The sequence below is a fragment of the Ruditapes philippinarum genome, unplaced genomic scaffold (genome assembly GCF_026571515.1).
Source record: "Ruditapes philippinarum isolate M1 unplaced genomic scaffold, ASM2657151v2 ctg2077_1_1_1_1, whole genome shotgun sequence".
Taxonomy (NCBI): Eukaryota; Metazoa; Mollusca; class Bivalvia; order Venerida; family Veneridae; genus Ruditapes; species Ruditapes philippinarum.
In genome coordinates this window covers 35,582-104,109 of record NW_026858966.1, presented here as the reverse complement: position 1 = coordinate 104,109, position 68,528 = coordinate 35,582, and the positions used below count along the sequence as shown (strand labels likewise).

General features: G+C 32.6%; 2 protein-coding genes across 2 annotated transcripts; both read left to right on the top strand.

Annotated features, from left to right (window-relative positions):
* The first annotated feature begins 8,349 nt into the window (after positions 1-8,349).
* Positions 8,350-21,563, top strand: LOC132754807 (uncharacterized). The gene is made up of 7 exons (XM_060745519.1): positions 8,350-8,499; positions 12,508-12,620; positions 13,744-13,910; positions 14,819-14,943; positions 17,377-17,491; positions 18,051-18,190; positions 19,564-21,563. The coding sequence occupies exons 1-7, from the start codon at positions 8,472-8,474 to the stop codon at positions 19,626-19,628; spliced, it is 753 nt and encodes a 250-aa protein (XP_060601502.1). The 5' UTR covers positions 8,350-8,471; the 3' UTR covers positions 19,629-21,563.
* An 11,030-nt stretch (positions 21,564-32,593) lies between these two features.
* Positions 32,594-47,340, top strand: LOC132754806 (tetratricopeptide repeat protein 39C-like). The gene is made up of 12 exons (XM_060745517.1): positions 32,594-32,885; positions 36,034-36,082; positions 36,727-36,864; positions 37,373-37,919; positions 39,667-39,764; positions 40,094-40,187; positions 40,692-40,746; positions 41,210-41,262; positions 44,285-44,518; positions 45,347-45,444; positions 46,060-46,164; positions 46,549-47,340. Exons 1-12 carry the CDS (start codon positions 32,728-32,730, stop codon positions 46,621-46,623), a joined length of 1,704 nt encoding a protein of 567 aa, XP_060601500.1. The 5' UTR covers positions 32,594-32,727; the 3' UTR covers positions 46,624-47,340.
* Positions 47,341-68,528: the final 21,188 nt, after the last annotated feature.

Sequence of the window (68,528 nt, the reverse complement as noted above, 5' to 3'; positions counted from 1 at the left end):
GTCAATTTAAATACTGCGTTTATTTTCTATGCATCACAAGGTCGACCATGTTTATGCGGCAACGCTCAACATTTCAAGCTCACATGTTTATTTTTTGTGGCGCAAATGTACCTTTTTGCCGCATAAAAAGGATGAATTTCAACCATTTATAGTAAAGCTGCAGTTGGGGTTCTTATATCTTAACATAAACGATGATTATAATAGAGACAATTGTGGTGGTGGTGGGTGTGATATAGGTGATAATGATAGTGGCGGTAGTGATGATGATGATGATGATGATGATGATGATGACGATGATGATGATGATAGTGATGGTTATGATGAAAGTGCTGGTGATGATGATGGACGTGGTGGTTATGATAATGGTGGTAGTAATTTTTGTAATGAGGATGATTTTAATGGTGATGATGGTAGTGATGACGATGATGATTGTAATTGTGATGATGACGGTGGTAGAAGAAATGATGTTGTTGATTAAGATGATGAATATGATTAGGGTGTAGTGTGTAAGTGTAATTTTGGATAACTATATGTCTAAATTGGCTTTGACTATGCGGCCAAAATGTCACATAACAGGTGCTGTTTTTGCTGACTATGTTTTTAAAGCAGCGCTGTTAAACGGCGTTATGTACAAAGCTCATCTCTGGGCACTTTGTCCTCAGGTAAGCTAAAATAAATAACTCTTATGTTTAGTTTAGTTTATACGAATTTATTTTAATCCGATTGTGTTGGAAACTATAAGCCTATTGAAACACCCTCGAATCCGTTCCTGGAACCAACCAGTACTTAGCAATGAATGTAAAGTTTCTTGTCTCAAGGAAACAACGGCTTGCCTCTGACAGGGTTTTAACCTATGGCACGCGGTCAGCAGTCCTAAGGTTATTAGTCCTACGCGTTAACCACACTCAAATGTTATGTTTTAAAAAATCAGTTCAAAGTGTTTTCAAGGTGTTTATTATCCCTATTATTCAGTTGGTTTTTTATCATACTTATAATTCGATAAATGTTTGAGAATGTCAGAACATAAACAATGAGCCCTAGAAAAATTGTTAACATATTTATTGAGTTATTGTTATCAAGCCGTTATCTATCGGCTCTTTTCCGTCATTCTTAAATTAGAATTGTCGCTGTGTCATTAGGATTGTTTCGTTTTTAAATTGAAATGTTGAGTCATCGTTGAAGCTTTTGCTATATTTCACTACATCAAGTAAATTCAAAGTTCATAAAAATCATGTTTTTATGTCTTGATTTCAACTAAAGTAAGAAAAAATGATAAGTTCACATAGGGGCAAAAGTCAGTGACTTTTATTTACTGTATTTCGTTACTCACAAAAAATGATATCGTTAATGAAATATCCCAAGGTTAATCAGTTATCGTCTATAGAATAATGAACTTTACAGTTACGATTGGATTAACATAATAAGTGATATAGTATGTTAACCTTTAACCTCCTAAATTTCATGAAATGGACTAGTCTACCCTTCATTATTGGAACATTCCATTTTAAATGATAGAGATGTTAAGTTTCTGTGTTAACAATGTAGAGCCTTGGTGGTCTATATTGACTGTGTAGTGACGTCAAAGGAAGGTCACTTTCTGTTCCAACATGGTATAGATTACAAAATGTTATAAAATAATCGTTTTTATATTTTTAACATCAATGCTCAGCCCGTGGACGAGTGGTTAAGGTCATTGACTTCTAACCACGTGCTCCTCACTACGGTGGGTTCGAATCCCGACAGGGAATTTGGATTCTTTCATGTGAGGAAGCTATCCAGCTAGCTTACGGAACGTCGGTAGTTCTATTCAGGTGTCGGTTCGTGTCTGAAATACCGGAAATGCGGTAAAGAGTATCTGAGGTCTTCCCTCACCACTAAACCTGAAAAGTCGTCATATGACCTATACTATGTTGGCGCGATGTAAAACCTAAACAAAAAATATAACTTTTCACGTTCAACTAGTATTTCAATAAAAATGCAAGTAAATTAAATCTATATCTCCTTTTTGTAAAGGTTTTGACATATTTTTTATGCTTATCTTTAATTGGTACAAAATGCCCTCATGTCTACATATGTCTCCTTTAAACAGCTGCCCTCATGTCCACATATGTCTCCTAAACAGCTGCCCTCATGTCCACATATGTCTCCTTACAGCTTTCCTCATGTCTACATATGTCTCCTAAACAGCTGCCCTCGTGTCCACATATGTCTCCTAAACAGCTGCCCTCGTGTCCACATAATTATGTCTCCTAAACAGCTGCCCTCATGTCCACATATGTCTCCTAAACAGTTGCCCTCATGTCCACATATATCTCCTAAACAGCTGCCCTCATGTCTACATATGTCTCCTAAACAGCTGCCCTCATGTCTACATATGTCTCCTAAACAGCTGCCCTGGTGTCCACATATGTCTCCTGAACAGCTGCCCTCATGTCTACATATGTCTCCTAAACAGCTGCCCTCATGTCCACATGTGTTTCCTAAACAGCTGCCCTCATGTTCACGAAAGATTAATGAAACTACACTGAGGGGTTTATTATTTATTTTTTTATTGATTTGACATGTCTGAAGATTTGATGTCTAGACCAATATTTTGTGTACTAAATTAAAGATAATTCACTCTCTCTGTTTTGTCAGAACAATTACATAATTACTTTCATTCTGAAAAATGGCCCAAACACAAATCAGGTTAGGAATAGCACAAAAATAAGATTTTCAATTTATCTCGGAGTTTATTACGTAATCATCTTTTACACATAATCTAGGAAAGGAAATTAAATTATTAAATTTTATCCTTTTTTGGGGGGTGGGGGTGGACATAAGTGAAGTTCATCAAAACTAGGACCAAAATATATATTCATAAAAGTACCCAAATTGATGCTAAACCAGGATTTCACCATCATCCATCGCGTTTTCACCATCATCCATCGCGTTTTCATCATCGTACCATCGTACCATCGTGCATCATGGGTACAGACAAAATAAAAAATCACGATTGGCCAAACGGAACACCGTAATAAAGAGAGCCATTTAAAATTGTTAACATATTTAGTTTATTAGCGTAGATTAGACCGTTCTGTGTATTCTTAATTTCTTACTATTGTGTTTGAGGTCCTAAGTTATTCGAAATATGACGAAAAGGGCCGAGAAGATGCGATTGGCATCTCGTTAATTTTGATTGAATATGATTTTATATTCATGTCATTGAGTGTACAACATGTGTCGTACTTCCGATAAATTTGTATATCAGAAAAAGGCTACATTTTACAAATTTACCATTTTTATAAATATTGAGGCCATATATATTTATTGACTTATTAAATTCCTTACGAAACTTGATATGAGTATTTGTATGTGTGTCTTCTATTTGACCTTGGCTAGTTCACCAATAAATTGACAGTTTCTAAATTTCTATAAATACACCATAGATTATGTCAATAACCGGGCATTTCAAAGAGCATTTCAAATAAGATAGCTTTAGTATTAACGATCTTAAAAACGATTTGTAAATAAACCTTGAAAATTGTTTTTAGTAGTTTCATCCGGGAAATTATGTTTTGGCCCGTATATATACTGCTTGTGCTAAAATTAAATATCGTTTGTTACTAGTAAGTAAATAAGTAAATAAGTAAGTAAGTAAGTAAGTAAGTAAGTAAGAAAGTAAATAAGAAGGTAAGGTAAGATAAGATAAGGTAAGGTTAGGTAAGGCAAGGCAAGGCAAGTCAAAGTAAGTAAGTTAGTTAGTTAGTTAGTTAGTTAGTAAGTTAGTTAGTTAGTTAGTTAGTTAGTTAGTTAGTTAGCTAGTTAGTTAGTTAGTTAATTAGTTAGTTAGTTAATTAGTTAGTTAGTTAGTTAGTTAGTTAGTTAGTTAGTTAGTTAGTTAGTTAGTTAGTTAGTTAGTTAGTTAGTTAGTTAGTTAGTTAGTTAGTTAGGCTTGTATGTCTGTCTGTTTGTTTGTTTGTTTGTTTGTTTGTTTGTTGTTTGTCCAGTTCAGTTCAATTCAGTTAGTTCAGTCAAGTTAAGTTGTTTGTTTGTTCCCCTAATTATTTGCCGGAAAGTAACGATTTTGATTAAGCACATTAATTATTACGTAAGTCACTGATTTTGTTTCTTTTTATACTTGTGAGAATGTACGCCTTGCTATTATATAGATTTGGCTTTGCCCTTGAAATAAGGTAACGTCACATTAACCTTATTCTATAGTCACGTTTTATACTATGAGACAGCAGAAAAGCAGACGACTGAACACAAAAAAAAAACTAACAGTTTAAAATGTTATATAAAGGTAACCGTAGTTCAATGTCCGCCGTGATCACCCACCCGGAATATCTCTCGTATCTTGTTATACACTATGTTTTATGTGTATCAAACTATGTCCTATATTTTTAACAACTTGTTTAGGATATTCAACTTTAAAATGCATAAAATACAATTGCGATACAGGTTATTCACCTTTTAAATACGTGGTAGGGGGTTTAAAACTTTAATATTCGAAAGAAAAAATGCTTTGATAATGCATGCCATGTTAACATTCTTTGTATTCATTGTCCTTGTACTCCCAAAATAGTGTCTTTGATATTTAAGGGTATGTGAACTTCGTAGATTGAGAATGCAAAAAAAGTAAGTTAAACACTAGCACGTGTCGACGAAGTTAAACATGGTCATACTGTATATGCGGTAGGATGGGTGGTGACGACAATGAAGACGGCGACTTTATAGCCATTTATTTGAGCCGCGCCACGACAAAACCAACATAATCGGTTTGCGACCAGCATGGATCCAGCCCAGCCTGCGCATCCGCGCAGTCTAATCAGGATCCATGCTGTTCGCTTACCAACCCTTTTACAAGTCGAGAAACTGATAGCGAACAGCATGGATCCTGATATGCATTATGCTGGTTTTGTCGTGACACGGCTCATTTTATTCTACATACATACTTATGTACATTATATAGCATATGACTTATAAATAAAAGATTACAAGTAGTTCTTGGACTCATAAAAAGAAAGAATAATTTGAGACTACTTGGGATAAAGCTAACAAATGTTTATGTTAAAACAGAATGAGTACAGCTGTAGTCCACTTGAGTCACGTATAGTGTTTTATCGCCTTACTCAGATTATGATGTGTTAACTAGTCTCATCACTTTTATGATGACAAATTTTTTATTAAAAAGATTTCCTCTAGTTGGGAAATATATCTATGAAAACACTGATAGATATTGCAGATGCTGCAAGTTTGATATTTACTCAGTAGCCATTAAATTCTATTTTTATGGAAGATACTGAATATTGTTAATAACTTTGTAAGTAATCATCTGATTCTTTTGAAATATAAAATGGCCATATAAAATTGTTTATATTTAACTTTTACACTAACTTCCAATACAAAATGTTATGTTATATTATGTAGTAGGTGTTGTAGTAACTCTGATGTATATATATACATATTTCTTTTCAAAGTTTAAATACAATGAAAATTCACTTTTTGTAGTGTTCGTTCTACAAGGAATTCGTGCATTGAAACATTATTTGTCAGTTAAACATCATACTTTTGTTGACTGCTTAGAAATATATGTAACAATATTAAATGTGTCCCTGTCTCCAGCCAACGCCCTCAAACAAATAACCTCACATGGCGAGGACTGAACGCCATATATTTTATAACAATTTTTACATCTGGTCTAGATATTTCCTAATCTATCATAATATGGCCTAGTTTTCATTGTCGCGTGATTCTGAAGTTTTAAAAGTGATGAATGTTCTAAATTAAATCATAGATTAATGACAATTGAACTATATGTACTACATCATTGTGATCAAATTTATTAACAAAAAAGAACAAGAAAAATGTTATTTTGTCTTTAACATGCTAAATAAAAAGATTATTTCAATTAAATGAATCCGTCGCCTGGCAAAAAAAAACTGCCGTCAATTTTATTATGTTGCTTAAAATTGACCCATTTTTTTCCAACCCTCGTTTATAAAATGTACGTCCATAATTTAAACTATTTTAGACTGAAAACTGTTATACCAACACTTATTTATCTTATTAAGGTAATGCATGTATAATTAACATTTTTTAAAAAAGGCATTTAAAACTTTAAATAAATTTATAAACTGTAAGTTATATCATGGACATAAATACAAAAAAAATACAAAAGTTTACCAGTATAACTTTTGTATCAGTTTTATAAAAAACAAAACAAAAAAACAAAGAATAATTATGTTATCGTTAAGTGAATAAAAGTTTTACTACTTTCATATTTTTCTTAGTTGAAAAGTACTTATATAGAACCATAGTTTTTTAATTACTACAAATAAAACCAATGACAAATGTCTATGAACTTATTTGTTTTGTTTATTGAGATTTTACATTAAATAAGAAGAGGAATGGGTAAGAAAACCTGTTAGATTTTGTCATAAAAAATGGGGGCATCAAAATATTATTTTATAATAATTATTTTGATACAAATCTAAAGATTTGTGAAAAAATATAAAGAAAGTTCAAAGTAAAATCATTTTAAGTTGTTACCCTATCCAATTTCACATAATTCACAGTAAAAATTATGCATAAATTTTTTTTCTCTTAATGTCAGATTTATTATATTAAAAAAAAAGAAAACAGAATCAAAATCTATAGCCAATCAAAAAGAAGAAGAAAGACAAAAAAATAAGAAGAAATATTGCCACCTCTGGGGGTTTGAAACCACGCCCTATCGAAACTCTGTGCCCTCACTGAAAATAAATACTCTGCAAAAGGAGATTCTAAAACCATACTTTTTTTGTATTGATGATGAAATGCCTGGAACATTTTGACATGTATATTTCGTTAAATAGCCAACAAACCTATATTATAAATACGCCTGAAAGAGGCACATATCGATGAAGAAAAAAAAATGCGGCTCATTGACCGAATTATTATTTCTACGAATCAACAGCTATTGGTTCGAATTCCTCCGGAGACTTTGGATTATTTTCTAGTGAAGTGGGTTATCAGGAAGTCGGAGATTTTGCTTGGAGAAATTGAGGTCTTCCTCCAACTCTCAATCAATCAATCAATTATTTAGTAGCGGCATCTTTGGCAATTTTTACAGAATATGGCTACGTCAAAATAACATGAATCTATATAAAAAATAATGCAAACGGTTAATTAAATAGCACATAAAATTGGCAATGCAAAGTGAATAAATTACGGTACACACCATCAATTTGACGGTTTCGGAATTAAATTCATTTTGTTCAATAGCCAGTGTTCTTACTATAAAATCCTCTATAAGATGTGTTGCAATTTTTTTCTTGAATATTTTAAAATCTAGCAAATTCTTTTTGTATAAGTTTTGATGTTTCAGTTCAAACCTTCATAGAAGGGTCGCTATTTTGATATTGAAGGAGAAAATAGAACCTGCTCACATTGTAACCAGCAAGAAATAGGTGATGAATTTCATTATATTTCAATGTAGTTATTTTACCTATGAAAGACACAAGGACATGTATATCAGTAATTACTTTTCAAGGTTTCCTAGTATTTTAAATTTTCAGGATTAAATGTGTACTGATAACAGAAATACTTTATTTAATCTTGCGATGTTTGTTAAAGCAATAATGCTGAAATTTCATTAAGACATCTTCCTTATCTACTTATTTACCTTTTTTGCCATGTTTATATTATTACCATATGTTGTAGTGTTTGTTTGTTCACTCTTATGCCAATGAGTGTTGGTAAAATGAATGAATGAATGAATGAATGAATGAATGAATGAATGAATGAATGAATGAATGAATAGCGTCAACTCTGTCAAACAGGTAATGTATTCATTATAAATTAATACATTGTACTTAGAAAAAAAATAAGCCGTCGTTAAGGTTAAGGTTATGTACGGATTATTAATAAATCACTCCTCAAATAAGTAAAATGAATGCAAATTCATACTAATGAATGACATTTAGTTAAAGAAAGGTAAAATGAATCCAAATTCATACTAATGAATGCCATTTAGTTAAAGAAAAGTATTAATAGTTTCAATGCAGCCGGAAAGGTATCAAAACAAAATCTTGAAAAAAAATCTTCATTTTTGTACATTAGAAGTTTGCTGAAATTATATTTTGTATGGTATGAAATCTTTTCATTTTTGAATGTACAAAATTAAATTCGATAAGAACGGCGCAATTACAAAACTAAATTGATCAAGGCACCATTACAAAATTTAACGCGTAGCCAGTTTATCAAAGTTCCTTTAAAAATTATATACTGAAAAAAAAAGATTCAAACTCTAAAACAATGATACCCAAAATAGAGTAATAGAACAACAGACCTCATAAACTGGGTGGTACTATAATTATTATACCCAATTGAATAGGAGTGGTTTAAAACGTTACGTCCCATTTACCCAGGAGGATATACGTATATAAACGAACGCGCACGGAGAATTTGCATTATAAACAAACACCCAGGACGAATTAACTTGCTAAATGAAAATGAGGTTAACTCTTAGTGTCGGTAAGTGTTTACTTATAAATCTAATTTATCTAATGAAAATTTTATGGTACTCTTTTTATAATTGAATAATGTCTTAAGGTGTCTTTTAAAATGGATTTCATATACAAGTTATGAATTTATTGATTACTAAAGGGTAACGTAAATAGGTCACTGTATGTCGATATTTTTTACGTTAAAAGTTTCATATTTGATAGTTAAATTATCTAATGTGAGTTGAGATTGAAGTGAAGTAAACAAAATATTATGTTTTATGTGCATAGATCTTCTTCATGTTTTACCGGATAGGGATAGCTACAAGTGAAATAAATATTTTACATAATATTACATTTACCATTTAGATTGAATTTTGCCTTTAAAAACCTTTTCTCAGTGAAATTGAATGATTCGTTGTTTTCTTGAATGCGATTGATATTGAGTTTAAATATAACAATTTCCAAATAAGACATAATATTTCTTGACTTACTTTTTGACAGAAGCATATCGGTCGAGTAATTACACTCAGTTATAACTACAAAATCACGGATGCAATGATGTGTATCCGTGATTGTTATTGAAAAAACAACAACAAATAAACATACAAGCAAAAAAAACAGACAATGCCTTTAGTAAAAAAAAGAACAGAACTTAAAGAACTGTTGTATAATTTTCGTCTATGATATAATACAATACTTTTTTGATTATTTAAATGAAAATTTCTAAACTTTTGTAGGATCTTATTTTATGGTTATTGTGTAATTTTACCCTAGTGTTGGCATAGCAACTATATTTTACCATTATACTAACGTAAGTCTATAAAGTCTAGTTTATATGGGAGCGCAGGGGAGACATGAGGAAAAATATTTTGTCATCTCTTAAAGAAAATTACAAACGTACAAAAGCTATCTCACAATCATGAAATTATTAAACAGAAAAAAGTAACAAAGTCAAAAGTCTTATTTTAAATGTTTTTTTATATCCCTTTTCGCTTCCGTATCATCTGCTGATAATTTAGCGACTTAGTGCAGCAGTCCTTGCGAACATTTTGTGTTTATACAAATGTAAATCTACATATTTCAAGTTTACAAAAATTGTAGGTAGACATGTTAAATCATAAGACGTTTGGAGAAATCCAAGATGGCCACCAAGATGGCCGCCAAATTATTAAAAAATGGGCTCATACGCATTTTATCTGATAAAATTAGTTCTTTGTTGTATCTATTGTATCTGGTCTGCCTCATGTTATATTGGCTTAGGTTATTGTACATTAAGGTTGTCTTTGGCCTCCGTGCAGTGACCTACTTTTGGCTGGGGAAATTGCTAGGAGGTAATTATCACCTTTCTGTTCTTAACAGGCGGATGGATCCTCATCCATCCATCCATCCATCCATCCATCCATTCACCCATGCCATGCCATGCCATGCCATGCCAGGCAGCAGGCAACATACATGCATGCATGCACACGCACACGCACACGCACACGCACACGCATACATACATACATACATACATACATACATACATACATACATACATACATACATACATACATACATACATACATACATACATACATACATACATACATACATACATACATACATACATACATACATACATACCGCAAGATCAATTATTTATTTATTATTTATCTATTAATTAATTAATTAATTAATTAATTAATTAATTAATTATCATCATCATCATTATTACGTTATTATTATTATTATTATTATTACTGTTGTTATTATTATTATTATCTTAAATAAATAATTAATTAAAAAATAATTTAATTATTTATATTCATTTATTCACATTTATTTTTAATGTGCCAGGTCGGGTATTTTGTGTCAATCATGAGGGTCAAGTCGTGTTAAAATCTCACATATATTTTCTACTGTTATATTAAAAGTTTATAAAGTCACTGACATTTCACATACCAGTATACTTAAATGTCAATTTATTTTATTCAACGGGGTGTCCAATTTCGTAAGATACATTCTTTTTACATAGCTATCATTATTATCAATGTAATTGGCCTTTGAATGAAACCCATCTCGTTTCAACCATTGTACCGTGAACCCTCTACCTTTTTCAATTTTAGTTCACGTATCTAATATTCATGTTGTATAAATGAAGTGTACTAAGTGTACTTAACTGACATAATTTCCCAAAGTTACCCTACATCACGAAACCGTGAGGCTTCAAACAGTTTTTATTACAATGTTATCAGAATATCAAAAACGGTTAAACCTCCATATGTTATAACCATGATACAACCAAAAGTGATTAGTCATCGTTCGTCACTAGTATCGTGCTATATAACATGGACATGACCCCAAAAACTCCCACAAAAAAAGAAAGTCCCTTTAAGAAATTCAAAAGTCGTATGCACAAGGAATTGCATTATATATAGTCTATACCCGGTCCCTAATCCAAGCGAGGTTTCTGGGGCAGTGGGGGATAGAAGATAGACAGAATTTATGTCATGCCAGTACCACATACGACCTGGTCAGTGCAGTATTTGTATTGGCGCCAAAATTGTCCACCATCTGAATGCCCCCCCCCCCCACTTCCACAATATATAGAACATTTCCCAATTGTTTAATTTTTAATGAGAAAAAAATAACACTCAAACGTAACCATTACATGGAGCTTAATATTGTATGTAATATTATCTGTGACCATGATAAGTTTTTTGTTCTCTACAGACTCCAACTAATTTTTAAACAGTAATCAGCGTTAAACGAAATATACATGATAATAATGAGAGCCTAGCATAATCAGCGCTCCTAAATATCGGTCGACGAACCACACGAGAATTGACTGACGTTTGGTGTAACATTGGCCTTACAAGCCATGAACTCTAGGATATAAGTCATGCTGGTCAGGTTAAGGTCACGGCAAACTTTCTACATACATAAACTGAAGGAAAATGTCGGGTCAGCAGGACAGTGACCTCGTTTACAATAACCGGACATTGAACTACTTACTGTATAGTCAGAATCGACTCTGGTCAATATTTATTATATACAACGCTCAACATTGATTTTATAGTGATCTTTCTTCACAGAAAACGCAGATTTGTTTTAAGGGTGTAATAGTTCTAAGAACGACACCCGCTTTACACCTAGTATATAATAGATTTACACTTCTAACAATAAGAATAGATTTACACTTCTAACAATAAGAAAAGACCGTGGGATGGAAAAATTATGTTTTTCCAAATATCATGATAGTCGAAGAAGGGATTGTTAAACACTATAATTAATTTTATGATAACTAGAACTCTCGAGTGGGCAGTAAACGTTGTATAATACATTCATTTTATTATTTTTTGAAAATTTTACATGAATTTGAGGTGGAGTAATATTTTAAAAGTCATGTTTCATTTTGTTCCTTATTTGCTTTCCGACGAGTTATTTTCGCAAAATATATGAATTTTAAAATCGCACCTCCTCGTCTCTTACCGTCAAGTTTCGGTTAATTATTAGGAATAATCGCCGAGGTGATCCGATTGTCAATTTTAGCGCGTTCAGACGCGTGGTAAATACTATAAAAGGTCATTTTAAGTAAAAATATTAATTAAAAAAGAAACCTGAACGATAAACAGAGCTAAAATTATATATAATATCTATAAATATATATCTCTTTATATTAAAATTATGGTATTGGCTACATTCACCAGGCATCTTTATGCTTAATGACGTCATACTCAACATCGTATATAAGATAAGATAAGATAAGATAAGATAAGATAAGATAAGTTTTATTTCAAGTCAGCAAGTTTTCAACAGTACAACATAAGCTCTAGGAGCTTTTATAACCGACTATAAATAACATAAACAAAAGTTAAATCATTGTTTACAAGTAAACAAAACATGTTCGGCTCCACTTGGGTGGTGTCTTTTCAAATTTGAGGGAACATGGTTCGTGAACATCTTTAAGCATTGAGCTCACTGTGTTGATGGGCAGAACGTCATACATCTGAATCAGATAATTTGATGTTTTTATTTATGTTCATTTATTCAGGTTTTGTGGTGACATGTCTTATGTTGGACACATTGGCTACACCACTCTGTACCACACCGGATTGTGCGAACTATCCCAGAGACCCACTTACGTTCGAACAACTTCGACGGGCAGTAAGTCAATTCTTTTATAATTACTCTTTTTTATAATAAACGTAACATACAATTAATAAGTCGATTGTCTTAAAATGGAATGGTCTACAATAGGCATTTTTCATAAGTATTACAAATATTGATAAATAAAAAAAACAATATAGTTATGTATTGTATAAAAGACATTCCCTTATGGACAAATTCAGTTTAATATATAAGCATGAATTATCAACATGTAACATGTCTACAACAAATGATAAATGTTCATACAGACATGTAGTTTTACATATTATAGACACATTAAAGGCCCATTAAGCCCCAGAAATACTTAAATTGATATTTCTCGAAAACTTTTTTAATTTTGGCAGTTTCCAAAAAGTAACTCATTGGTCTTATACATGAAAATCTTTTCTTCTGTTGCTTTTCTTTGACTATTAATACATTTATAATGATTTAGTATTGTTATTGAAATCAACATAGCACTTCATTTATATTTTGTTTCTTTTGTGACAAATTATTTCACATTTGGTGCTTCTTTCGACACGTGATTAACACCGTGTGCACTTTCAAAAACGGACGGACATAAATATGTATTAGTTTTCTGAAAATTTAAGCCTTTAAGTCTCAGGGATATAAGAAGAGTTCATTCAGTAGAAAAATAAACATGTGTTTAATCATCCTTCAAGTATTTATGGTTTCATAATATTATCCCCTTAAGAAAACAGCCATGGACATGATTTTTTAAAGATAGGAAAATATAAACAAAGTAATATTTTTACTTAAAAATAATACTAATAACAGTCAGTATTACTATACTACATGTATATGCCAAAATGTAAAAGAAGCGATAGATAACTAAGGTTTATGGCAACATAATAACGTTTTGGATTTTTTTTTTACATCAAAAATAAAAATCTTTTGGGAAATAAAAATGATAATTTTTTAAGCTTAATCAGATAATACAAGATAATACCAGACACAGTTAGGTCCGGAGTTTAAAAGATAAATTGAGTATACAGCTTGAACAGGGACGACATAACACGGAACGTGTCAGTAATAATGCACGAAAGCGCGCCAGATTAGTTCATTTTATTTACAATTTATTTATAAACCAAAAATAATCACAGGTACTATCTCGTTTTAGGTTATAGGTGAGCAAAATGTATCAAAAGTATATTATGAAGTGTTCAGCATGGACCCTGCCGCGTTAAAACCATCTGGATTGCCTATTTTGAGAAAAACATCAATTCGATGGATAATGGAAGAAGCCGTGCCGTTTCCTGGAAGATTTATAAACGACTATGCTGGATGGTAAGCGTTAACTTCTCGGCCCTTTCCATAAAACTGTAAAGCTGCAAACGGTAAAACCTACGCTAGTAGTAAATAAATTGAACCATTCTTCGTGCACGTGTCATAATTATGATGTAATTAAAAATGTAATTAAAACTCATACATTATTTAATTGCTTGAATCTTTTTTTTTATGTGTAAATGGGCACGAATTTGATAGTAAATTGTATACATGTATGTACATGTATGTAGTGTTTAAATACCGGTAAATAGGTTGGCAATTTTGACCTGAAACATTTGAATATTCAATGACTTTTCGTTGGTAATTATCGGATTCCGAAGTAAATCTTACGGATTTTAAAATATGGTATAACGGTATATGTATAGCTTGAAAAAGAACTACTTGTGTATCATTGAAAGTCAATGGGTAAATTGTACCTTATAATGGAAACATACGAAACACCTTCCGAAAATTAATCATTATCAGGACAATATTGTCAACAATATCATAGAAATCATCATATTGCTTCAACTCTGAGTGTGTGGTTTATATGTTACCGATACATTCTTTTTAAATTATTCTTATTTAATAAGGTTAGTTTAAATATTATATATTTACGCTCGAAGCTAGAGGCATATCTCTAATCACCTTGAACTAGCCAGTACTGATGTAATATGGTCAGTACTGATGTAATATGAGGAAAACTGGTGCCGTGACCTATTGCAGCAGGGTTCGAACCCGCAATTCCTGGATTGTTTTTACTCCAAATTTGTGACCGTTCATATAGTTAGGCTTTGAAAGTGTGAACTTGATTTTTAAAGAAAACACAAGAGCAGGGTGCTAGTTGTACTAATTTATAGTACGGCTATAGTCATGTGTGTTATCCGTTGTCCCGTTTTCCGACCAAACGGTGTGGTTTTTCATTGCAGGATTCCATATAATCCACTTTTTCCGGATAATACAGGAAAATGTGAATTCGGCAGAATCACATTTGAAACCATTGTTAGAAGAGGGATGAGAATGAGTTTTAAGTTCGATTCCGTCTATCCTAAAGGTATGTATGGTAATGGCCCACAAACATTTTCTTCATTGTCTTCGCCCTCTCCGTTTAATGCCAATTGTATTTTCACAATATACGATTGATGACATTATACTAAATATTTGTATTTCACGGTGTCTACCTCTATTTAACAGTGTCTACCTACTTACAACCGTCCTTAACGGTGTCTACCCACTATACTATTGTCCTATACGGTGTCTACTCAATATATTTTCGTTCTTAACGTTATCTATTCACTGTACTACCGTCCTTAATGGTGTCTACCCACTAATACTATATTAGTGTCCATAACGGTTTCTGCCCATTGTTACTACCGTCCTTAATGGTGTCTATTCACTTTAATACCGTCCTTAACAGCGTCTACCCTCTATATAAGCGGCTATAACGGTGTCTTCCCACTTAACTACCGTCCTTACCTGTGTCTATACACTTAACGGCGTCTACCCTCTATATAAGCGGCCATCACGGTATCTTCCCACTTAACTACATCCTTAACGGTGTCTATACACTTTACGGCGTCTACCCTCTATATTAGCGGCCATCACGGTATCTTCCCACTTAACTACATCCTTAACGATGTCTATACACTTTACGGCGTCTACCCTCTATATTAGCGGCCATCACGGTGTCTTCCCACTTAACTACCTCCTTAACGGTGTCTATACACATTACGGCGTCTACCCTCTATTTTAGCGGCCATCACGGTGTCTTCCCACTTAACTACCTCCTTAACGGTGTCTATACACTTCACAGCGTCTACCCTCTATTTTAGCGGCCATCACGGTGTCTTCCAACTTAACTACATCCTTAACGGTGTCTATACACTTTACGGCGTCTACCCTCAATTTTAGCGGCCATAATGGTGTCTTCCCACTTAACTACCTCCTTAACGATGTCTATACACATTACGGCTTCTACCCTCTATTTTAGCGGCCATCACGGTGTCTTCCCACTTAACTACCTCCTTAACGGTGTCTTTACACTTTACGGCGTCTACCCTCTATATTAGCGGCCATCACGGTGTCTTCCCACTTAACTACCTCCTTAACGGTGTCTATACACATTACGGCGTCTACCCTCTATTTTAGCGGCCATCACGGTGTCTTCCCACTTAACTACTTCCTTAACGGTGTCTATACACATTACGGCGTCTACCCTCTATATTAGCGGCCATCACGGTGTCTTCCCACTTAACTACGTCCTTAACGGTGTCTATACACTTAACAGCGTCTACCCTCTATATTAGCGGCCATCACGGTATCTTCCCACTAAACTACCTCCTTAACGGTGTCTATACACTTTACGGCGTCTACCCTCTATTTTAGCGGCCATCACGGTGTCTTCCAACTTAACTACATCCTTAACGGTGTCTATACACATTACGGCGTCTACCCTCTATTTTAGCGGCCATCACGGTGTCTTCCAACTTAACTACCTCCTTAACGGTGTCTATACACTTTAATACCGTCCTAATAATATTAGTTATAAAGATTGTTGACAGGTTATATGGCCCTATATAAACGGCTATTTGTAAATATAACCGAGCCGTCAGGCGAGGGTTATATTACAAACAGCCGTTTATATACGGCCATATAACCTGTCAACGATCTTTATAACGAATTTATAATACAGCAAGCATCATTTTTAGAGAAAAAAGTAAGATTTCATCTTGAATCGACAGCAGCCCTTTTATATAAATCTATATAAACGTCACGATTATCCAATGAAAAGCGACGTTACAAACGTGCAGTATTATAATGATGTCTATCCACCATACCATCTTCCTTAACGCTGTCTACTTACTACATTAGATTCCTACACGGTGTCTACATGCCAATATAGTTTGCCCTAAAGCATATAGATAACTGATTCATGTTTTACAGATGTGAAATTCAACTGCTAAAATATTAAAGTCTGTCACTCAACAACTTGTATTCGTATTTTAATTAAATTGTGACAATCACATATCCAAGTATTTACAGTTTGCATTTTTTTGACTGATGCGTCGATAGTCGATTGAAAGCTGTCTTCAAAGTAATGGCACACACTAAAAGACATTTTCTAATGATTGGACATAAGTAGAGATGGTCAACGATTCGTTCACTTGATTAAAGCGATTCAAATGATAATGTTCAATATATTCTATGATTTGGCGTTCCATATTTCAACGCATACTCACATGATGAGTGGTAGAGTGAAAAGGTGGCGTTTGGTCATACCAGGTATCGTTGGTTCGAGATCTGCTCTGGTCAAGAATATTTATGTACATTACACCTGTCCTTCTTAGTTCGAGGAAGGGGACTCGAAAGTGACTGATTTAATTTGTTTGATCTTGCTTAAGAACCAAACTTAAATATGTAAAATTAGGACGTTAAAAGTACAACTATTGTAGGCATACAAACTTTAAACACACTTATAAAATTGCAGTGGAAGTTCATGTGGGAACATCTTATTCTTCGTTCCCAGAGGAGTACTTGATAAATTGGTACTGTCCAGAGACTGAACTTGTTTACGGTGGCAAATTTGGCATCAAATGGTGCAAGTAAGATTATATATTTTTTATTTCATTTACTTATGTTAGGACACCTTACCACTTTATGGTCTCATTCATATTATATGACTTCTTGATGTTCTTAGAAGTTTTTATGGAAGTGTTTGTATGACTAAGAATTTAAAAATGCTTCTCTTTTACAATAGCCGGATCTTATAAGAGTTACTGACCTTGAAAGGTCTGTAAAAGGCCTATATAATGCTACTTTGATTCTTCTTTTCCCAATTGTTTTGTTTGTTTTTGTTTGTTTACTATTTTCTAAGTTTCGACAATTGGTGATTTTTTTTTCACACAAAGTATTACAAGAACGTAATTAAATACTTTTTTTTCAAAAATAACAAGTATATATATGTTCCACAGTTTCGTATATTGATGAAATAAGACAAAATTGCTAACTTTAAATTATATAAACGCTTGTTTCTATGATTTCGGAATAAGAAATTGATTCAAAAACAAATACACTGAATTGCAATAAGTTATATTAGCTGTAGAAGTCTATTATGATTTATAAAAGAAGGCAAAAAATGAAATTTGCTATCAATATTTGCAGGAGTGGCGCCCGAATGAGTATTTATAGCCCACATGCATTCACGCAACTTCCGTTTGATAAGATACTGGACGATATGTGCCGGAACCAGTCACCTTCATTGTCAGATCCGAGATGGACGATGACGTATGATGCACCTCAGAGTAAATATATTTTATTTTACCACACTATCTTATCATGGGGGGCTTCCGTCGCCGAGTGGTCGCTGACTTGAGATCACAGGTCCCTCATCGCTGTAGGTTCGATCCTCACTCGGGTCGAAATCTTTTATGTGAGGAAGCCATCCAGCTGGCTTACGGAAGGTCGGTGGTTCTACCCAGGTGCCCGCTCGTGCCTGAAATAATGCCCGGAGAGGCACCTGGAGTCTTCCTCCACCAATAAAGCTGGAGAAAATCGACGAAAAAATCTCGGCGGGACGCTCTAGGATGGCCCGACTTGAGTGTACAGTCGCCCAAATGGGCTTTCCGGCGGCGACCTTAAAATAAACGCATTAAAAAGAAAATCTTATCATGCCCACGTTCCAATCTGGGCAAAACCATCATTCGAAAGATCCTGTAACTCATTTTTTTACAATTTTTTATCATAAATGAAGATTATCAATATTTTAAGTTCCAAAAAGCATTATTTGTTAAGAAATTACCGAATTTACATTTCATGTAAATAAAGGGAGGTAATTAGAAATTTATTTTCGATAAAGTCTAGGCCAATTTTTCAATAAGAAATGAATGTATATATTTTAATGATTACTTATAATACGTGTAAACATTTGCTTTATATTTAACATATTTTTGGATATTTGAAAATGTTATAGAAGACTAATTATATACATCAAGTGTTGTAACATGTTTAATTACAATAAACAGGATCTTTAAAGATCCTGTAACACAAATTTTTCATGGTTTTATTTCATAATTATGATGCTCAAATTTAGATTTGTCAATATTGTAAGTTCAAATAAGCATTATTTATAAAGATATTACCCAAAATAACATTTTATGTACATAAAGGGAGGTAATTAGAAATTTATTTTCTATAAATTCTAAGTCAAATTTTTCCTAAAAGAAAAACATGCATGTAATTTATCAAATGTTTGCAGTACACATTTTACATATTCTTCGATGTTTGAAAATTGTTTTATTTGCATAATTATATACATATATAGTTTTTTGCAAGTGTGGTATACACACAGTAACAATATCAATCACAAAACATACAGGATCTTTAAAGACAATTTCAAAATATTTACTGAATTAGTAGCGATCAGCTAGTATATACTGAAATAAGCAAGCACGTATATGCCGCTTGTTTGACGCATGGGTTTAATGTGTTGGCCGCCACAAAAAAATAATTCTCGAGTTTATATTTTCCAAATATTTTAAGGCATTGTGGTTATTTGGCGCCTTGTCTTTATTTTTTTTTTTTATCTTTTTTAGATTGTTTGCTCACTGCGTGACGTACTATGCCTTCACAGATTTCTATGAGATATCTAACATAAATATTACTTTATCTTTTACAGTGTGTGACGTAACCAGTAATAGTGGCAGGAAGAAGAGATCAACAGATATTCGACACTATCTTTAAAATCCTCTCTCGTTTGTATTTATGGACTACTTTTATGGTTTTCTTGTAATATATCATGCTGTATTTAGTTGTTGTTGTTTTCTTGTTTGCAATATCATATTAGTATTATTTGTTGGAACATTGTTTTGTCCGTTTTGACAGCCAAGCAACAAATATGTGTTATTTTATATTATGTTTTTTATCTGCATGCTTCCAGATGAGCTATAATATGACAAGAAAATCAAACTTGAGATAAGTGTTTTAAGAGTTTAAGACAAGTAATGATTAACATATATATATATTATGTGCAATTATCGTCTGTTTTGCAGTGTCTATCAGTATAAATCATCACTATATTTCTAACGTTGACTAACGCAGTAAGGGCTATTTTTGCATATTTTGACCTCTGTTTTGGTAATTTACGTGGATCGTTAGTGCCGTCTGTAATGTGTAAATTACGTTTTTGTTCACTTTACAATATTTTACTTTAAAACTATTTTTCAAATTGTTTTCTGAAAAATAGCATGAATATGGAGGCATGCAGCTTTAATCATTCTTGGCAATTTACATGTATATATATTTAAGGCTACATATTTAAAAAAAAAGCAATTTGATCTTCTGGAAATCACAGATAATTACGTTCAGTATATTATAGTAAGACGCCGTTTGAGTTAAACACCATAATTTAGACAAAAGTCAAAATAAAGAAATGTTTAAGCATTAACAATTCATGTGAACCAGTCATTTGGTGCGTTAGTTATGTCTGAAAAATGCTAAAAACAACAACAACAACAACAACAACTACAACAATAAAGCGAAACAAACAAACGAGTATGCATTTTCATAAAAAAAGGTAAATTTTATAATAAGATATGAGGGTTGTTAAAAAAACTCTGATCTTAATGCGTTCTGTATATATAAAAATTCATTTGTTGATTTGCACGAATGTCACTGTATTTGTTTTAAGCTTTTCATAGACATCTGTTGTGTTTTTTTAATCAAATCTTGTGTTTCGAAGTAAATGCACATTTTGAATTATTACTGTAGGTGTTATTACAAACACCTGGCATTTTTCTTATCGCCAGTACAAAACCATCTGTAATTATGGAAGATTTGTAAAAGATGGGTGCCGCTCTTTTCAAGGTGGTTACAGATATACTACTTTGAGCTAAAGAGACCCATACAAATAAATAACAATGGCTTCGGAAGGACCAGTCAACATCCACTATTGTTGAAAGGCGGATTGCAATGAAAGAACTTTATACTATATACTCATGGTCCTGTGGTAAATGTTCCGTGCCGAAAAGTTTAATCGGGATGATGTCTTGAAACGGGTTAAAACATTTTTTTTCAAGAAAAATCATCGCTCTGAAACGGGTTTACAAGGGTTGTATCTCGAAGGCCTACATGAATAAGGCTTCTCCCCATAAATGAGACTGAGTGGAGAAGTTTTCCGATGTTCCTTTTAACCTGATCTAGGTTACTTTAAGTGAATGCGTCATCTGCGTATACCAAAGGGGAACTACTCTAAAAGGCATAGAAAAGACAACTGGAGAGATAAGAAAATACTTTAGCAATTGTGTTTTCCTGTTTTTATGAAAGAATCAGAACTTTTCGAATAACCCTCGTAAATTTCAAAGACCCGTTCCTAAAATACACATGTATATTATCTATGCATATTTCATCATTATCAAAATGTCCATTAATTGCCCTTATCATTTTTTTGAAAGAGACAAGGTTGTAGATTTTTAACCGGTGAAATTGTTTGAAGTTTTTATGTTGTTTTACCCACTCAATCGAGATCCTAACATTTTTTAGACTGGTTGTTTTTGGCTTTATGTGAATCACTATATGTTATTTGGTTAAAGCTTTAATAGTTTCATGTTATACTAAAAAATTTTAACTTCTTTCTTCTTTCTGAAACTGTGTGAAATAAAAACCGTATTTTACCCAAGACTTTTGTATTTTGTCTTTCTTCATTAATTATTATTTCGTTTAAAGCGACATGCCTCCAGATTCATGCTAATTTTCATGAAAATCGTGAAAATGTATCCAAAAGTAAAATATTGTGAAATGACCAATAGGTCATCGCTCCCTTTATTTTTGTTTCTTATCTATTCAAATAGATTAAATTTACTATTTGCTAGAAAGTATAGTCTGATTTTATTGACCTGTCAGTAATGAATACATTATAGCGCTTATTTGAATATTCGTTTCCACTTCGGTTCTATCCGTATAGCTTACGAGAATTAATAGGCAGTATTTAACCAATGTTTAAAAATTCATAATGTATATGTTCTCATCACATCCGCAATGGCACAGTCGGTAAAGTGATAACCTCATATATGAAAGATCAGTGGTTCAATCCTTACTTTTGTCATTGTTGTTTAAAAACCTTTTATTTTTTTATTTTTGAAGTATATTTTAATGAAAATGGCCAAGTGCTTGCAAAGTTGTCTACACGGATATAAAACAACTTATATAGAAACACTGAGTTGTCACATCGTCAAATTAACAATGTCAACTGATATAAAAGTTCAACTACACACATGGTCCAAATTTTAAAGCTGTACATTAAATGACAAGAAAATAGGTCACTTCATTAAAATATCTAGATCACTTGCCAAACTAAATCATTTAATTATAAGTATACCTAATCCACCTTTAGAAAAAAATTAATTTAATTCAAAATCTTTTCTTCAAATTTCTCTGGAATGAAGGTATGGATAAAGTTAAGAGGAATATAATCACTCAAGATTATAAGTTTGGAGGTTTAAAAATGATTGACCTTCGATGTTTTATGACTAGTCTAAAGGTTACCTGGATTAGGAGACTTATACATTCAAACAATAATTATGTGAAATTGGTAGAAAGAGAAAGTATTTGCCCTTATATTAAGGAAATAGCAAGGTATGGAATAAATTTTGTGAAAAGAAAATTGCAGTTAGACATCAATCCATTTTGGAAAGATGTTTTACAGAGCTATTATTCCCTATCTTTAAACTTACAGCCAAAATATGTCAGTCATTATTATTCCATTCATTTGTGGGATAACCCTAATATTAAGGTTGGAAATTCCAGCATTCATCTGAATAGATGGATTGCTGGTGGAATTCTGTTTTTAGGAGATCTTGTCAATAATGAGGGAAATTATTATACTTATGTTGAATTTTGTGCAATATTTAAAGTGAGAAGTAATTAGGAGTATCATAACAGCAGTAAAATTATATTTATTGAAATTAAATGTACAATACTTAGCAAAAGAACAAAAATATAATTTACTTATCCCACAAACTGTACTGACAATTATCAAAGATATAAAAGGATGTCGTTCTATCTATAAGGGCATGTACTTATCAGAACAATATCCAAATTCTTTACAAAAATGGATGAATGAAATATCAGATAAAATTGATCCTAATTTCTCTTTCAAAACAACTCAATATAATTATGATATTACATATAAATTAACAAAATATCCAAAAATAATATAGTTTAAATTTAGAAGTAATCGAAGAATTTTTGCACCATTTTTTTACTTAAGAAAATGAATATTATTAATGAGGACAATTGTACTTTTTTCTAAAGTGACAAAGAAACGTTGGTGCATTTATTGCATTTAATAGTGATATTATAAAACAGTTTTGGACACAGCTACAGCTGTATATAAAGGACAAATGTAATATTAATTTCAATAGTTGGAGCCTTTCAGATATTTTATTTGGTAATATATATCTGGATAGTGTTACAAACCAAATAATTATAAATGCCAAATTTCATATATATTATAGCAGAATAAAACAAACAAGGCCTAGTTTAGCAAATTTTAAAAATCAAATATGTGCCATTTATAAAACTGAAAAATATATAGCAAAACAATCTTTTAAACTTGATTTGTTTGAAAAATCATGGCATAAGTATATTAATCTATTGAGTTAAGTTAATAATTTTTCTTTTCACATTCTTAATCCGCATTGCCAAATAATATTATAAGGAGACTTCTACCAGCCCCTATCTCATCCATTCCAGCAAAAGTGTTCTTAGTTTTAAATCAAGTCTTAAGTTACTCAGGTTAAATACGCATAGATAGCACCAAACCCTTTTTTTATGTCCTTTTTATTTTTTCTTGATTTTTTTTCTCTTCCGGTCTTTTTTATACCCCTAAAAATTTTATCCACCACAGTATATAATTTGGTAAGGTACACTGGGGATGTAGATGGTGTTGCATAATTCAAACTGTGAAAACAATTTGTGTAGTATTACTCTGTTATTTCCTTTTTTATTCCTTGAAATTTCACATGTTCACAAATTTTGGTTCCTGACTATGCCAATTTCAAACTTTATTAATAGATAAGACATGAAGTAGAATATGTACATGTACTTTTAATTGGATGAAGAAATTGAATGTTTTGTTGTACAAATTTGGATAAATATGTTCATAAGGTTGTATATAAATGAAAAGATAATTCCTTTTAATCCATTAAGTGGGCAACAATTAGCTGTTTATTATTTTGTAAAAAGTAATTGGGAGTTTAAAGGTCAGATAAGACACTGGTATATTGGTAAAAGTCTTACAAAGCATGCTACTCTCCTCTAAATATCATAATTTTTGATTTTTGATAAATATCCACAAGTGAGGTAACATTGTAGAATGACTTTTACAATTAAGGAACTATTAAAAGCAAATTTTTCCATCTTATTATTTTTATAGGAGCCTTTTACTCATTTTTAGAATTGCAAATTACAAGATTCTCTTAGAACTCTATATAATTAATAATTCTTTGAATACACAGATACATATTAAAATGTCCATTCTTTTTAAAGGCTTGAAACTATGTAGTATTAAAAATAGTAGTATTAAAAAGAATAATGATCTATACAAACTTTTAAGTGTTTATGAACTATTAATATATTGCTCTACACAAATGTTAGATACTAATAAGTTTTATACCTTTGCATACCATATACTAATACTGTAATTGCTCCCCGACCCCTTTGTACCTATGACGGGGTTAATAAAATTACAATTTAAAAAAAAAAAATAGATAGGAAAAACACAAAAAAAAAAAAAAAAATATCTAGATCAGCTGATATCAAACTTTAATTTTACATCTAAACTGTTCACACGCCGCGGTCCAAATATTATTGCTTAAGGATAAAATAGGAGAGAGATTATCCTTTGACCTTGACGGTCAAGGGCACAGCTGAATTATTCAATATGTTTGTTTGGTAGAAAGTCTTGTTTTGTCCAAATATAAAAAAAATTAAATCCATACATGGTAAATAACCAAATTAAGACAATTTAACAAAACTTCAATAATTTGACATTGATCGCAATTTGACCTTGACAATCAATGTCATTTAAAGTTGTAGGTCAATGACAATTCAGACTTAAAGAAAGTATTGTCCAAAAAGGGTGTGTTGGCCAAATATGAAGATAATCTATAAATTGCCAAGTTACAGTCAATTAAAGCAAAAATCAGTGAAAATTCTATAATTTAACTTTCAAGGTCGATGTCTTAAAAGTTTGATATACATAAAGGTCTTATCCGAAAATTTTGCGTCTTAATATGAAGTCAATCCATTCATTAATAACAAAGTTATAGCCAGTTACAGCAAAAATAGAAAATTTCAATAATTTGACCTTAAATGTCATTAAAGAGTGAAGGTCAAGGTCTGTCTGGTTTCTTTGAAGGTCTATCCTAGCAAATTGTTGTGTTCAATTTCGAAGACAAAACATTACAAAAATTTAGTTATAGCCACTAAAAGCAAAAATCAGCAAAAATCAAGCAAAATTTAGACATTTGACCTTGAAGGTTATGGTCATTTATGAATGAAGGTCAAGTTTAGTCTAACCTACTTGAAGGTCTTGTCCCAAGGGTTGTTGACACTAAGTATAAAGACAATACACTAAGAACTTAAAAGGTTATGATCAACATTAAAGTTTTGGGGATGGCAACAACAACGGGAACGTCAACATGACTGTAACAATACCCTCTTTTTTTCGGGAAAAAGGTCGAGCTAAAAACCTATACAATACTTTATTGGTATACTTGATACATCTCCATTAATATCAGTGTCATTTAACACTTCAACTTGGGACATTTCACAAATTGGTGTCATATAATACTTCAACTTTGGACATTTCTCTAATTAGTGTTATATAACACTTCAACTTGGGACATTTCTCTATTTAGTGTCATATATTTACATCCACTTGGGACATTTCACTATTTGGTGTCATATAATACTTCCACTTGCGACATTTCTCTAATGAGTGTCATATAATTCTTCAACTAAGGACATTTCAATAATAAGTGTCATATATTTACTACCACTTGGGGCATTTCACTTCTAATAAGTGTCATATAATACTTCCATTTGGGACATTTCACTTATTAGTGTCATATAATTCTTAAACTGTCATATAATTCTTCAACTTAGGACATTTCACTAATAAGTGTCATATATTACTTTCACTTTGGACATTTCACTAATAAGTGTCATATATTACTTTCACTTTGGACATTTCACTAAATAGTGTCATATAATACTTCCACTTGGAAATTTCACTTATTAGTGTCATATTATTCTTCAACTTAGGACATTTCACTAATTAGTGTCATATAATACCGTTACTTCCTTTTGGGACATTTCACTTATTAGTGTCATATAATTCTTCAACTGTCATATAATTCTTCAACTTAGGACATTTCACTAATAAGTGTCATATATTTACTTCCACTTGGGGCATTTCACTACTAATAAGTGTCATATAATTCTTCCACTGGGAACATTTCACTTATTAGTGTCATATAATTCTTCAACTGTCATATAATTCTTCAACTTAGGACATTTCACTTATAAGTGTCATATAGTACTTTTACTTGGGACATTTCACTAATAAGTGTCATATAATTCTTCCACTTGGGACATTTCACTAATTAGTGTCATATAATACTTCCACTTGGAACATTTCACTTATTAGTGTCATATAATACTTCAACTGTCATATAATTCTTCAACTTGGGACATTTCACTAATAAGTGTCAGATAATACTTCCACATGGGACATTTCACTAATAAGTGTCATATAATACTTTCACTTGGGACATTTCACTTATAAGTATAATACTGAAAGCATAAGGAAGCAGATAAAATGTGACTCAGGAACATTGAATGAGGTGATCAGCTTTACCATATAAAATACAGTGTATCTTACACATATTTCATCACACTAGTTTTTCTCCTTGCATTTCTTGCCTTGAATTTAACATTACAGTCTAGTCTTTAATATTTATTTACAGTCTAGTCTTGAATATATCGTTACAGTCTTGCCTTGTATATATCTTTACAGTCTAGCCTTGAATATATTGTTACAGTCTTGCCTTGAATATATCGTTACAGTCTAGTCTTGAATTAAACATTACAGTCTTACCTTGAATAAATCATTACAGTCTTGCCTTGAATATATTGTTACAGTCTAGCATTGAATATATCATTGCAGTCTAGCCTTAAATATATCATTACAGTCTAGCCTCGAATATATCATTACCATCAAACCTGTAATATATCATTAAGGTCTAGCATTGAATATATCATAACAGTCTAGCCCTTAATAATTATAACATTACAGTCTTGTCTTGAATATATCATTACCATCAAACCTTATGAATATACCTTTATGGTCTAGCCTCGAATACATCATTACGATCAAGCCTTAATTACTACAGTCTTGCCTTTAATATAACATTACTGTCTAGCCTTGAATATATCATTATAATCATGCCTTGAATATAACATTACAGTCTAGCCTTGAATATATCTTTACAGTCTAGCCTTGAATATATCGTAACAGTCTTGGCTCAATGTATCATTACAGTCTAGTCTTGAATATATTGTTACAGCCTAGCCTTGAATAATATCATTACAGTCTAGCCTTGAATATATCGTAACAGTCTAGCCTTGAATAAATCATTGCAGTCTTGTCTTGAATACATCATTACAGTTGAGCCTTGAATATATTGTTACAGTCTAGCCTTGAATAATATCATTTCAGTCTAGCCTTGAATATATTGTAACAGTCTAGCCTTGAATATATCTTTACAGTCTAGCCTTGAATATATCATTACAGTCTTGCCTTGTATATTACGTTACAGTCTTGTCTTGAATATATCTCTACAGTCTAGCCTTGAATAAATCATTGCAGTCTAGCCTTGAATATATCATTACAGTCTTGTCTTGTATATTACGTTACAGTCTTGTGTTGAATATATCATTACAGTTGAGCCTTGAATATATTGTTACAGTCTTGCCTTGAATATATCGTTACAGTCTTGTCTTGAATATATCGTTACAGTCTGGCCTTGAATAAATCATTACAGTCTAGCCTTGAATATAATTATCATTACAGTCTAGCCTCGAATAAACATTACAGTCTTGCCTTGAATATATCGTTAAAGTCTAGCATTGAATATATCATTACAGTCTAGCCTTTAATAATTATATCATTACAGTCTAGCCACAAATATATCAATACCATCAAACCTTGAATATATCATTACAGTCTAGCCTTGAATAATTATAACATTACAGTTTAGCCTTGAATATATCATTATAGTCTAACCTTAAATTTATCTTTACCATCAAACCTTAAATATATCATTTCAGTGTAGGCTTGAATATATCATTACAGTCTAGCCTTGAATATATCATTACAGTCTAGCCTTGAGTATATTATTACAGCCAAGCCTTTAATAATTATATCAAAACAGTCTAGCCTTGAATATATCATTATAGTCTAGCCTTGAATATATCATTACAGTCTAGCCTTTAATAATTATATCATTACAGTTTAGTCTCAAATATATCATTACCATCAAACCTTAAATATATCATTACAGTCTAGCCTTTAATAATTATATCATTACAGGCTAGCCTTGAATAAATCATAATCACCAAACCTTATTTATAACATTACAGTCTAGCTTTGAATATATCATTATAGTCAAGCCTTGAATATATCATTACAGTCTAGCCTTTAATATTTATATCATTTCAGTTTAGCCTTGAATATATCATAACAATCAAACCTTGAATATATCATTACAGTCTAGCCTCGGATATATCATTACTATCAAACATTTATGATTATACCATGGCAGTACAATCTAACCTTGAATTTATCATTACAGTCTAGCCTTGAATATATCAGTTTAGTCTTGCCTTGAATATAGCATTAGTGTCTAGCCTTGAATACTAGTATATCATTACAGTCTTGCCTTAAATATATCATTACAGCCTAGTCTTGAATATTTCATTACAATGTACCCTTGATTATATCATATAGTCTAGCCTTGAATATATCACTACAGTTTACCTTTGAATGTATCATCAGTCTAGCCTTGAATTTATCATAAATTTCTAAACCTTAAATATATCATTACATTCTAGCCTTGAATATATCATTACCATCAAACCATGAATATATCGTTACAGTCTAGCCTTGAATATATGATTACAGTCTAGCCATAAATATATCATTACAGTCTAGCCTTGAATACATCATTACCATCAAACCTTGAATATATATTACAGTCTAGCCTTGAATATATCATTACCATCAAACCTTGAATATATCATTACAGTCTAACCTTGAATATATCATTATAGTATAAACTTGAATTTATCATTATAGCCTTTACCTTGAAAATATCAATTTTTATTAGGTAACTAAAAAACACTAATAAGCTCACATTTATTTGATTTTAATCACAAAAATAAATTTCTCAGTTTACACATGTATTTCAATACATTAGATGTATCTAATCTTATATTTGTGTACATTTTTTACACAATGGTCACACAGACAGACTCTTCAATAGAGCAAGAAATGGTGAAATATTTGTAAACATTTAAGAGAAATCCACATTCAACTGTTCTTGATTAAATGTTGAATTTATAAATTCTCCCTAACACACCTCTTTTCTTAGACTTGTCATCCATCTCAACTTGTGTCCATCTTGTAGCATCAAGTTTTTTAATTCTGTTTAAGTTCAGAAATAGAAATTGTTCTTATATCTCCTAATCTCAGCGTGGCGTCTGGTATAACACCTATAGGGGTTTGTAAATTGCTTATCTGTAGTGACTGTACATTAATATCCATTGCTTTCAAAGTTCCTGTCACCTTGGTTTTTCCGTACATATTAATATCGGCATTCTGGTCATTTATGGCAGCCATTAGCCTCAAGTAACGCTCTCTCAAAAATGTTCTTGTCTCTTGTTTTGATTGGTCTGTCAGGGATGGATCCATTTGTACCAGCATTCTAAAAATATTAGAAATAATCAATTAAAATCTTTATAATTTTGTTATGTTTATCTAATAATTTATTCAGATAAATCATTGTACAATGTTAATAGATACAGTACAACATATCTTATCACTATCTCACGGTGCATATCCATATCAGTACCCTCTTTGCGAAATCTGCTGAAACGGTACCCTCTCTGAACATGCACAGGTTATTCTCTGCTAAAAACAAACCAGCGACGGATACCAATCCAGTAAAATTTCATTGTAATAAGGAAAGGAGGTATTTCACGTAGAAAAGATGTATACCGCGGAACACTAGGATGTTTGATTTATGCGCTGATTTGTCATGCGCCCGATTTTCATGTACTGCAACTTCACAATAAGCTACAAAAATCGACATGTCTTGCTTCGCCCATCACCTCGACATATTTTTCGGGCTGAAATGAACCTGTGGCTTGATTATATATGCATCATACATATTTAATATGTTCATATACATATCATCTTCGGACAAATGGCAGTATATTGTCAAAAATAAATGTAAAATTCATAAAAACACCCTACTTTCGGTTTTGCAGCGGCACGGGCTACCTCTCTTCACTTGAATTTTTATATCACAGGTACCCTCTCATTTTTTTAACACATAGGTACCCTCAAAGCACGACATATGCTTTTTTTGCGTTAATCGTTAAGTATGTAATATTTACATAAAAGTAAAAAGTATTACATACACACTAAACGATTAACGCAAATAATGTTAACTTGAAACTTCATACAGTTTAATGTAAGACCCAAATCAGTCGAAATGAATTATTTCCCTTTCTGCATATAAAAAAAAAAAAACACAAAAAAAACAAACAATCATTTTTATACAAAGTTCAAAGCCCTGAAACTATTCAATGTTAAGTTCACTGGGGATTTCTGTTAAAAAACACCTGGCCATCACCTAATTAGAACTTGACATGTATTTTCTGGTAAAATACCAGCACATGCAATGTCAACCTTGGACATGCATTCCTACAAAAGTTAGAGCAGAAACTGAAAATTTCTTTTTTCTTAAAGTTCAAGAAGGATAACTCTGTCAAAAAACATCAGACTAAAACCGAATTCGACATTGATTTGTATTTCTGGTTAGATACATGCCCATGGGATTTCAACCTTATACAAATACTTACATTTCTACAAAAGTGAGTGAGTTAACTGAAAATTTCAAATTTTTTTCAACGTTCAAGAAGGATAACTTTGTCCAAAATCTTCAAAACATGGCCAAATTCAATCTTGACCTGCTTATTCCTATGATGTATCTATATTTCAAATTTGAGTTGAATGTGTACAACTGTTGGGGAGATAATAAACAGAAACTGAAAAGTTTTTATTTTTTTCAAAGTTAAAGGGACATAACTCTGCCAAAAATCATCAAACCATGAGCAAATTCGAACTTGACCTGAGCATTCCTTTAACATATCCATATGGCAAATCTGAGTTGAATGTGTACAACTGTTGGGAAGATAATGATGGAAACTGAAAATTTCTTCAAGGGGCATAACTCAAGTCATTGGACAATTAATGACCAAATTTGATCCCGACCTGCATATACCTATGATGTACGACTATCCAATATGTCAAATTTGAGTTGAATGTGCACAACTGTTGGCAAAATAATGCATGGAAACTGACGATAGCAGAATGACAGAATGATGAAACCGTAGTCTGGGAAACACTTAGCTTATTAAAGGTCTCCAGTGAACACGTTTATATACTTTCAGATGAAAAACAAAAATGTTAAAAAGCAGCTTATAAATAAAGTTTTGGAAGCCAGGACTAGGTAACACTATACATGTGTACATGACCCTGCCATTTTATGGTGAGGGCATAAAACTAAACTTATCAATTGATTAGTTGTCACCAACATTGACCCATTTATTTACTTGCTGCTTATCCTATTCTAGTCAACATCACTAATTGTTTATGCCTTTGTTGAATATTAGCAGAACTATAAAACCTGTTCGCTGAAGTATCTTTAGCTAATTTAAACTATGTTTATAATTGCAATGCAAAATTTGTTATAATTTTCTACTACAACATTAAAGTACATGTACATGCGATTTAGCTGATAAAACATTCTGATTGGGCTGTCATGTTCGCCTCTTTAAAAAAAAACAAAAAAAAAAAACATGATGTTCCATTGCTTTTTCAGTCAACCAAATGGATTTCATTGATTAAGGTACGTTTCAATTAGTGTACGATTAGAATATTTAAATTCTACTTTCGTTTTCATTTCACTATTACAAAACTTTACTTTTTTGTAATAAAATAATTTAATTTTAGATTTAACATATATATACAGACCGAACGTAATATTTCTAATTGCTATTTACATCAACAGTCTGTGCAAATAGGATATTTGACATAATTTTTAACCTCAAATTATTCATAACTTCACGCACCTGCCATCACTTAATCTACGTTAAAGCACGTATGGATTTTTAAAAAAGTTCAATTCCGAAAAAAATCCAAACAATATTTTCTTTATTCTTTTTGAAAAAAATAATTCTTCTTAGATATCAATTAAGTTATGTTGACAAGATGTATGATGATTTTTGCAATTCTTTTAGCAATATTCGGCAACTTTCTAATTTAATCTGTTTTTAGGAATTGGACTTTAATTTCCTAACATTTTTTTTCAAACCGGAAGTGGGTGATAACCGATACAAAATGGCTGACTTTGACCACTGAATAAACAATCACATGACATTTTCTTTATTTGCTCGCTTTAGATAGGTTTTTAATCATCAAATTCATCGAAAGATGGCTGAGTCTAGTAAGCAAATGAATGAGTTGGAAGAAGGAAACTCTGTTGAGGATGACACTGATATTTTTGATGAAATGAAAGTCGCTAGGAATGGAATCAACAAACTGCTAAACAATAACTTTGAAGATGCGTTCAAATTGTTTCAGCAACACAAGTAATTGTTTTCTCACTACCTCTTCACAAACTTTTGACTTGTGCTTACTTATTTCTCAGAACATGTGATAAAGCAAATTTATTAGTATAAGACTATAGGGCTTCCATAATTTAGCCCAAAAAATTTTGCACTTAAGGGGGGCTTTTTATTATATAGACGTAGTCCAACTAATACACTGATAAACACTTTCAGAACTAGCAGACGACAGGCTTTTCATATCAGTAGTACTTCGAGTAAAGATAACGGGTTGCGTATAAATCATATGTAAAATGGTCTGACATATGGTAGGTTTAACAGTTAATTAAAACACTTTGAAGTCCAAAGATGTGTTGAATTTTATACCGTGACGAAGCTAAGATCCAAAGCTTTCTATTGGTGTAATACATTTTAAAATCGGACATTTAATCACAACAAACTAGCAGTTTAAAAACAGGTTATTTTGTATTGTTTTAGCATAAGCGATATCGATTTTACTCGAAGATAAGGGAAGCAACTCGTATTTTTTCACTCGATACACCTCGGTTATTTACGTAGATCATATTGAAAGTGTTTATGGGTGTATTGTACTGCGCGACGAGATATTGTGCTATTTTCGTGTCTGGGCAATATCTGGCCTCTAAGCGAGATTCTGACCCAGCACGAAAATATGTCAGAATCTAGCTTTGGCACCAAAATATTTTTTGACTAATATAGATGATGGTCGCACTTCGCGTCTGAAAAGACATACAGACGCTTGGGGGTCAGATTCTGCCCCCCCCCCCCCAATGTGATACACCCCTGTAAACACTCTATAAAAACTATTTTAATATTTAAACACGAACAGGACATCTATGTCACGATAAAACTGGTTTTCAAACAATTTTTACATATATGAAAAAATACCGTTTAACATCAAGTCAACTGTTCTAAATTCATAGATTTTTATTTATCAATAAAAATTTTTTTTGGTAAAATTTGAAATATATTGCTGAGTGAGAAATTAGTAATGGAACATTGAAAATTTTTCTAACAAATCAATTTTTTATCTAAAACTGTAAAATGACCATAAAAAATAGAAATATCACATAATGATATTGTGGACTTCATTTGGTGGTGTAATTTCCCCGAGCTCTGTAACATACTGGGAAACGATGTTTACGCTGTCACATTTATTTAGCTACCTACATCTTGGAAAATCAATAAACTTGTAGGATTTATTTTGATTACATAACAAGAAAATATTTGGTATAATAAAAACTAATGCCAACCTGGAGGTATTTTTTTACCAATGTGTTAGAACTAGGAGTTATTCATTGTTCCACCTGGATTAGCCGCTTCAGCCTAGCAAATACTGCAGAGGGCCTTCTTATTATTTAACTTAGAGAAAATTCCTTTCATGCTGAAATATTAAATACAATATTTTTAATGTAGGCCTAAAGCCATATCATGTTTATAAGTTACACATTTAATTATACCCCCTACTCAAAATGGGGGGGTATAATGGATTCGCTTTGTCGCATCCGTCCGTCTGTCGGTCCGTCCGTCTCCATTTTCGTGTCCGCTCTATAAATCCTATACCAATTGAAGGATTTTCTTTAAACTTGGCTTAATTGTTCACCTCAACAAGGGGATGTGCAGAACCCATGTTGCCCATGTGTCAGGTCAAGGTCACAATTGAAGGTCAAATATCAAAGAATCAAATATTAGACAGTATGTCGTGTCCGCTCTGTAAGTCCTACACTAATTGAAAGATTTTCTTCAATCTTGGCTCAAATGTTCACCTCAACAAGGGGATGTGCAGAACCCATGTTACCCTTTTGCCGGCTTAAGGTCAAGGTCACACTTGAAGGTCAAAAATTGACTTAGAAAATGTTCTTAAATTTTAACATGTATTTGAATATTTCTGAAACTAGAAAAGGTATTTGCTTGAAACTCAAAATATATATGAAGTGTCACAATTAAGATATGCAGGTCAAGTTTCATAACTCTGTATTGCATTTTAACAAAGTTATGCCTCTTTTAACGTCTTCAAATTTACATTATTAAATCAAATATTAGACAATATGTCGTGTCCGCTCTATAATTCCTACTAATGGAAGAATTTTCTTCAACCTTTACTCAAATGTTCACCTCAACAAGGTTATGTGCAGAATCCATGTTACCTTTGTGCTGGCTAAAAGTCAAGGTCACACTTGAAGGTCAAAAGTTGACTTAGAAAATATTCTTAAATTTTAACATGTACTTGAATATTTCTGAAACTAGCACAGGTATTTGCTTGAAACTTAAAAGATATATGAGGTGTCACAAATAAGATATGCAGGTCAAGTTTCATAACTCTGTATTGCATTTTGACAAAGTTATGCCCCTTTTTAAGTCTTTGAATTTACATCAATCAATACTAGACAATATGTTATGTCCGCTCTATAAATTCTATACTAATGGAAGGATTTTCTTCAAACTTTACTCAAATGTTAACCCCAACTGGTTATATGGGCCTTAAATAAAAAAACGTGTTTTGCCCTGTTGATGATTTTTGGGTCATCTCCTACACAGTATCTGCAACATGCAATTGGCTATGAGGTGCCACATGTCATCACTGATGGCCTAAAGTTGTCTTTTGAATATACACATGATTGTAGTCTAGCCGGGAAAATCAAAGGTGTATTAAGACCATGCAACATACATGTAATGACCAGGCATCACCATGTGTTTATTGCCCCATTGTCAGAATCTTTTTCCTCTGGCGTTGACAAAATTAATACATTGGGTCTAAGACAAGGTGGCTACATATGGGTACATATACATTTAATTAACTTGGACTGCATAAGTCACTATTAATACCAATTCACTATTAAGACCACTTTGAGTTAGTCTAATCAGTGGTCCTAATAGAGAGAATTTACTGTATTTGCACTTTTGTTTACATATACTGATTTAAATTAATTCAATTGTTTTTGTTATTTTTAATTAGACTAGTTTTGAAGGGTTAAGGGAAATATTGTAAAAGGTTTTATAATATAGCTGATATATAAAGTTTCATTTCCTCAATAGGCAATGTAGGTGAAATAGCAACAGATTGCATTTTCTACAATTTAAGGTCACTCTCTAAAAGAATAAATTGTGAAGAACATTATATTTTCTGTTATCATAGTTTGCCTTAAAATTTCAGGGAAGAAAGTCCTCTTATGCATGCAGGATACAGTTTTGTTTACTTCATGGTAAATATTTCATTATAATTTTATTAAGTTCATACATAACAAAATATATGGGTATGCTCAAACATGTGCAGAGTTTAGCGATTCGTTTCTTAAGTGTCTATATAACATAATAGAAAAGAACAGAACATAAGAGAACATAAATTTATTGTGCATAAAACTATATAAATATGATACAATTTTAAATCAAATAACTAAATGATCAAGTTAATCAAGGAAAGGTAGAATCAGTCAAGTATGATAAAAACATTTTGTTAACCTTCGGACCTCAATTATGAGTTCAAAAAAAAAATCAGAACTACATGACTTGAAGCGAAATAATTTATGAAGAGTATAAAGGCTTCAGAAATCCTTTTATTCTTATTTATCAAAAGCTTTTTTTTTAATTTTCAGTGTTCTGTTACACAAGCTTCCCTACTGACACAAACCATTCTTTGCTTCTATTGCTTTTGGCATATAGTACATTTGTAATGATTTAGTATTTTGTATAGAAGTCAAAATACTACTTTGTTAACATTTTGCTACATTTACATGTATGTCTAATAATTAGATGGCATTTAAGTGTGGGCTACTTTAGGTCCACATAAGTCATATTGGTAAAATCTTTTGCCACCAGTAGCCTAATGGTTGATAAATGATATTTTCAGCAAGGGTTGATGTCATTTGAAGAGGAACAGATGGACAAGGCACTAAAGGCTTTAGAAGAGACGGAAAAGAAATGTGAAGTTAGTGATGGATTTGTCAAATCTATAAAGAAAAAGTTTGGCAAGAAGAAGAAAAAAGAGGTAAAACTATAGTAAATGATAACCAGTTACTAAAATGCAGTTGAAAAAATATTTTCAAAAAGTTTCATTTTGATTTTTCTTTGACATTTTAGTTTTGGCGTGTAATGGTCAAAGTTTATCTACTGTCAGTTAGACCGGTATGAAATCATATGACATGGTATGACATGACGCTGTAAGCATTCTTTTTGTTATGCTTTACATATATTGTGTAATAATGCACTTGACTGCGGGTTGATATGGGAGTAATCCTGAGTGTGTAAGAATACAACATTTGAGCCGCGTCATGACAAAACCAACATAATGGGTTTGCGACCAGCATGGATCCAGGCGCGCAGTCTGATCAGGAACCTTGCTGTTCGCTTACAAACCCAATTACAAGTTTTGAAGTAGAGAATCTGATTTTTGTAGTGCAGTACACATATTGTGTAATAATGCACTGGACTAGGGATTGATATGGGAGTTATCCTGAGTGTGTAAGAATACAACATTTGTTGTTGTTTTTTCACAGGGTCAGCAGATCAGTGTAGAGGAGAGAATACAGAGGCAAGTCATAGTGGGTGACTCGCTGTTGTATCAAGCCATTCTAGTCTTCACCGGACAAGATATACCCAGCTACATCAAAGGTGGTTGGCTGCTTCGTAAAGCTTGGAAAATATATGAAAAACTGTATAAAGAAGTAACCAATTTACGTGAAAATCCTAAAATGAAGAAATCCACATCAAAGGCTAGTATATCCAGTAATAGTATAACATCTGATGGACCGATTGATGACAATGACAATGAGATACCGAAGGAGGTTCTAGATCGACTACAGGGTGCTGTTAATTTCGGTTACGGAACTTTTCAGATTTGTATATCAATGATTCCACCTAAGATTATAAAGATTATAGAATTTCTAGGTTTTGAAGGTGATCGTGTACTAGGACTGGAGGCGTTAAATTATACAAGCCACTCGGACTCAATGAATGCGCCACTAGCTACTTTAGGACTATTATGGTACCATACAGTATTAAGACCATTCTTTGCATTGGATGGAGCCAATGGTTATGACGCAGGTAAAAAAAAATATTTGCTTTTTTTTAGCTGATTATTCAAAGAATAGGGAAATATTGTACTTATTCAGGTTTTTGTCATCACACTTTTGTTAAGATTTTACATGCAAGTTAGTACATGTATCTCAAAAACTATGAAAGGGAATTGGTTTAAACTTCTAACACTTTTTCTCTGTGATTATCTTACATTATTCAGATTGGCACAGGTCTCATAATGCAGAGTTACCTTTTTATGCCCATTTTTGTTCTGCCACAGAATAATAAATTCTTAAATAATCCATTGGCCTTAAAAAGGGCATTTTTTTAATAAAGAGTCTTTCAGGACATAAGCTTGTTGTTTATAGGAACGAAACAAAATACAGTGAAAGTTGAGAAAACCGGACGGCTTTCAGGCCGAGGATTTTGTCCGGTTTTCTCAGTGGTCCGGTATTCTCAATATCCCCTTCAGTTGTTCAGGATCCTATAAACCTAGCAATGACTTACAAAGGATGTTGTATATTTGCATTTTTATGATCATGAGTAAGTATATTGCTAAATGAAGAAATGATAAAACTACTTTATAATATGTTCTAATTGTGTTTGTCCCATTATTGCATATAAATACAATAACATTTTTGATTTAAACAAACAGCAGTTACCTAATAATGATAAAGTCCGATTGCACCCGCAAATGTTTACATGTACATTAGGGTAATAGATAATGATTTTACAAACATAGTTTACTTTGTTTGTTTATAATAATGCCCCAATTGTAAATATTGCCTATACCATATTTGTCAAATACAGATTTTTAAAGTAGGTCTTGGCAAAGTTTCACTGTCTTTAATTAATTTAAATTTTTCACTTATAGAGTATGAGACAGCTCTCGTCAAATTCTTTTAGGCCATGGAATAGAACTTAGCGGTGATAAATGTTGTTTCTGTTGCGTTGTCATTTTGGGAAATTAATATACAAAAGCAAACCAGTATAATAATACTCTATTTTTCATTCATACTGATTTTAACTTATCAATTCCTCGTGCATTTTGGCATTTATATAAAATGGTAACATCTATACCTTACAATAAATCAAACTGTGAAGAGACATAATTACAAATTAGACAATCATTGCTCCTTTACCGCTCAGCGTATTAGACACAACCAATTGATAAGTACACAAGGTTATTCACACCTTCGTCGTCCGGTATTGTCAGGGTAATGTCTATATAATTGACTTTGTAGTCCCCTTTCAACCGTCCGATATTCAGTTTTTACAGATTCCGGTATTGTCAAAGTTTAATACAATTGTTTAAAGAAGGGAAAATTTGGGACTGAATTATTCGTTCGGTGTTTAGAAAGTTCCGATTTTCTCAGCGTCCGGTTTTCTCAAATTTCACTGTATTTGAAATTTGAAGTGAACTTTTGAGAAATTATCTCTTGATAGACATGCTACTTGTATATAACAGGGAAATGGCTTTGTAGTTAATCACTGCAAGATGGACTGACACTTGTTGATCATTTTGAAAATGTTGATTTCTGCTGTTCTTACTATTAATTGTATTTAGTAAGAAGTATTACTACAATAATATAATCCAGATATAGCATTATTAACACTTCTTAAGAATTGACTGTAGATGTCATTTCTCCCATGTACTTAAAAATAGCACAGCAAAGAGAAAACTTTCATGCAATGAACATTAAAATGTTTGCAATGCTGACTAAGACTAAATGCTTTAATAATTTTGTTTATTTTTACATTGTTTATATGGTAGGTTGCGATGATGCTGAGAAACTCATAGAGACTAAAAATGAACAATTCCCAAACTCTTGTTTATTCCTATTCTTTCGTGGAAGAATACATCGTTTAAGGGTAAGATTTTTTTTAATGCTTTTTTTTGTGAACAATAGATATATAGAGAATAACATGCTACTGTCTTTTGATATCAATGTTATCAGGCAAGGCTGATATGGACTAGAAAGGGGCGACGCTTGCCAGTCATGTTTAACCTTTTTATGTACAGTACAATCTCTAGAAAGTAACACCATTTGGAGACCAGGAGTTTGATTGTTGCTGAGAGGTGTTGGTTGTGCTACAGTAAAGGGCCACTATATAGAGGTTTTACTGTATATTCATATGTAGTAAAATATTTTTCTTGTATGATTGAATGTTTTTTATTGACTTGCGTATTATGGTTACAGAAACAAACTGACCTGTCACTGAAGATGTACAATGAGGCATTTCAGGCAGCAGACGGCCAGAAAGAACTGGAGCTTATGTGTCAATATGAAATTGGTAAGTAGGAAAAATTTACTTTTCTTTTCCTATTAAGGATGCATTACTATGAAACATTAGTTTGTAGAACAGTTCCTACCTTGAAGTGTTTACAGCTATATTAAATGGTTTACCTATGGCAGCAGTAAAGAGCACTGGAGGTCTTCCTGCTTTCAAGCTGGAAATGTGCCATTTGACCTCTTGTGTGGATGCAAGGTTAAATGAGCCCAAACCCAAAACCATACAAAATCATGTTATTAACTTCAAACTTGATTGTCAAAATTATTGAAATTTGAGGCACTTAACTGTCATAATTATTTATAGGCTTTTAAAGCATGTTAAGATATACAAAATTAGCCTTTACTCGGAAATAGGTAGGAAAAATAGTAAATTCGGTCAATCATCAGACTTTCAAATAATCACCTTAATTATGTGTCTCCCATTCCTAACATAGTTTGAATTTTTACACTATGGAGGATGCATTGAAAAAGATTCAGTATTATATGTTATGTTACTTGTTTACAGGTTGGTGCAATATGATGAGGTTGAACTGGAGGGAGGGACTTACAGCATTCACAAGGTTTGTTTTGTGTTTTTTTTAGACAGGTCTGTGTCTGACTGACTGGAATATTTCTCTACTGTAAAATTCTACAGGTTTACTGAGAAACAATGAGAACCTCCCTAGTCATGAATTTTGATAAATTTTTGTGTTACATGTTTTTGAAATTTTAGCTATTTGGAGCATGTCCCATTATTGGACTTGCTTAAAAAAGAAAAAAATACAACCCTGTTAATCTGTAAGATGGAAGAATTATTACTTTTTAGTTTCTGCCCTCCAAGTTTGATCAAAGCAAGTATGATAATGTGTTTAATTAAAAGATATTTAGAATATAGCTAAATACCAAAAGATAGCATCATAAGTGACCTCTACAAACAAGTAAGCTTACTCCTGGCATACATTTTACGGAATAATGCTCCTTTGTTATTTTTACATGTAATTTGTTAAGTTAAATGATGACTTCAATAATTTGGTTAATTTTTAGGTTGAGGAAAGAAACAAAATGGTCCAAATGTTATTATTCATACATGGAAGGGGGTAAGATCTTCTTTGTTATATCATTGAAGTAATTTATAGATATATTTAAACAATTTTAGGAAATAGAAAATAAAACCAGTTGGTACTCGCTTAACTGTCTATACTGTATAGTTTAAGAAATATTTTTTTTGTGTATATTAAATTGATAGATTTCTGCAGACCCACAAGTTTGGATGAATATCACACTTCCCCATTCAGTTACAATAAAAAAAAATATACAAATTTTAGTCCTTATTACATGTATACCTACATGTTTTGTTAATATGTATACTTAACACAGGGGAAGGTTCAAGAGATCTGAAGGGTTATTTAACTTATGTACTCTGTTCTGTATGAATTGCAAGGTACTTGACACTTATAGCTCAAGGATGAGTCATATTTTCTTCCGTTATATGCTCTTCAAATAAATTGTCAAAAAGTCACTTACCATGTTAAAACACTAACTTAAAATATGTACATTGTATAAATATGTACATTGTATATTATTAGTTATAAAACTTCTTAGCTCATCTGAACATTATGGTACTGTAAGTACAGGATACAGAAGCACTTGTTAGGTAATTGCCTGTCAGTAAAGGTCTGAAATAAAGATTAATCTGGTACCACTTTACCCAGAGAAAGCAAACAAACTGGCAGATTTTTGACTTCTTAGCACCAGCAATTCTTTGATGGGAGCATACCTTTTGCCTAGCTTTTGACAGATTGATGGTTTTACTCAGGTACACCCTCTTACCTGTAACAATGTATTAAGGGGCACCTGAGGACTAAGTTCCTCCAATATAGCTTGAAAATAGCCGCATGACTTAAACAGGCCAATGTCAACTTAAATTCATAAAATAAAAATGAAAACAATTCTACATATTATACAGTCAGATTAACAAAATATTCCTTCAATTTTTCAGAAGTTTAATTTCTTTTATATTTGGAATTTTTAGCTCACCTGTCACAAAGTGACAGGGTGAGCTTTTGTGATCGCTTTTCGTCCGGCGTCCGTCGTCCGTAAACTTTTACTTTAAATGACATCTCCTCATAAACCGCTAGGCCAATTTCATCCAAACTTCACAGGAATGTTCCTTTGGTGGTCACCTTTAAAAATTATTCAAAGAATTTAATTCCATGCAGAACTCTGGTTGCCATGGCAACCAAAAGAAAAAACTTTAAATATCTTCTTTTAAAAAACCCTAAGAGCTAGAGCTTAGATATTTGGCATGAAACATCTTCTAGTGAGTGTCTACCAAGTTTGTTCAAATAAAAGCCCTGGGGTCAAAATTGGCCCCGCCCCAGGGGGTCATTGATTTTTCCTATATGCATATAGTATAAACTTAAAAAATCTTCTTTGAAAAAACCCAAATAGCTAGTGTTTAGATATTAAGCATGAAACATCTTCTAGTGAGTGTCTACAAAGTTTGTTCAAATAAAAGACCTGGGGTCAAAATTGGCCCCGCCCCGGGGGTCATTGATTTTCCTTATATGTGTATAGCAAAAACTTAAAATCTTCTTTGAAAAAACCCAAATAGCTAGAGTTTAGATATTTGGCATGATACATCTTCTAGTGAGTGTCTACAAAGTTTGTTCAAATAAAAGCCCTGGGGTCAAAACTGGCCCCGTCCCAGGGGTGTCATTGTTTTTAACTATAATTGTATAGTAAAAACTTAAAAAAATCTTCTTTTAAAAAGCCCAATGAGCTAGAGCTTAGATGTTTAGCATGAAACATCTTCTTTTGGGTGTCTACCAAGTTTGTTCAAATAAAAGCCCTGGGGTCAAAATTGGCCCCACCAATGGGGGTCATTGATTTTCCCTGAATGCATATAGTAAAAACTTTAAAAATCTTCTTTTAAAGAACTCAAAGAGCTAGAGCTAAGATATTTAGCATGAAACATGTTGTAATGGGTGTCTACCAAGTTTGTTCAAATAAAAGCCCTGGGGTCAAAATTGGCCCCGCCCCGGGGGTCATTGATTTTCCTTATATGTGTATAGCAAAAACTTAAAAATTCTTCTTTGAAAAAACCCAAATAGCTAGTGTTTAGATATTAAGCATGAAACATCTTCTAGTGAGTGTCTACAAAGTTTGTTCAAATAAAAGACCTGGGGTCAAAATTGGCCCCGCCCCGGGGGTCATTGATTTTCCATATATGTGTATAGCAAAAACTTAAAATCTTCTTTGAAAAAACCCAAATAGCTAGAGTTTAGATTATTAAGCATGAAACATCTTGTAGTAAGTGTCTACAAAGTTTGTTCAAATAAAAGCCCTGGGGTCAAAACTTGCCCCGCCCCAGGGGTGTCATTGTTTTTAACTATATGTGTATAATAAAAACTTAAAAAAAATCTTCTTTTAAAAAGCCCAATGAGCTAGAGCTTAGATGTTTAGCATGAAACATCATCTTATGGGTTGTGGGGGTGGGGGGGGCTATATACAGGTGAGCGACCTCAGGGCCATCATGGCCCTCTTGTTAAATTTGTACATGCCATATGTGTAGAGTCAAATTGGCCTGCCTACTGAAACCCCTTACAATAACAATTGACAAGGACAAGTAGTTTTTGACCAAACTTCACAGGAATGATCCTCTACAAAAGTTAAATGCTGGTAAATGGTTCTAGTGTGGTGCACAAATAGGTCACAAGAGCTAAAATAGACTTAAAATGAAATCTTAAAAAAGCCTTCTACTCAAGAACTACAATGCCTAGAACTTAGATATTTGACATGTAGCATTTCCTAGTGGAATTTTACAAATACCTCTACGAATATTTTATAAATCATTCAGTTGGAATGAAAAATGTCATGCCCAATTTGTACTTACTTATTCATTGGAAAATTGTAACCTTTCCCGACAATGGATTTAAAGTGAGCCATCCATGGTCATAATGACCCTAGGGTAGTTGGTCAGGTGATGATTTCACACATGCTTCACGCTGTATCAGAAATTTAACATTATTCTTAAAGATACTTTACTAGTAACTTTGTCAAGATGTTTATTAAAACTACATGTAATTTGTATAATGGCATATTGTTTTGCTTTTACAGTGTGCCTTGGAGGTATGGGGGATATCAAGGGGGCGTTTGATTTATTTAAAGAGGTTCCAGGTCTGTTGAAGAAAAAGAACAACCAGATAGAGGCGTATGTATCCCGACGAGCAGAGAAAATGAAAAAGAGCCCACCTACTCAGGAATATTGTAGATTACTAACATTAGAACTCATCTTTTTATGGCACGCTTTACCCACCCTAACTGTAGAGGAACTGAGGCCCTACCTCGATGGTATGATGAATCATTATTGTAACTTTTATCTATTATGAAATTGTACTTATGCCTAAACTTGTTGTCAGGGGTACAAATTAAGTGATTTTACCACTTACTTTCCAAAGAAACCACCTACATATATAGCTGTTTAAAATGTGCTTAACAATTTGTTACTATGTTAGTAATAAGGTAGAATTTGTCTGATAAAAATATGCATTCTGTCATTATAAAGGCTTAAAAAGAAAATATGTCTTTAAAAAAACCTTCAAAATGCTAATGCCCAGAGATGTAATAATTGCAATGTAGTGTCACTTTATGGTCCTCTACTAAAGTTGTATAAATCACTCCACTTGCTTCAAAATTTTCCAATTCATGGGGTAATATAGTTTACGTAGAGCTATAAAGGAAACACATTTAAGTCTTTGTGTGAAATTTTAATGATCAGAGCATAGATATTTGGCAGCATTTCAGTACAGACATGTACAAATATTTTGGTAACAAATGACACACTGAAAGTGACTTAATCACTGAATTTTTTCATTGAAGAATTGTGATGAATTTTCTAGCAATGTTTCTCAAGCGAGTAATCCATGGCTATCATGACAATCTAAACCAGCTGATGTAGCATGTTATTTGTTCACGAACTCCATAATCAAGCACTTCATACAAATAAAATAATACATGTATAACTGACATATAGAAATTGATACTTACTCATGTGAAGTTATTGCCACTCAATTGTATTCCCTCAAATGAAGAAATTAGTATTCACTCAGAAATTGGTTATTAGTACTTATTACATAAAAAAAGAAACTAGATCTCAGTAAGAATGTTTTGTTGTTTCAGTATGTGATATGCAGACAGACCATAAAGTGTTCCATTTAAGAAGTCTTCTAGAAGGTGCAATATACAACCAATTAGGTGAAGATGAGATGGCATTACAGGTACTGTATACATATATCGAGAGTAGCATGTTTAGTAGCAACTATTTATTATGTAACACGTAAAAACTGTCAAAATTACAAAATTATCTACTTTAAAATAGAAAATTTTGTAAAAAAAAAGAAAAAAAAGGGCATTTTCGTTCAAAGAAATAATTCTTGAAAACAAATTCCTCCGCCCCTGAAACTTAATTAGAATTTGTAAATTGCGGCCATTTTTTCTTTCGCCTCGAGATTATTTCCTTTGATAATAGATACAACAGATTGAAATAAGATAAAATTCTTACCTTAAATATCGATTGAAAAATATCCCTATGAATCACATAAACTTTATTGCACTTTTTTTGACCTGTCAAATTCAAAAGTTCACCATAATTTCAGTTTCAATCAAAGTCAAATCAGCAATCAACCACAAGCTTCACAATCATGTGTCTAATTTTCTGACTGAAACGATTTGCTCACTTATTCAATTACAATCTGGCAAACAAAAGTAAACATTTACAAGCTCTTAAACCTTCAAGAAAATCATATAGCCTGTTTGATATGTTTATAATATGATGCGAACATTGATGATGTCATTTGCGAAATAAATTATGACGTCAGTGATTATGATTTCAGTGTCTAGATGAATCTATAGCTCGCCATTCCGGTATGAAAGATGATTTACATGTACCACCATTTGCTTTGTTTGAAATGGCATCTATACACATGAAGAAACCCGAGGTATGTATTTATACTGTCTGTTAATTATCAGTCTTATTATTTTTTAAATGTGTTATATCTGATGCTGTAGCCTAGCTCAAAGAAATAGAATTAGGAAAAATGAATTGTTTTGTTCATTAGCTTTGAAAATAAGATATGCTGTATGGACATTTTACCCTAAATATATATAGCTGTTTTATGTTGTCCGGTGAAATATTCTGGGAAGTACATGTATGTATAAACACATGAAGTTACTGGATTCTCATTCCTTGAACCTCCTAATTTAACAATACCTTTAAGCTGCGTGAAAGCTACAAGCGTGAAAAAAAGGTCAAAATTAGTTTCAGCCATAAAAAAAGTTGTAAAATTGTATAGATAAGAGTTCAATTTATTTTTCTATTACAGGGATTCCCTAAAGCCAAAGCTTTGTTAGCAGAAATTAAGGTTTGTAGTTACTGTTTTCAAACTTTTAAACCATGAAATTATATAACTTTACATTACCCTTCCTTTATGAACATATGTGTAGAATCTAGACCCCTGACTTATAGGTGGTTAGCCTTACAAATGAGTAAATATAGTAATTATCAAGAAATATGTTCCATGAGAATATGTTCTTAAAAGGAAGCTCCAGGTAACATGGAATAGTTTATGATATTTGGAGTGAATTCAACCTCAGTACAAAATGAAAGAAAAATCAACAATAGTTTTTAGCTGATAAAAGAGCATTGTCTCTTTAGATGTTATGCTTAACTAACAATTTAGTGGTATTTAGCCTGAGTTATGTGAATTTGAAAATCTAGGATATTAAGTATTATTTGATATGTTGAGTAAACACTGGTAAACAGATAGGCAAGAAAAGCTATTTGTCTCTCAGCGCTGAGTCAGAAACCATGTGGAATTAGTAGTCCGTCACTTGTAGAGAAGGGGCATCTGTGGCCGAGTGGTTAAGGTTGTTGACTTCAAACCACTTGCCCCTCACCGCTGTGGGTTAGAATCCCGACAGGGACTTGGATTCTTTCATGTGAGGAAGCTATCCAGCTAGCTTACGGAACGTCGGTGGTTCTACTCAGGTGCCTGTTCGTGCCTGAAATAATGCACGGAGGGGCACCTGAGGTCTTCCTCCACCAGTAAAGCTGGAACGTTGCGATATGACCTATACTGTGTCGATATGAGGTAAAACCCAATCAAACAAACAAACAAATTTGTAGAGAATTGGTAATTACTCTGGTTAGTGATCCAGGAAATCTGGTTTGATGGATTGATTACAAAGTTAAATTGGGGTAAAAACCAGACAAGCAGTATATACTTGTTTATCCTCAATCTGTGTCTGTAATTTTTTTGCTTGTCTATTTTAAAGAAAAAGTTGAGCTATTATAATTGCTGCTGCGTCATTGGCATCATGAGTGATTTTAATATGATGTTGATACTAATTAGGTTATCGAAAATTTAAATTTGGAACTTTGCAATGTTAAATGAGAGATTTAAATATCAAAATGTTAATTTGAAACTGTCAGTAACTGGTTTTTAGATTTTAATACATGTATAAAAATGCTAATTTGTAACTGTCTGTTGTTGATTATAGGGATTTTTGTTATCAAAATGCTGATTCGAAACTAAGATGTTTTGATGCATGTAAAAGACTTAATAGCCTACAGTATAGAGTGTTTTTTATCTGGAAAAATGTTCAGGCTGGTTTGAGGTCCTACAATTATACTGGTGGCATAGACAAGTGTTTTTTGTCTGTAATATTCAAATAGGCTTGACTATTTATACCCCCGCACAACAAAGTTGTAAGGGGGGTATACTGGAATCAGCTTGTCCGTCCGTCCGGCCGTCCGTCCGGCCGTCGGTTTTTTCTTGTCCGCCCAATAACTTAAGATTCCTTTGACCCTTAGTCTTCTTATTCGGCATGGAGGTTAGTCATGATTAGTAGATGACCCCTATTGATTTTGAGGTCACTAGGTCAAAGGTCAAGGTCACAGGGGCCTTGACTTCAAAAAGCTTGTCCGCCCAATAACTTAAGATTCCTTTCACCTACAGTCTTCATATTTGGCATGGAGGTTAGTCATGATTAGTAGATGACCCCTATTGATTTTGAGGACACTAGGTCAAAGGTCAAGGTCACAGGGGCCTTGACTTCAAAAAGCTTGTCCGCCCAATAACTTAAGATTCCTTTCACCTACAGTCTTCATATTTGGCATGGAGGTTAGTCATGATTAGTAGATGACCCCTATTGATTTTGAGGTCACTAGGTCAAAGGTCAAGGTCACAGGGGCCTTGACTTCAAAAAGCTTGTCCGCCCAATAACTTAAGATTCCTTTCACCTACAGTCTTCATATTTGGCATGGAGGTTAGTCATGATTAGTAGATGACCCCTATTGATTTTGAGGTCACTAGGTCAAAGGTCAAGGTCACAGGGGCCTTGACTTCAAAAAGCTTGTCCGCCCAATAACTTAAGATTCCTTTCACCTACAGTCTTCATATTTGGCATGGAGGTTAGTCATGATTAGAAGATGACCCCTATTGATTTTGAGGTCACTAGGTCAAAGGTCAAGGTCACAGGGGCCTTGACTTCAAAAAGCTTGTCCGCCCATTAACTTAAGATTCCTTTGACCTACAGTCTTCATATTTTGCATGGAGGTTAGTCATGATTAGATGATGACCCCTATTGATTTTGAGGTCACTAGGTCATGGTCACAGGGGCCTTGACTTCAAAAAGCTTGTCCGCCCAATAACTTAAGATTCCTTTGACCTACAGTCTTCATATTTGGCATGGAGGTTAGTCATGATTAGTAGATGACCCCTATTGATTTTGAGGTCACCAGGTCAAAGGTCAAGGTCACAGGGGCCTTGACTTCAAAAAGCTTGTCCGCCCAATAACTTAAGATTCCTTTCACCTACAGTCTTCATATTTGGCATGGAGGTTAGTCATGATTAGTAGATGACCCCTATTGATTTTGAGGTCACTAGGTCAAAGGTCAAGGTCACAGGGGCCTTGACTTCAAAAAGCTTGTCCGCCCAATAACTTAAGATTCCTTTCACCTACACCACAGTCTTCATATTTGGCATGGAGGTTAGTCATGATTAGTAGATGACCCCTATTGATTTTGAGGTCACTAGGTCAAAGGTCAAGGTCACAGGGGCCTTGACTTCAAAAAGCTTGTCCGCCCAATAACTTAAGATTCCTTTCACCTACAGTCTTCATATTTGGCATGGAGGTTAGTCATGATTAGAAGATGACCCCTATTGATTTTGAGGTCACTAGGTCAAAGGTCAAGGTCACAGGGGCCTTGACTTCAAAAAGCTTGTCCGCCCATTAACTTAAGATTCCTTTGACCTACAGTCTTCATATTTTGCATGGAGGTTAGTCATGATTAGATGATGACCCCTATTGATTTTGAGGTCACTAGGTCATGGTCACAGGGGCCTTGACTTCAAAAAGCTTGTCCGCCCAATAACTTAAGATTCCTTTGACCTACAGTCTTCATATTTGGCATGGAGGTTAGTCATGATTAGTAGATGACCCCTATTGATTTTGAGGTCACCAGGTCAAAGGTCAAGGTCACAGGGACTTTGACTTCAAAAACTTTGTCTGCCCAATAACTTTAGATTCCTTTGACCCACAGTCTTCATATTTGGCATGGATGTTGGTCATGATTAGTAGATGACCCCTATTGATTTTGAGGTCACTGGATCAAAGGTCAAGGTCATAGGGACTTTGACTTCAAAAAGTTTGTCTACCCATTAACTTAAGATTCCTTTGACCAACAGTCTTCATATTTGGTATGGATGTTGATCATGACTATAAGGTGACCCCTATTGATTTTGAGGTCACTGGGTCAAAGGTCAAGGTCACAGGGACCTTGACAAAAAAAAGCTTTTCTTCTCAATTGCTAAAGAATGTCCTGTCTGCAATGTATTGGAATTTTGACTTTTCCCACTTTTTGAAGCATGTAGAAAAACAAAAATTTAGAAGGCCCCTGTTTTAGTAACCTCAGATTTGGCAGGGGGGGTTTTTTTTAAAGCTCTAAAAGGGCACACTGTTGATTTCTACAAAGTGGTTAAGGGGGGTATTTCAAGAGAAGGGGGCCCATTTTAGGTTTTTTTAAGGGTTTTTTTACAGGATAAACAAAGTTTATGACTTTGAAAAATAGTTTTTATTTGTTGGGGTCAACAATTGCTGTAAAAAACATTTGAAAGAAAAGGCAAAAGGAAATTTAGTGATTCTTTTCAACAATAAAATTTCCCATGGAAACAAAAACCCCGGGGGGAAAAGGGTTAAGAATAACAATTATTGGGGAAAAATTTGGTAAAAACAAAGGGAAATTATAAAAAATGACAAAATTTAAAAATTTTATTTAAAGGGAAATATAAAAAGGAGTGTGTGAAATAAGGTTGTTTTTCTTTTCCTTAATTTTTTTTTCTTTGTTTTTTAATGATTTTTGAAATTAATTTTTGATCCTGTCTGGTAATTTTAGTAATCTTTTCTGTATTTTCAATGTTATTAAATTTACTCTTTTTAGATAAATAGTCATTTAGTTAAAACATTTCAATTCTTTAACTTAACATTTTTTTGTCAATGATTTTTATCTTAATTTAATATGTTAATTTTGAAATCTTATAAATTAGGAATTTTGTCACTTAAGATATTAAAATAATATTATGGACTTTTTTCTCTCTCCCTACAGTAGTAGGCTACCTTTTTTTCACTACTGCTTCTTAGTACTATCAGCAGTAGTTAAGGACTGGTAGCATTTTGTATTTCTGTTCTTTTGTTCACTATTTATTTAATTTATGATATAATTTGAACAGATTTAGTCATACAAGTTAAATCTAGTCCCTTTTTCTCCTAGACTATTGTTAACATGTTTGTTTGTTTACTTTTAACACAAAAATATAACATTCCATATCTCTTGCTACCTCAATGCTGGGGAAAGGTAAAAGTTCCCAAATTCAACATTCAATATAAATTAATTCAAAGTAAGGTATGAGACCCATTCCCTGTCTTTCATTGTAAAACAAATGATAAGAAATAACTTAATCAGTATAATAACTATGAAAAGAACACAGCTTTACATTGAAAGGTCATGTGGATGCAAGGATTTTAGGTCTCGTTCTGCGCCAAATATCTACTGTTTAGTTACATTCCAGAAAAAAAAAAGTATGCTTAGCTTTAAGAATGCAAATTTAAGTAAAGAAATATTTTAGATGTAATGTTATAACAGTAACAACCCTTTTAAAACAGGGCAACTTGAATCAAATTCAAGGTTAGATATAAAGCAAGGTTAAGGTTCTACAAAGACAAAGGTTAATTATATAGGGTTAACATACGTTTTTTCAAGTTATAACGTCTGCAGAGTCCAGAGGAACTGTTGGTGTCCGAGCCCGGTTTTGGTCCTGTTATAACATGGGCAAAAGAGGAAAAAATAGACAATTTTATGCTATAATATACATTGATCAAGGTCAAGGTTAGAAATGAACCAAGGTTAAAATTCCACAAAAACCAAAGTCAATGACCTACAGAGGCAAGGACATGCATTGCTATGGTCAAGGTTCTGCATGAAAAAACATACTGTTGATATTACGGCTTCAACAGTCAACAGAAATTACATCACGGCTCAGTTGAGGGGATGCTGTTAATGTTCGATACATAAGATTTGCAGCCACTGTTTATCCCTGCATAATAGTAAGAGGGTACTAAGTGGTTTCAAATAATGGAGTCTATGTATCTGTTAGCTCTAGCAGGTGGGTTGGTTTTTATCCCTGGAATTGCTTTTAAGTTTGTAACACCCGAGGTTAGCCAAAATTATCTTTCCTGTTTTGGCGCCATATGACCTATACTGCGTTGGTGCGCCTTAAAATCAAACAAACAAACAACGGCAAATAGTGAGAATGGTGTTCGTTGCAGGCATATACTTCTGGTTAAGTTATTTAGATTCTTTTCTAAGAAAAGATCAAACTAATAATATTTAAAACACCTAAGCTCTACTCTCTGAATTCTTGGTACCTAGGTAATGATTAAGTACCTGGATTGAGGCGTTAACCAATCAAATACATGAGTACTCGAGTACTTGTCTAAACTCTTAATTTAACACAATAAAGTGTTCATATTAGATTTACCTGTGTCTAGCTATTATACACATTAGATGAAAGGTTGTATAGATATATTAGATATGTCTTTATTTTGTGATGTTCTTTTTTTTCAATTGTGCACCTTTTTTTTGGCTTTTTTGTACAATAAATGCATTGATAGATTCCTACTCTGACCTTTCATTTTAATAACAATAGATTTAACCACAAACATTGACATGTGCTTTTTTGTTAACAAATATGTTGTGGTGAAATTATTATTGTACATGTATCTGCTAATTTGATAATTGGAATAAGACATGTCCGGGATCTATGTATTGTAAGCAATATCTGACTGATAAAATCCAATGTTACATAAGAAATAGAAAAAATTGTTTGAAATATTTGTGACCTGTTTTCATGCCATGAAATAATTTATCATGTAACCATTTGATAGAAAATGTAACTGGCTTAATTTGCTTTATGTTCATGTTATAATGTAATACAATTGTTCAAATTCAGAGATTTACATATTTGAACCTATAAGGCATATACAATGTTTTTCTTTGTTTAAATTATCAATAGTTTTGTTTCGTTAAAAAAAATAGTAAATTTTAATCATGTTTTTGTTTCCATTTAAAAAAAGATCATGATAATCTATTATAAAGAGTTAGAATTGAGATTTTTTTATTCTGATAAAAAAAATATGAAATTATGTTAAAAGTGTTGATACTCAGTCTCTGTAAAAGATCTCCCATTCATATTGCTTAAACAGTCTGTGATTGTATGAAATATCTCAATATACATTTGTATTATATTATGTTGCTGTGTATCAATATACATTTACATAGAAACATGAGGTGCATGAAATACATATTTCTGTTACTTATATAACACAAGATGCCAAAATACAAAATTTTATTTAAATAAACAAGTTCAATAAATATTTTTATCACATAAACCGCGGTGCAGGAGTGTAATAAAGCCATTTTATAAAAAAAAGTATATTACACTAGTGAAATAACACTTTGGCGTGATGTCATTTGCATTTAATATGTAAATCTATTAATATTAGCGTTACACTATAGAAGGGTCAATGCAAAAAATGACTCTTTATAATACTTAATCGTTCTTACTTTAGATATGTGATAAATAAAATATTAATATATTCCCTTAATTTATTAAACAAGTTGAATGAAAATAATATATGCTTGCCAGAACGGCTCTCATTCATCATGATTTTTATACTCATTCAATAAATTGTAGTATTAAACGTGAACTCAGTCAACTATCCTCTATATCAGCTGTGTGTTCAAATAAAGTGTTTGATACTATAATTTGTTTGTATGTCTTAGATTTGAACATTTACCCTAAATAACAGCGATCTTTTGCTAAACTTTATACTTTTTAAGATTTCTAAAGATTTTTTTTGTATAATATGTTTACATTTAACAAGATATACTGACATATTGTTTCTATTTTATATTTGTACATTTAAGACTGCCTGTATTTTAAATCATGATTGTTTATCAGTAATCTGGGTTTACAAATTTTTGAAAAGTTTTTTAATGTTGATAAATTAAAAATAAAATCAATTACAGAGCTGTCATTTATAGAAAAATTGTATCGTCAATATTGTGTTGTCAATCCATAATCGATATAGACCTGAAATATTGGATAATTTTAATTTAATAATAAAATGTCTTGAAATTATGAAAATTCACCTAAAAGTTACAAAATAGGAAATAGGTGCCCAGTCTTAAGAACATGTCTAAAACTGTGCTGTTGTTAGTTAAATAATATGAAAGGCACCCCAGTCATATGAAGGTGACACAGCAAGAAGTAATACCCAATATATAATAAATATTTGTTCTATATTGATATATATCGTCAATATGATTTGGACTTAATTAAAAACAGCTTCACATTTAGATTGGATTTCAAGAAACTTCACCTTAATTTGTTTATAATTAGATTTGGGAAGGAGGCAATTTGTTTATAATTAGATTTGGGATGGAGGCATTTTTGTTTAATGTGAAAATTTGATACATTTGATATTCAGGCTCAGATAACTTTGTGGGATCTGTTTCCCATTTCAAACGTTTTTAATATAGAATCTTCTGAGTAATATTTTAATACATGTACTGTAAGTTTATGTAAATTGCTGCATTCAAATATATTTGAGTTTTCATTGTCAGTTTTGATGCATGTATGAATTATTAAATATATTTATTTTAAGTTAAAAACAGAACCTTTCAAAACAATGAATTGCTCACTAGTTTTGATTGTTTTTACAATTGTTAAACAATTTAATGCTCCCAAAATTTTCTGTGGAGTAACTGGTACATACTAGTAGTTGCTGCTCTGTCCTTCTGTCTGCCCTTTTAGTCACTCGTACTTTCATTGCATATATCATCTTTATTCATCGACTGAAATCGTTGACATTGAATGTGTACAAGTCGATTGTCTTAAGGATGAGTTTCAGCCCAAAATGGGTCATGTGCATTGTGATAAATATATTTATATTTTCTCACTCCTACATATAGTAATGCTATGTTTTAGCAGGGAGTGTCTATTGGCATTACCAATATTCTTGATCTTTAGTAATATCATCTTTGTGTATATATGATACTATGTATAAAGTATCGTAGAAATTTGTTGCACTGTTAATTTTTTTAGATAATTGCTTCAATTAAGTGATTTAAATGTGCTACTCGCTATTTATGTGTTATATTTCAAGTGTTTTGCATCTACATTAGATAAGAGTGAATATTTTAAACTTTGAATTTATAGCTATGATAAATATAGAAATGTATGAGAAAACGTTGTCTTGATTGCTAGATAGGTTGATACCTGTTGTAGAGTATTTTCTGGTGATCATTCTATAGTCTATGATTAATTTGCTTTTTATGTCCAGGATATAATTTTCAAGCATTTTGTTTGTAATTATGTTCCTTTTAAAAAGGGTATTTTTTTGTTTGTTTATAAATTATGAAAATTGAATTTAATTTAAATGAATATGATCAAATTGTTTGTACAAAAGTATGGTTTTAGAACCATTAAGCTTGCATTGACATTTATCACAGGAACTTCAAATTCTATAAATATTAATGATAATATCCAAAATATAGCCCTATATGCTAATAATAATGTAAAGGGTATTTTGAATATTATAATCATTAATATTGTTGATTTCGATAGAATTTTAAATTTTCTGTGCCATTACAAAACCGTTCAAAAATGCCCGAGAGAGAGAGAGATATAAACAAATGTATAATTCTGAAAAAAGGTAGTGTTTTGTTTGTTACCATTTGTTACGTAATGGTTGCCGATTGCGGCCAGAATTGGGCAATCGTTAAAGGAAAGAATAGTTTTTAGTTAAAGAGCTAAATGGTAAGTCTTCAATTGTTCTTTTAGCACTGCAAGGTGTCAAAACCCGAGTTTAAGTTTGAAATAGGAGATGTGGGATGATCCATCTTGTAATTTCTTTATTTATAGTGACACAGTGGCTGGTATGAATCCAATATTTTCCCACAGGGGGTCACAAAGTTTAAACTATATTCCAGATGCCCTCTGGAATATGCATTTTACTAGTTTTCCAGAAAGAGTCACAAGTTATTTGAGCAATTTTTACTAGATTTTAAGTGATTTAAGTGACATACAAGCTAAATCCCAGACATGTTCATGACCCCCTAACTTGTATATAGATTTGCACCACTGCATTGACACCCACTGTTCACTCACACAATCTGGGTTGTATTTATACAATGTCTAGCTTTTTAAACGACTGGTTGTTAGGAGAGAGTTGACCTAGTGGTCGGTGATTCCACCACTCTACACAGGAATTATAGGTTTGAGCTCTACTGGTGTCGCAGTGTTTGGGGAAAGCAGGGCATGGTGTTGACAATGCAGGGCAATCAGCAGGCAGTGTTGGCTAAAGAGCGGGAAAAACATGTAAAGGCTTATAATAAGTTCTTATCTTCATTTGCAGTAGTTCTGTTTTAAGTTGTTGGGATGTTACCTACTTTCAGTAATGGCTTATTTACTTGAGATTTGACATTTGACTGTTCCCCCACAAGGAAGTAGCCTTAAAAAATCCAAAGGAAGAACAAGTTCAATTCTTCCCTTTATGTCAGGTTTACTATTGGCTGGTGCATGAGCTCAAATCAAAGCTGTTTACTAGTCTTATTGTTTATACATTATCTTTATACTCGATCTTCAAACTTGTTAATGTGATCAACTTAATCATGCTAGCTAATATTAGATATGTTACTAAAAGGTACATGTACATTAGGCCTCAGAAAGGAATTGAAAAATTATTATTTAGAAAGGGAAAACATGGGATTTGTTACTGTAAAATAATGGTTTAAGAACTTGTTTGATTCTTATTACCTGAAGAAAGTAGTGTTCGGTATGAAATTACTTGTCATAAAAGTAGCAAAATGTAAACAAAGTAGTATTTTGACTTCCATACAAAATATTAAATCAGTATACAGTCGAGACTGTCATAATTATGTGACTTTCCAAGGGATCTTCAGAAAAAGGTCACATATGACAGGGAGTCTCTAAATACAGTCTCAAAGAAAATTAAATTTAAATATCATCTATCTGTCTATATACCATTGTGACTTAAAGATCCTGTATGTTTTGTGACTAATATTGTTACTGTGTGTATAGCACACTTGCAAAAAAATATATATGGATATAATTATGCAAATAAAACAATTTTCAAACATCAGAGAATATGTAAAATGTGTACTGCAAATATTTGTGCACATTATATTTAATCAATAAATTACATGCATTGATTTCTTATTGGAAAATTTGACTTAGAATTTATAGAAAAGAAAGTTTTAATTACCTCCCTTTAATATGAAATTACGTGTCATAAAAGTAGCAAAATGTAAACAAAATAGTATTTTCACTTCCATGCAAAATATTAAATCAGTATACATGTAATTGTTCTAATTGCCAAAATTCAATAGAAACAAAAAATGATTCGGGTAATTGGCTGGTGAGTAACTTCTTGGAAACTATAATGGAAAACTTGAAATAAAAAAGCTTTTGAGAAATAAAAGCATATGGGGCTTAATGGGCCTTTACATGTTTCTTTTACTTTGTATGCTTTTCTTTTTTTGTTTCGATGTTCTGTTCAAATTATTTAGCATTATGGTTTTGTATTGTTTAATTAATTTATTTTTTTGTTGCTGTTTAACTTTAAAAAAATCAGCAGAAGTAAAAGTACCTGAATGTTTGTGCAGTTGTATGATTTTGTTTGTATGATTTTGGACAAGATATTTTCTTACCGAATATTTCTTTCATTGTCCATACAAACTAAATTGAAATTTTTATAATTTGTTTCTTGTGTGATGAAGTAAGATTTTTTAAAATAAAAATAAGATCATCAATAGTGTTTTTTTCTGTACTAAATTAAAACCGCAGGCCTTCGGCACATTTGCCATGCCAATAATGGTCAAATTATCATAAAATAATCACCCCTTGATCATCAAGAACAAAATTACTGTCCAGCACCCATTTACTACAAATATATACAAGGTATATAACTCGCTGTAGCGTATTCCTCCGACATGGTCAACATTTTTGCTGTCGCATTTTTTAAATAAGACATATTTACATACTTAAACATGCAAACATATACACATTAGATTTATCTTTCAAGTAACCATAAAACAATATTGACCATAATATCTTCAATTACTAAATGAGTTTTAACCTGAAAATAACCTAAATTGTCGAGTCGAAATATTTTAGCCAACCGGAATTTCAATAATCCTCCACATAAACATATCATTTAGCACTTTGTGCTCAGGTGAGCTAAAAAGGGGCAATAGCTCCAAAATTAGGCAAGGCAGAGTTACGGTTCTTTTCCACTGCACTTCTTTTCAATGTCGTAGATCTCTCTAGACTCTCTACCTACAAAGTTTCATATGGATACGGTTTGTTGTTTCAGACTTATTTCGCGGACAAGAAAAGGAGACAGAAGGGCGGACAGACATAGGAAATGGGGACTTTTCCTTTGATCTTTTCAGTCATTTTAGTCACACAAGGTCTAAAAAAGACACACAAGTAAAAACGGAATGAGTAGGATGAAAGAAAATGTACCAATACCTATTGTTTTCCAAGTCACACAAGTACCACTGGGTTTTTACGGACAGACAGACAAAACGGCGACTATATGCACACCCTTCAGGAAGCATAAAAAATATCTCTCAAATTATATCAATTGTATGATAGCTGATTTTAAGCTGCCTTATATTGATGCTATATAGCAATGTTTTTCTTCACAACTACAAAATAACTTCAAAAATCAACTTAAATCATGTTTACTGATGCACCTCAGATGCCCCAACTTACATAATTTCAGACACAAACAAGCATATGGATAGCACCACTAACATTCAGTAAGTTAGCTGGATAGCTTCCTAACATGAAAGGGTCCCGTGAAAAGTCTATATCAGAATTTGAACCCACAGCAGTGAAGGGCAAGTGGTTTGAAGTCAACGATCATAACCACTTGGCCACAAAAGTTGTGATCTGCAGAGGTTGCACTGTATTTTATGAATCTCAATCACTTTTAAGATCACACATCCACCAAGTAACACAATCTGAACCATTTGGCCATCTCTAGATCATGTCTTAAGTTTTTACATGCTCTAGTGATGATCTTAAAAACCGACCAGTGTTACTGATAAGCCAGCTTACTTTCTCTACGTGTGATCCTAAAAGTGATTGTAGTTGATAAAATATTGATCAGGATTCAAATAATCTTAATGTAAGTTTCATTAAGTCTTCCAATTATTCCACCAAAACCCTTCATAAAACCATAACAATGTGAAGCTGAAAATAATGTTTTAAGGTATTACCATCCTAATGCCTGACCTCCGCTTTGAAGAGTATTCAAATAGGCTAGAACTACTGTTAACTACATTGAAACTGAGGGCCATGGGTTCAAACCTCAGATGGGTCAACTTTTTTTTCTTTCTTTTTTTTCGTTTCTTTAACATTATTTATGTATCTCTCCATCCATTTTGGTAGAAAAAAGTGTTTATTTTTTATTATTTAATTTATATAGGTATTTATTGGCTAAATAACCTGATATTTTCAAAGTACGAGACGGTAAATTTTGAGTATTTAATATTTTACAAGATCAACCAATATACTTTTTTAAAAATTTAGGGAAACTTTGAAAACAGGCACTCATTTGAAGATTTTTTAAATTAGGCTCCCTAAGTAGGAAAATGGTCAAACACGTGTTAAAAATGGGTGGGGTAGGGTAACATTTTTATGCATATTTTATAAATTTTGAGTAGAAACCATAATTTTGTTTATGTTGATTGTTAGCTGAATTAAGTACTATTTGTTTCTTACCAAAAATTTAATGGGAAAACTTTTTTCATTAGAATGTTATTGAAGATTATTTAAAGGTTACTCATGTCTGAAAAAGGGCCCTCATACACCCTAGCTTGAGTTCATAAAAGTGGCCATAACTCGATTTCCGTACGGTAAAGTTTGTTTAAATTTTGCATACAGGTGTACTTTAAGGTATATTAGACTGGTTTGATTTTGGGAAAATGTTCATCCTAACGGCATTTTTTAGTACAAGCAGGTAGTTGGGCTTCCTTACCTATTTCGAGTACGCTGAATTCATTTTTTGCTCTACCACGGCTGTATTTTTAGTCCTTGACCTTTAAAAATCAATTTCAAAATGGCCGCCATTTAATTTTTTAATTTTACTTTAATTTTCCAATGGGCGAGATATAAACATTTTTTTTTTTTGGCATTTTAATTAAAGGCATTTTTAATTTCAGTCTGCTGAAGTGTGTACGAGAAGAAGAGATGCAAAAACAATAAAATTTATTGCGGCAGCCATCTTGGATTTCAAAATGGCTGACAATTTCCTATGTTTTATACACTGTATTATAATAAAAGTAAACAAGCACGAGAAGACATTTTACCAGGCATGTTTTCTTTTATTAGAAAAGCAGTGATACTAATTAAGACTTCCAAGCGTAGATTTTGAAAAAACATCCATTAAAACTACAATATTTATGGTGCAAAAAGGTCACAATTTATACCCTAATACAACGTAAATGAGAGTCATATTTGCGTTCACTTTGACATTGAGATGTTATTTTTTATAATACTAAGAATACAATTCATGTTCTTTAAATTATTGCGATGTTTTTTAAATTGGATTCGTATCGCTCTGAGGGGCGACCTGCTCAAATGTCTGTTCATCTGTCTATCTGTCCGAGCGTCCTCTTGTGTCAGTTAGGGATATTTGCGATCACAATTAGGCGTTTAGATTAATTCCGTATACCCCCAACCTATAGGATGAATAGACAAAAGGCTGCTTTTAGAGTAAGAAACAAACATTAAGATAACAGACATCTTCACAAATCTCTCTCAGAGCTTGTCCCTGTCTGTCTGTTTTAATATCGTCCATATATGTCATTTTTGGTTAGATTTGGAAATAATTGCATTAATGTGTGGCACATTGATACAATGTCATAAGAAAGACCCAGGTTTGAAGCTCAACTCCTCAAGTTAGACTTGAAAGTGCTTGAAAAAAGATGTGCATTTAAGTATTCTGTCATTAAGAGATGGATTTTGAAAAAAAGCGTAAACTATAACTATAAAAGCCTATAATAACGAAAAGGGAAATGATATACTTTATATTATTACTTAATCTTCAAACAGGGATACCATATAAAAATTGTTTGGTTATTTCTCATGTCAATGTCAATTGCGCAAGAACATGTACTGGACCGTGTAGTGATTGAGAGCCAATTCAACAGTCCAAAGATCAGGGTCACACTGTTGTACAGCGTCCACCGGATATAGCCCCTCAAAACTCCGAAAACGAAAGTAAAACGGTTTACGTCGAGTTCACCCGAGGTAATGTTTCAACTTAATTCTTCATCATAACTTCATCGATTTTTCCAAACTAAACAATTTTGTGAAGCTAAATACGTTAGATTTTAGGGCATTATTTGCTTTTTTCTGCAAATTGAATACTTTTTGTTAAATCGGCGATGAATTGTGCCGTTTTTATTGACATTTGCGAACGATGTTGATATTCACCTGTTAATCGGACCCAAGAGGCATTTGTTGTACCAAAATCCGTATTTAATATACAATATAGACTTTCTTCCACTTGTATTTAAGTGGTCATCCATCAACTCGGGCTACTTTCATCAAAATTTGCGAAAAACGGTCTTTCCTTGTGTACAGAGTCTAGCAAGAAATATAAATTTAAGTGAACGGGGTGTAGAAGTTTAATGTACAGGGTTTAGAAGAATGTTACGGTGTATAGCAGTCACATATTTTTTTTATTTTTATAGCCTTTATGAGCTGACAGTCATTCGAAGACACAAGATATTGATTGTAAACTTCAATAATTACTTTAATTCATACTAAAACAGGCGTGGGTAGAACTGGTATTGTGTTCATGCCGTATTGTCGGATCAAGTGTTTAACGCTTATGCATGATTTACCGCCATCAGTTTGCATCTAATCAAATTCATAGTTTGAAACGCGCATTTGCTCTTTTTAATCTGAACATGTTATGGCCCCAGACCCTTTTTTATGGGCCTACAAGTTGAAAAAAGCTAACTATGTCTTTGCAATTAAAATTGTATTCAATGTTTACGATAAAACATTTGTATATTTTCACGAAGTTGCGTGACTCACTGCATAGTTATACGTGGTCAACTATTATCTTACAGGAAAAGGCCCATGATAATTTTGCAAAAAACAATTGGCCCAACCCTTTTGTTTATTGTGTAATTATGTTTGATGTAAAATAATTGATGAATTATATATGCAATGAAATATCATCAAACTTACTGTTCACAAATGCATAACTTGAACCTGATTTGATATTGTTCAAGACAAATTATAGAATTCTATTGTAAAGTTCTACCAATCTATAATGATTCAGTCTACTGAGTTTTACATTTTTCCACAAAGTCACACATAAAAGTGGTGTATCGCAGGATGGAAACGGTTTACTATTTTGATATTCATGCTACGTATAATGTTTCTTATCTAATTTAACATTTTTATCCTTTTTAAAATGATAAAAATGTTCACCTTACGATCCCTGCCCCCGGCATCGATTGTCATTACTTCAATCAGCGTACGTGTATGCTCTGGTACTTAATTTAGTTTATTTTTTGCAAAAAAAATATAGCAGTCGTTTACCTACTACACCCTGTACACTTGCTAACAGATTTCCATCTACACCCCGTACAAAACCGTGCTAGACTCTGTATACTAGGCAATGTCTATTTTCGCAAATTTTGCTAAAAGCAGCTTGATTTGATGGATGACCACTCAAATACAAGTAGAGGGAAGTCTATATTTTATATTAAATACGGATTTTGATACAACAAATGCCTTTTGGACCTGATTTACAGGTAAATATCAACATTGTTCGAAAATATCAACAAAAACGGTACAATTTATCGCCGATTTAACAAAAAGTATTCAATTTGCAGAAAAAAGAAAATACTGCCCTAAAATCTGACATATTTAGCTTCACAAAATTGTTTAGTTTGGAAAAATCGATGGAGTTATGAACGAGAAATAAGTTGAAACATTACCTTGGGTGAACTCGACGTAAACCTTTTTACTTTCGTTTTCGGAGTTTTGAGGGGCTATATCCGGTGGACGCTGTACAACAGTGGTCATGTCTATCAAGAAAGACAAGTTGGTAAAAGTTCATTGGTGGGGAATCCGATCAACAATTTTTCATGCACGACATGATATTTAAAAAAAGTCTTAGTATTTCCAAAAGTAATATAGGAATCGCCATCCAGGCTGGCATTCGAAAAATAAATATATATTTTTTTCATGAAATAGACTACTTTCCTGAGTAACAGAGTTAATGTTTCTTATTGTAAGAGAAATATTCCATGTTTATACCATGGAAGCCGCTACATACTTGTGCCGAGCTTCGTGCATGAGGATAGTATTTCATTTGCTTATATAGGTAACCCGCCAATAACATGGTGGTTGGAGCCCCCGTGTTAGGACTTTTGTCGTTTATTTTGTTATCATGTGCTATTAAATTATCTGTTTTGATTGACCTAGAGCAGGCGGTGTACGGGTAAAAATATTTAAATCTTGTTAAGTAATAGAAAGAGCATCGAAATACGAGGCTATCTGATTTGTACGAGGGGGCGTAGCCCCCGAGTATAAATCAGATTGTCGAGTGTTTTGGTGTTATCATAGTCAAACATAAAAACACGTTCCCTGATACCAAATTATGAAACCCCACAAAAAAGTAACCAATGAACGAGCATCTGAATATGATATTTCCATCGCTTTCCCTTTCTCTGTCGTCACAATATGTAAACCCCGGACAAAATGAACCAACAATGGGCATGCTCTGGAGCCTGCAGGACAGGGCGGACCGTGAGACAGGGCGGACCGTACCAGGGCGGACCGTGACTCGAGACAAGGCGGACCATATTTTGGGACAGGGCGGACCGTCACTCAAGACTAGGCGGACCTTGATTTAAAAAAGTATTTATATACATGTGTACTAATGTAATAATATGACTCGCCATTAAAACTGGATCGGGTTCCTCCCTGGGAAAAAAAAAGAAATCTGCATGTTAAATGTTGACTTCTTTAACATGGACGAGTAATAATTTCTGCTCCATTTGTTGTCCGTGGGCAATTGGCAAAAAAATCATATTTCCAGTTTACCACACCCCTGGCTTTTTCATTAATGGACTGAGAAACGTGCAATTAAAAGAACTACGCACGTTTATTATGGATATGCAACAAGAAAATACAACAAGGATCAACAATGCTAAGTAAACATTCAGAGAATGCAGTCCCCACACTGGACTACCGCAAAGGCACTCAGTAGGGTACCCAACAAAAAGCAAGAGAGGGCTCAAAAGCCGGAACATAGGGTAGTCGTGCAAATAAATGATAAGATTTGAACAGTACAGAAACCACTAAAATTTTTAAAAGCCGTATAAAACATTTTAAAAGCAAGTGAAATAACACAATGGTATAAAATTGTCAAGGAAAAATCTGTGACTAATAAATATGATCTTCGTTGAATCTTTAAAATAGCAGTTTTATATTTGACTAAAAAAGTAAGAATAAGTTTGCAACCGGAAATGCTTGAAGTACAAGTTTGCAACCAAAATGTGCTTGAGCAATATACTTTTTAGTATAAAACCTTTGTTAGGAAGCTGAGACCCAAAACCGAGAATGTCAAAAACATTGTCTGAAGGAATAGACATATTAATAATTTTCAAAATAGCATACAAACCCACTTTCCTGTAGAAAATATGTGCCGGTGTTGTAAATATACATTACTCCATAACAATTTTGTCAAATTTACAACTATTTTTTCGCTTGAGCCAAGTGTGCAACCACTTCACGTTCTGCCCCTTGAAATTATACCAATAATTAAAGTACACAATACAGACATAAATTGTTTTTTAAAAGAAGGATTGGGTCCGAAAGTTGAACTTATAAAGGCCTTTTTACAGATTTACAATGAATAAAATACTGTATGACAGCATATGTGACTTGCTTGAAATATAACTGGTCTTACATCCTTATTTTTAAGTAATTAAAATCAAAAAATTGTTTCTAATCTGGAGCAAAAATATAAACAAAGTAAAGAAGAATCGATAATACAAGAACCTATCATTCTGTTAAATAGAATTAAAGGGAAATAAATTAAATAAAGAGAGAAAGAGATATAATGAGGGAGAAACTTTCAGAAATATAGAAAAGAAGAAATAACTTAAATGTGAATAAGTCAGATGTATAGGAAGCAACTGTTCGTAATTCAGTGAATGTGACAATGCCACGAAAGGTTGAGGTCAAGATGTTTGTGACTGCTGACGACCGATTACCCCAAGCAGCTTTCAGCTTAAAGAGAAGATCTTCGTGTTCAACTTTATCAAAAAGCTTTACTTATATCAAAGAGTACAGCTGTAATTTCTAGTCCGTCAAATAAAGCTATACAGAATGTGTTGTACAAGACTGTTTACTGGTTTACCTTTGATTCAGCTGGTCTGATTATACAGAAGAAAGAAGTTGTTATCTTCAAGAAAATTGAACAAAAACTTAAATATACGAGGGTTGTTCAAAAAGTAATAGGACTAAGAGTCTTATGTCTCCATATTCCATTAGATTTTAAATATTTTCATATCCACGGCAATAGTTAATTGTTTTCTACAACTTCAGCATAAGTTTATTGAATTATTGCGCTAAACGCGTGTTCCCTGTGATATTAAATAACCATGGTAACACGCACCCGGCGCAGTGCATCAAAAATATTTTGACGCTAATTTGTACTTTCAGTTTATTCATAATATGTTGTCTTTTCCCCCAAATATTTCACCAACACATTTTATCATATTAAAGTGTCATGTTGTCCAAATTTGACGTCATTCAGACAAGAAATCGCTAAACTATAACGTTTTGAACAGCAGTGATAATAGCGTTAAATGAAGAAAAATGACGTTCGTTGAAAAACTTAAAATGTGTACGATCATTAAATTTTGCCAACAGATAGGCCCTACTCCTTCAGCTACGTATGAAAAGATTAAATTGTCACAGAACAATAATTAGGCAATTTGGACACTCGTTTTCAGCTGGGGAAAGCAGTTCAAAGACGGTGAATATGAGATCACAGACACGAAAGGGCTAGGGAGAAAGCGGGAAATTGACGGACGTTAGAGACGTAAATTGCAATAGCGCTACAAAAGTATCGGCGATATACTGTCCGGCATGTTTGATGTTTGCATCAGGTCTACTGTTTCAGTTCTAAGAAAATTATTAGATATATATGTGTGTGTGTGTTATCATTGAATATTTGATAATGATACGCGGTAATTATTGGTATCAATTTTTCTCGATTTCGTTTAATAAATGATAGCCTGTGCTCAGAAGAAAAGAATATTTTTCAATTAATTTTTAATTTTTAATTTACTGTACATAATCATATTGTTTTAAGAATGTAAGATGGCATGTGTAAATAAATAATATAAATCACTTTGTCATTTACATTATATGTCCATGCCCGTATAGCTTCCAGAATACTCAAAATCACAAGATAAAACCGAAAGTTGCCGGCAACAGGGCATGTTTCGGATAAAGAAATGAAAATGTGATTGCTTTTTTTCGCTACATCTCCACAGATGATTTCTGGTTATAGTTACATGATTCAAGCACCTAGAACATTGTGGAGAATAATTTCAGAAAGAATGACGCTGTTTACATTTTGAATTTATTTTGCGACGTCATGAACGTCATTTATTTAACTTTTAGCGTGCGCCGGGTCGCGTACCCCTTGTCATTTGTAAGTTGTACAGAATTGTTGTTTTTAAACATATTGTATTGATTTTTTCACTGTATATAGAGGACAAGTTCCGATATTTGATTTTTGTAAAATCGTGTACGTAGATGAAAAAATGTGAACAGTAGAGCTGCAGTCCTATTACTTTTTGAACAACTCTCGTAATTCGTTCAAAAACCTTCTCCACACAACACAACAAGGACATTGGACGAATAGTTCTCAGACAGCACAGACATTAGTTTTTGTCATGTCAATGGTATTTTACAAGTCTGAAGAGACCGACTGAACAAGAATCATAGAGAAATTAGATAACTGAAGCAGTTTCTTTCAAAATATTTGAAATAACTATAGAGTCCCAACCAATGTAAACACATGTTTTTTGTTTGTTTTTCCTTATACGCAGATCGAGAGCCTAATTCAAAATATCCCTTATATTTACCTAAATGAGAAACAGTCTTTTAAAAGTGTATCTTCATTTTCTAACACGTATATTGGTTGATCATGTCAAATATTAGATACCTTCACTGTGTACTTAATATTAGATTTATTAGATTTTGAAAATATCTGGTACCATATTTGCTATTAAATTTGGCATTATTTAGACAATAATTATATCATTAAAAATTTAACACTCAATGCTTTCCAAAGGGATATACAATGTATGTGGGATACACAAATAATGAACACACGATCAACAGTTTCAATGCACTTGGCAGTGATTCTAGTCTATCTAAATACTGTACAGGGAGGAGGTCGTGCATCAGGAAGGTTTTGATTTAATTGTTTTTATCATATGCTAATATCGGACTTTTATTTAATTCTGGAGCTGATAATTAAAAACTTTCGTGCGCACCTCGAACTTTAATTACACACGTTATTTAATACTCAACTTTAAATCTTGAGCTATTTAAAAAAATTTTTTAATCTTTTTCTTTTTCAAAATCTTGAAAGTTGCATTTTATTGTATGTACCTTACAGTAAGTTTAAGAAAAGATTGTTTTATTCGAATTTCACTTTTCGACTATCTAGATCACATATGAGCCGTATCACGACAAAACCAACATAATGGGTTTGCGACCAGCATGGATTCAGATCAGCCTGCGCATCCGCGCAGTCTGATCAGGATCCATGCTGTTCGCTATCAGTTTCTCTACTTGTAATAGGGTTGGTAAGCGAACAGCATGGACCTTATCAGACTGCGCGGATGCGCATGCTGGTCTGGATCCATGCTGGTCGCAAACCCATTATGTTGGTTTTGTCATGACGCGGCTCATTTCATGACCGAACATAACGTTGTAATTTATCCTTAAATGATGTGTATATGATGTATATCTTTTCTCCACTTTACAAACTGGACGACGAAGGTACGTAACTTACATTTAATATATACATATAATTTTTTCTATGTTTTCATCCTTTCGTGATATTTTCTGTGGTTGGTAGTATTAATTGGGTTTCTCTCTCTCCCCCCCCCCCCTGCAAATCAGCAAGTACAGACCTTAGGTCAATGTACATGTAAATGAAATTTGTATGGGCAAACACCGAACAACAATTTCAAATATGCAAATATAAACATGGTGAAAATTCATTTTTTTCTGAGAAGCATGTAAATTAACAAGAGTGTCTGTACTTATTTTCAGCGGTACATTTAGTATAGCATTTTTATGTTGATATATACACTGATTCGAAGATATATGCAAAGATATCAGATGTGGTTATTTCTAATTAATAACTGGTTTCTTACATTAAAGTAGATTGAATAGAAAAGGATGGCGCAAATAAAAAAAATGACATTCTGATGCTAAAAAATAAATAATATCACTTAGCGGTAGCAGTAGATGCAGTAGCAACAAAACGCAAACTTGGCAGTAGCAAAATAAATATACATGTATAATAATTGTGCGTTCATAACAAACAAAATATACTATAACGGAATGTAACGTAACGCAATGTA

Coding starts and splice junctions, on each gene's coding strand:
- LOC132754807 (XM_060745519.1), top strand. CDS start 8,472: ATGAAAATGAGGTTAACTCTTAGTGTCG. Junction 14,944..17,376: donor CGATTCCGTCTATCCTAAAG/GTATGTATGGTA, acceptor ATAAAATTGCAG/TGGAAGTTCATGTGGGAACA. Junction 17,492..18,050: donor TTTGGCATCAAATGGTGCAA/GTAAGATTATAT, acceptor CAATATTTGCAG/GAGTGGCGCCCGAATGAGTA.
- LOC132754806 (XM_060745517.1), top strand. CDS start 32,728: ATGGCTGAGTCTAGTAAGCAAATGAATGAGTTGGAAGAAGGAAACTCT. Junction 32,886..36,033: donor AAATTGTTTCAGCAACACAA/GTAATTGTTTTC, acceptor TTAAAATTTCAG/GGAAGAAAGTCCTCTTATGC. Junction 37,920..39,666: donor AGCCAATGGTTATGACGCAG/GTAAAAAAAAAT, acceptor TTTATATGGTAG/GTTGCGATGATGCTGAGAAA.